At 45.0% G+C, this 72,089-nt stretch overlaps 2 protein-coding genes across 2 annotated transcripts; both read left to right on the plus strand.

The window, feature by feature from the left end:
• Positions 1 to 27,008: 27,008 nt before the first annotated feature.
• LOC131302999 (uncharacterized) lies at positions 27,009 to 27,899 on the plus strand. Its single transcript, XM_058329790.1, has one exon. The coding sequence runs from the start codon at positions 27,009 to 27,011 to the stop codon at positions 27,897 to 27,899; it is 891 nt and encodes a 296-aa protein (XP_058185773.1).
• A 531-nt stretch (positions 27,900 to 28,430) lies between these two features.
• On the plus strand, positions 28,431 to 29,492 carry LOC131303000 (uncharacterized mitochondrial protein AtMg00860-like). Its single transcript, XM_058329791.1, has 2 exons — positions 28,431 to 28,494; positions 29,161 to 29,492. The coding sequence occupies exons 1-2, from the start codon at positions 28,431 to 28,433 to the stop codon at positions 29,490 to 29,492; spliced, it is 396 nt and encodes a 131-aa protein (XP_058185774.1).
• The last annotated feature ends 42,597 nt before the right edge of the window (positions 29,493 to 72,089 follow it).

The raw sequence follows: 72,089 nt of genomic DNA on the forward strand, positions 1-72,089 counted from the left end.
CGAAACCCACCAAGATCCTCCACCAAATCGTCTTCCTCAAGTGTTCTAGACCTCGGGTTGTGTTCATTCAAGCTTGGATGAGGTATATTTCGCTCGGTTTTGAAGTCCTTGGAGTTAGGGCTTGCTCGAATCGCGGAAACTTCAATCTTTGATCATTGAGGTAGGGATTTCTTACTCACTTTATGTGTGCATGAGTTGATTTTGCACTTTAATCGAGCTTTGATCTTCGTCCTCCTTTGTTCATTTGAAAAGCTATCAAAATCTGCAGAAAATTGCCCAAAATCGCCTAGGGATCTATCCCTAAGCAAGAGGGATCGATCCCTCATTCAAAATTTGGATTTTTCCCTTGGAAGATCGATCCCCAAGAGAGGAGGGATTGATCCCTCTCCTCTCTGGAAATTTTGCTCGCTTTTTGGATTTCAGCCCAACTTCAAACGGCCGTAACTTTCTCGTCCGATGTCCGATTCATGCAAACTTTATATCGATTCGAAGGTCTTGAAGTAAGCTTTCATTTGCCACTAGAATCATCTTAAGACTCTTAGTAAAAAAAAGTTATGATCATTTGAGTAGAGGTGTGTCAGTTTGCCAATGTCTATGGCTATTCCTAAGGTTGTTCTTAACCCATGTTGTGATTCCTTATATGATTAGGATATGTTTATGTTGGAATTTGGGGCCGGTCCGGGACCAATTGGGTCGCCCATATGGGCATGACCCGGTGACCCATATATTAAAGAGTCCTATCTCATCTTGGAGATAAGATAGGAGAAGTTGAAGTAATTCTAATCTCTTAGGATTAGAAGACTTCTAAAGCATTTAGGATGCGCTCTCTCTCTCTCTCTCTCTCTCTCTCTCTCTCTCTCTCTATTTCCTACAGGACGTTCATAAAGTATACACACAATAATATACACCAGAGGTATACAAAAGATATAGAGTTCTGGGAAACTCTCTCTCTCTTCGATAGTTCTCTCTACCATTAAAGAGCAATCCGAGCTTTTGCACCGTGAAATAGAGGGTGATACTCGATCCTCATAGTATCATTCCATTGCAGGAATTTGTCGCTGCTTTGGTACGTGATCAAGAGTTCATAATCCATCCACACCAAGGTTCGGTTCGGTTAAAGTTCCCAAGGTAACCTGAACCACCCGCTTCCGCACTATGGTTATATTTTTCTAACATTGGTATCAGAGCCTTAGTTGGATGTTTTCGTGCTCTTTAGTACTTGAATAGCCATTTGTATCATGTTTTAGGTGTACGTATTGACTGATTTTCGTGTATGCCGGATATGGATCCGAAAAATATGTTTTTTCAAAAGTTCTCGGAATTACTTCAAATTTTTACAGAATGTAGTCCATAATATGTATATCATATCTAAAAAGTTTCGTGTTGATTGGATAAACCGTTTGTGAGAAAAATCAAACCCTAGTTGTTTTTCCCGAAACTTTGACTAGGCAGAGCTTTTTCTGTGTTTTGATTCAGCATGCGGGACTTGCATCACTGTGTAGCTCTTGTTTCTAGCTTTGCAACGGTATATTATAAGCTTAATTTGGAGTTACAGATCAAAAGTTATGGCAAACCCTAGTTTGGGCATGTTTTGGAGAAGATTAAGTGTAGATTCTGCACACTCTCACTCTCAACCGAGAGAGAGTGAGATTCACCCCTCACTGTACCGGTGTTATATGGAAAAACCAAGAGTACTGCTGAACTCGAAATTGAATTTCCTACGTTTCTTTGTATTTATTTTATTTTTTTGAAATGAAATTATTTTTCAGAATTTTAAATACAAGAAAAATGAAATTTTTGTCTCGGTTTAAGAGAGAGTGGGGATGCGTGCCTCCTCCATTGGGAACCAAATTTTTTGTGGCATATTCTGCCACTATTTCCCATTGTTTGGTGTATGAGGTGTAATATTCCAGTGAGCATGATTTTTTATTCTATATTTTCTGTTCGTTGTTTATTCAGGAAAATTAGAATAAAATTCTGGAAAATTATAAATTTTCATATTTAACCTCCTGGAATCAGAACAAATTCATAGGAGTGGTTGGTGTAATTTTTAAGTGTACAGTGGTTTTTTATTCTGTTTTTTCTATTCGTTGATAATTTAGGAAAATTAGTGTATAGACCCGTAAATTTCTTTAATAATCTTAATGCTTTATAAGTGGATAAATGATGGTTTAATGTAAAAATAAAGGTTGTGGGTTCATGTGCAAGGATTTGGGAGATGTGGGTGTTAGTGTAATTTGGTGTGTGTGGCAGGGGATTTATTTCCCCTCTCCATCTCTCGGTCTCTCACTCTCTCTCCCGATCTCTCTCTCTCTCGGCACCCTCTCCATCTCTCTCTCACTCTCACTCAAAAACCCAACAAATCAACTTCAACCCTTCATAATCAACCTCAAATCCTTCACCTCTACGCGTATTGGAGCTTGAATCGCGTTGGTAGGAGCTCGGTGACCCGTAGTTGGCTTGGTTCGGAGTTTGAAGTTCTAGGGCTTGTTCGATCTCTTTGGGTTTGACTTGGGTAATCGAGGTAGGGATTTCTACCTCTCTTTATATGTTTTATAAGTGATTTGATGCTTGAAATCGTGCTTGAATGTTGTTATTGAGCTTGGAATCGAAATTTGTAGCTTGGAATCGAAATCTGTAAATTCTGTCAAAATCACCTAAATCGTACTTCCCCTACCTGTAGGTAAGGACGAGTGAGAAATTCTTCGTAACCAGCTCAAACATACAGCAGCAGCTCAAAAGCTGCTCAATGTATCCAACTTCTACCGGTAGGAACTTTTCACCTACCGGTAGGTGAAACTCAAAAGCTGCTCAAACGTATTCAGCCACCTACCGGTAGGTAAACAAACCGGTAGGATTTGTTTACCTACCGGTAGGTCAAGCTCAAAGTTCTTTCATTCACAAGGTTGGCTCTTCTATTTGCAGTTTCTACCGGTAGGCGTTGTTTACCTACCGGTAGGTCGAGTGCAAAATTTTCCCTTCTTTACCGGTGCAAAATTTTCCCTTCTCTACCTGTAGGACTCGTTCGCCTATCGATAGGAGGACTCGTTCGCCTACCGGTAGGAGATTGAGCTACTGCAGTGTCTTTCAGTTGCTTTCCTATATCTTCCAACTCGCATTTTGAAGTTTCTCGTCGACTCTAATGGGTTTGTTTATGCATCCTTTCACGTGTTTTGAAGAGCATTACTTGTTTCACTTAAGAGTAGTATCCGATGGACTTAAATGAGCTCATTGAGTTAATTGTTAGGAAAAGTTGAATCAACGGAATGATGTGAGCAGACTATAGATACAATGTGACACCTTACCGACTAAAATGAGTTGAAAACCATAGTGGGCCCGTAGTTGATGCGTGAGGTATGGGTTTAACTTGAAGTCGGAAATCAAATATGAGAATCAGATACACGGGGTCTCGAGCACCCAGAACATGAATTGGATATACGGGGTCTCGAGCACCCAAAATGAAAATCGGATATACGGTGTCCCGAGAACCCGGAATGAGAATTAGGCGTACGGGGTCATGGTCACCCGGAATGTAGACGGGATTACGTGGCCCAGTGCCTGGCCGGAATGTCTCTAGATCTATCTTGCGGTGTGACGTTTGATAAGAGTTCCTTGTGTGCTTACCTAAGACCTATGGGAAATACATGGGATACTAAGTTGTTGGGATGTAAATCACGTGTAGTGGATATGTGCAGATTGTGACTTGTGTAAGAAGGGATTTTAAAGACAATAATAGATCGTTTGACAAGTGTAAAGCGTTTATTGAGTTCATCACATCTGACATAGTGCTTGTGTCTTATCTATGCTCCTTCGTCATTCGAAAGTTTGTATCTCTTCGGCATCTTTCATCTCATTTGCATATAGAGTTTGTGTAGACTTTTCTACTGGGCTAGTGTAGCTCAAGCCTTATATTATTTTCAGGTGCTAATCCGGAACCGTAGCTTGCATGACTGGAGTGCTTAGAGTGTGGTCATTACTTTTGAAAGCTAACCAAAGGTACTTATTTATCTTTGTAAAATTTATTTTGAAAGATGTACTTGTAACCTAAGCTGTAATTCTTTTGACTAAGGAATATTTGTAAACACTTAACTCTCCTGACTCTTGAAACTTATGTCAATGTAGGGCTGTTGAGCCAATGATGTAATAACTTGGGAACAGTTGGACCTTGAAATGCAATTATGGAAATGGAAATGTTGAGTTCTTTGGGGTATTGTACGGGTTAATGTGAGTATTCTTATTATGAAAATCATTTATAATTATGTTGAAAATCGAGGGCGTAACAATTAGAACAAAAATTTGAAAAATTATAAATTTTTGGATTCAACCTCCTGGATTCAGTACCTATTCATTGGTGTAGGTTGTGTATTTTTCCAGTACATGTTGATATTATTTGGCATTTTCTACTTGTTATTTATACTTGGAGAATTTGAAAAAATCCTGAAAATTGACAGTAATTTCATGTGAGCAACTGAAAATGTACAAAATATTGAAAACAGCATGTTTAACATTTTGGATGATTTTACATGTTGTATGTGGCATGTTTGGATAATTTTTGGCATTCTTCAATGTTTAAATTATTCATTTTGATAGCATGAAAAATACTTTTTAATGCATAAAAAGTGTTATGCACTATAATAAATTTGTTTCATGTTTGTGATATGCCATATCCAGTGGGAGGGTGTTCGGTAGAGAAAATATTTTCATATATTTTTTTCGAAAACTGAAATTTTGCGCATGAATTAAATTAAATTGTAATAATAAAATACTTAAAGGCGCAGGAGATGATTATAAGGTTTGCGAGTTTTCGATCTTGCGACATGTATGGTATTATTATTTTCTAATTTAGATCTTTGCTGCAAAATAATTCTGTATTGTGTTGTTATTAATAATCGCATGCGCATTTCTTTGATAGAGTTGAAATGGAAGCTACGAAAATTGTAGCTGATTTGACCCAGGTTAAGAAATTGAAAAGCGACAATTATAATGTTAATTTGGCGCTATGAGATCCAATTTCTCCTCAATGAACTAGAGGCCTTGGAGACCCTTGACTATGAGATGGTTGAGCCAAAACATAGTGACTCGATCACCACAGTATTTTTGTGATCTTGAGGCCTTGAAAAATGGTACAAGAAATATTAGTGTGCGCGACTTACTATGGTACGCAGCATGCGTAACGATTTGATATGTGAGTTTGAGTACTATGAGACTGCTCATAAGCTGTGGAAAGGTATCAAACAAAAATATGATATCGACTTCTTGACTAAGATGGTCTCGAACTTAAAATGTGATGATGAACATAAATTAGAGGACATGAAAGCTAAGCGCCAAGAGGCAGCTGAGCCAAATGGTTCATGCATCATAGTTGAGACTATCCCTTGCAGGTCTGGGTACTAGCGAAGGAAGGTTAAACACACCCTTAAGAAAGGAGCTGCTATAGGCCTTAACCCTATTGGCGCTGGTTCTTTTAAGCGCAATAGAGGCAAGAAGAAGAGTGGTGACAAAAACAAGGCCAGAAAGGCGTGCTTTTACTATGACAAGTTGGGACACTTTGCTCGTGAGTGCACTGAGCCTAAGAAGGTACACCATATTTTTTGTTTCTCGTTTTGACTGTTTTGGAACATGTCAAGGTTTAGTTGCTTATTCTCCTCATTCGTGGGTTGTAGACTCAGGAGTAACCAACCAATTAGAGAGGAAACAAGAAAGGTTTGTGAAGTATCGCTGAGTTCCAGTTGGAGGCCAAAGAATTTTCATGAGAAACAAGTCTAGTGTGTTAGTGCTGCGCGTTGGCAAGTTGGACATGCGACATGGGCACAATTTGTTTTTTCATGAAGTACTTTATGCTCCAAGAATTTGACGAAACTTGTTATTAGTCACTAGCATGATGGGTCTAGGTTTTTATTTTTGTTTGAGAGTAGCTAAGTGAGGATTGATTTGGGTACAATTTATTATGGTTTTGGATGGTTTGATAATACTAGATGTTATTAATTTTAATTTTAATAATATTGCTAGTGATTCTATTTGGTTTGTTACATCTTCTGTTGATGTTGATGTAGACACCCTATTTTGGACTGTCCAAACCAGCTTATTTACTATCTTTTGATTCCCTAATGATGATTACGGTCAAGAACAACCCGAGGCTAATGGTGTGTTTGAGCTTTGAGCGCCCTGAACCTCACTCAAAACCTTTGTCAAGCCCTGTCCAGACCATTCAAGCCAGAACCAAAAGGCCTCAGTAAAACCATACTTGCTTACGCTAGTACTTTTCTGGCGTGCGTCGGTCAATCGCCACGTGTCAGTCATCGACCGTTGACTCAGCTCTTACCTGCGCACGCAGGTACAAAGTTGGCGTATGCCAGTCAAAGCCAGTCAAATCATCACTATTCAACCACGTGCTCGAGACTTTTGTGGCCACCCTGACGTAGGCTACAGTCCCCTGATGATTACAATCGAGCAGCCGGCTCCCCCTCTCTCCTACACCACCTTTCAAGCCAAGTCCCATGCATTTAATGCATGGAGACCTCCCTTCTTAACCCAACCAGCCCTTTACCAGCAGGTTACTGGCCCTCTTTCAGTCCACCCTTGTGCTATAAATACCCCCCTTGCATTCATTTGCAAGGGGTTGGTTCCATTAAGACTCTTAAGCCATCCCTTCCTTTTCTCTTATTTTTCTTGGTTGTTTCCTTTCATCCATTGAAGGTGCAAGCAAAGAAACATCACCCACACACCTCTTTAACCCCCCATACATCCACTAAACCTCAAGCTCAAAGCTCAAATCCATCGTCAAACTCAATCCAAAAGGTATACCACCTTTTGTTCTGTGCCCAGTTCTGAACCCTGAGGGGTGCCAGCAGGGTCAAGGCTGGTAATCAATACCAATATTGGCCTTAAAGCTGGCAAAGATTCAATGATCAAGTGTGATGATAAGTGGCGCGCGCCAGTAATAATAAGCCGTACGTCAGTTATGGCTGTGTGTGCACCACTGGTGTGGGGACCACCAATCATCCTTTTTCTTGCTTTCATTTTATTTTATCACCTTTTAAGCATGATAAGAATCAGTTTATTGCTTTCTGTATCGTAGAACTGTGTAGCTCCTTATCTGTATTTATGCTTTAAGGCCTCTGGGATCCTTCTGGTCATGTTCCAAAACCCAGATCGTGCAAAGCCAAGCACTGGACAAATGACGTAACTGGCGTACGACCTCTTATGACCGGCGTACGACAGTTAGATCGAAGTCCAGTGGCTAGTCCTTACATGGCAGTTAAGCCCTGGCCTCTATTTGTCCCCCCACACTATTTATGGGGTGTTTTGTCCATTCTTCTGCTCTAAATCATCTCTGTTGACTGTAACTGTATTTTACCCTGCCTTTTGACTGCGTGGTTTGTCCTGGGTGTGCACTGGTCCTTCCAGAGCCCAGAGGGTTGAGAAATAGGAGCTATGAGTTTAGATATACCGGCGCACGCCAGTACTCTGGTGGCGCGTGCAAGTAGTCTCTGCATGCAGTGGCCTGACCAGTGCATACAGCTTCTTCTTGCGTGCCTCATTCCGGGACAGTGTGCTCCAGTTCGTTTAAAATCCTCACAGATGCTTGTTCTCAATCTATTATATTTGTCTAGATCGAGCATCTATCTCGTCGTCTCATAAATGCAACTTGTTATAGTTTTAACCCCCCTTTAACTGTTCCCCCGTCCTAAATGGCTAAAAAAATGATTAATGAGAGAAAAATGCAAATGTTTTACAAAATGCCTGAGTAGAGACCGATATCCGGATTGGGCGAGAGGGGTGCCATAAAACCCTTCCCCTCTCGTAACCTGGCTGCCGAACCTCAGATATCGAAGGTGACGATGGACCAGTCTATGCCTTTTCAAAATCAAACAACGTAGCAAACGTTTCAAGTTCGGTTCCTTGGGTGGTATACCGCAAAACCCGAGTGGCGACTCTGAATTGTAGCGTTTCGCCGCGCTTCTTCGCAAAAGGGCGCACCTGATCTTTAAGCAAAAATTTAAAATTTTGGGGTGTGTGCCCACAATTGATTCTTTTAAATGGCATTGAAGATTTGGTCACATTGGGCAAGAGGGAGATTTGTTAGGTCAACCTACCCATTTGTGACCATTGCCCAACAAGAAAAGCAATTAGAAAATCATTCAGAAAACCATAAGGGCATTTGTTCCATTACAGCTTATCCGTTAGGCTTTTTTGGCTGGAATGGAGTCACGAGATGTGGATTCCTCGAGGAGAATTTTCCTAGCAGATGAGAGGTTAGTAGAGATGTAGAACTCTATAAGATGGAGAATCCAACGAGAAGCGCACCAAATTGTCCAGTTGAGAATGGAGAAGAAATTCTCCTACCTACTAGGGATAATGGGAGCGACTTGCTTAGTCATGGATTAGATCTAATGGATATGGATTCTCAAGATCCTCTTAGGCATAGAAGCAAACATTAAATAATCCCTCATCGTCTGTTTGAGATTGAGGGGGAGTTTTGTCATGATTGCTCCTGAAGATAAAGGAGAGCCCAAAATAGTGGGGGAAACTCTTTTATCACCTGCTAGTAAGGAATGGATAGCTGCAATGTAAGACGAAATGGAGTTTATGAAGATAAACCTTGTCTAGGACTTGGTTGATCTTTCGCTTGGGCGCAAGATCATTAGGAATAAATGGGTTCTTAAGATCAAACGCGAAGCAAATGGTCCCATACTGAGCAATAAGACTCATATAGTGGCGAAATTATTCTAGCCTTAGAACTATTTTAAATGGACGTTAAGGCAATAGGCTAGGAGCGCAGAGTTTGTAAGCTCCAACGGTCTATCTATGGCCTAAATCAATCATCCAGGCAGTGGTACCTGAGATTTCATCGAGCCATTTGGGTTTACGATGATCAATGAAGGCTATTGCATGTATATGATGAGACGGTCCAAAAATAGTTGATATTGTCATTCTATACTGATGACATTTTAGTTGGCTGGAATGACTCGGAGATGACTGTCACCACATAGTTGTGGTTATCCTTCACTTATGAGATGAAGGAATGGGCAAAGCAAGCTATGTGCTCAGAGTTGAGATCTTAAGGGATCCTTCTAGGAAGATTCTTTCTTTAAGAATGTTTTTAGAACGATTCTGGAGATAAAGCTGCAAACTCATAGACACTTCTATTGTTAAAGGCGAGACTTAGGGGCTTAACGTGGAACCTAAAACTCCTAAAGAATTGGAACTAATGACCCACACGCCCTATTCAAGTACCATTGGCAGCTTATAAGTAGTTATTGGTCTAATCTTAGTCGTGATTGTTGACAAACAGTCAAAAGGATATTAACATATCTCTAAGGAATTGCTGATTATATGCCTTGCTTCCAGAGTGTGAATCTATGCCTAGTTGGGTCAAAGATATTGTTGCGCAAAAAGGAAGTGATTATAAAACACATAGCTACTAGTCGCATAGTTGTATGCCCTTTGTCTAAGCCTTTGCTAAGAGGACTTTTGAGACTCATGATAAGGCTTTAGGACTGCGTAGATGATGATAGATATGTTTTATTTACTAATTTCATTAATCACTTCTTTCAGATGTTTAGGATATTTATGTCATTTGTGCACTTAATATTAGCTTATTATTGTTGCAATTTGGTCAATTTTTTATTGAACAACACATATAGACTTTAAAGATTGATGTTAGCAAGTTAGATTGTCTCACTCACACGAGCAATCACCTTCGGCGCTTGAGATAGCGAGCGAAGATGAGACAGATGGGTAGTAAGATATGCAGGTTGGACCTGTGATAAAGTCTGATAAGAAGAATCAGATATACCCACGATATGTTGCCTTGGTTGGAACCAAGATAAGGTCTATTAGCAAGAGACCAATTTTAGATAGTTCCCCCTATCTTGAGATTAACTTATCTTTGTTAGCCAGATGTGAGGACTCGTATAGCGCCATGATGGCAAGCTATCTAAGAACTCGGGTTGGGCGCTAGGTAGCGACTAGACTAAGGTCTGTACGGTGTTTGGGAGTATGATATCACTTTTGAAAAAGTAACTCCATAGTACCATGTATTCATATTACATGTGCTTGGCGATCATTTGTTTTAGAGATGAGTGAATGGATCCATGTTTCCTCACTGTGTGAGTCTAAGCAGTCATTTAGATGACTGCATATATATTAAATGTGCTCTTTGATTTTTGACTATGTCATGTAGTAGAGGCTTTGTGTCGCTACTCTAGCTTGACTACCTAAGACCACGAAATGTCAAGGTCCCATGGAGCATGTCTGGGAAAGCAGCAAGGTTAAAATAAAGTGACATGAGGGCAAAAAGAGGATCATTTAGTAGTACACCCTTGCTATATATTCACTGTCGACAACTTAGGTCGCTCTATTGGGATGCGGATCGGGTGTGAATATAGAGTGCATGATGTTGGGGGGTCAAGCATGCTTTTTGGTAGGATTAAAGATGCTTGGTCTGGTGTAACTAAATGGATTCAGGGTATATGAGACACTCTTATGGGTTGATGTCTCTATGTTGGCTCTTAAAGAGTTTCTAGCGTAGAGCTCCCACTTGCAGGTGCTCCAGCGATCGCACGGTTCATTAGCGCCTATGAGTTTACTTCTTAGTTGGGTAGATGGAAGAGAGATTGATACAACTCGTCATGCCCATGCATGGAAGAGTGGGAGATGTTGGAATTTGGGGCCGGTCAAGGACCAAATCGGGTCGCCCATGTGGGCATGACCCGGTGACCCATATATTAGAGAGTCCTATCTCATCTTAGAGATAAGATAGGAGAAGTTGGAGTAATTTTAATCTCTTAGGATTAGAAGACTTCTAAAGCATTTAGGATGCGCTCTCTCTCTCTCTCTCTCTCTTTCTCTCTCTCTCTCTCTCTCTCTCTCTCTCTCTCTCTCTCTCTCTCTCTATTTATTTCCTGCAGGATGTTCATAAAGTATACACACAATAATATACACCAGAGGTATACAAAAGATATAGAGTTCTGGGAAACTCTCTCTCTCTTCGATAGTTCTCTCTACCATTAAAGAGCAATCCGAGCTTTTGCATCGTGGAATAGAGGGTGATACTCGATCCTCGTAGTATCATTCCATCGCAGGAATTTGCCGCTGATTTGGTACGTGATCAAGAGTTCATAATCCATTCACACCAAGATCTGGGTTGGTTAGAGTTCGCAAGGTAACCCGAACCACTCACTTCCGCACTATGGTTATATTTTTCTAACAGTTTAAGTCACTCTTGAGCATGATTGCTTATGTCCTAATGACTTGTTGTTGATCTTGTCTTTTAGCACTCATTAGAGCATAATATCAATGACGTTGGTTAGGGAAATGTACCGTAAGGTCAATAGGAGTACCGTGGGCTATAAGGGATAAAGTGGTGAGAGTTATGAGTAGACTTGAGCTTGTCTAGTGATCCGATGGGTAGTGTTGTGACTCGTATCCTCATGCCTCGTCTTGTCGAGCTCCCCAGGTTCCTTTGACACTTGTATCCTCGTGCCTCGTATCTCTATGATGTATGGAATCTCGTAGTAGTAGTCCGTCAATTAATTGTGGTTTCCCCTTTGTGTCACTAGTCCATTTATTGAAACTCATCCATTCTTATTGCATGCTTCATCGCATTTTCATATAACTTGAGTATAGATTTCTCTACTAGGCTAGTGTAGCTCAACCTATCATTTTCAGGTAAAAAGCATGGAAGTTGACGTGGCGTGCATCTCGTGCTTGTTGGTCATGTGTTCGAAGGTATAAAAGAAGTGATCATATGCATCTGATTTGCAAGTAGTATTTAGAAGAATGATTTTTTCTTTTTTTGTAAACTGTAATTACAATTTTAGTCTTTTAATAACTTGGGGCTTTGAGCTAGGATTGTAGCTTTAAAATTTTAACTTTGAGAAAATGGGAAAAAGTGTCATTTGGGTATTATCGGTATTTCAGTAATGATTTTATTTATTGAAAATGATTATTATTTATGTTGAAAATCGAGGGCGTGACAAAATCTTTGGTTTATTTTCAAACTCGAATATCATTTTCAAGTTCTAGGTTTCTTGAGTGGCAAACCATTTAACAAAAACCCGAGTAGTGACTCTCTTCTTTTTCAATAAATCAAAAACCTCTTTAAAAACGAGCAGGGGCCCTAGGCCTCGGGCTTGGTAGCCCACAGGTACCGTACCATACCAAAATACCCTTATGGTATATATCGTACCTAACCACCCTTATGTACTGTACTGTACAAAAATACCCTTGTGGTACCATACCAAAATACCCTTACAGCAACGTACCATACCAAAATACCCTTACAGCAACGTACCATACCAAAATAACCCTTACGGTACCGTACCATACCAAAATACCCTTACGATTCTGTACCATATCATACAAAAACACCCTAATGGTACTATACCATATCGTACCAAAACACCCTTATTGTACCGTACCAAAATACCCTTATAGTACCGTACCAACATACCCTTACTGTATCGTATCGTACCAAAACACCATGTGGGCATATGCCCCAAAAATGTGAAATTGGGTGCGCCTTGTTTAAGAAAGTGCGGCGAAATGATCAATTCAGAGTCACCACTTGGGTTTGAAGGTCCGCCACCCAAGGAACCGAACTTGAAATGTTGCTCTATATTTAATTTTGAAAAGGCTTGTAGACTAGTCCATCGTCACCTTGATACCTTAGGTTCGGGAGCTAGGTTATGAGAGGGAAATGGTTTTAAGGCACACCTCTCGCCCAATCCAAAAATCGGTCTCTACTTGGGCATTTATAAAACATTTGCGATTCTATTTCACTAATAATTTTTTAGCCAGTTAGGGCTGGGGAACAGTTTAAGGGGATTAGAACTGTAACATATTTGTAGGATGTGATAAAATGGCATGCTTGCTTATTGAAACAGTAAGAATAGGATGTAAGCAGACTCCTATGGGAGTTTAAACATACTGGAGGGCCATTATTTTGGAGTATCATGTGCAGGAAGAAGCCAGTATGCACTGATCAAGTCATTGCATATAGGTCAGACTTGTGCACTACACCCAAACCCCGCACGCCAGTAAGCTCTTACTTTCAACCCTCTGGGCTCTAGAAGGACAAGTGCACACCTAGGACAAACCACGCAGTTCAAATGGCAGTTATAATGCAGTTACAGACGATTGAATGGGCTATAAAGCCACTAAAAGAATAGACACCCCATAAATAGTGTGGGGATAAAATAAAGGCCTGAAGCCAAGTTACCCATGCAAAGGCCAGCCACTAGTTGGAGATGGACCTGTGCGCGCGGGTCAACCATTGTTGCGTGTAGGTTTGAGCCATCAAACCAGTGCTTGGTTCTGCATGTTGTTGTGGGCACATGCCTCGAAAATCCCACGCAATAAGCGGGTGCACCCCCTTTTAAAGCACGACAAAATGCTCAATTCAAAGTCGTAACTTGGGTTTGAAGGTCCGCCACCCAAGGAACCGAACTTGAAAAGTTTGCTACGTTATTTGGTTTGAAAAAGGCTTGTAGACTGGTCCGTCGTCACCTTGATATCTTAGGTTTCGGAGCTAGGTTACAAGAGGGGAAAGGTTTTAAGGCACCCTCTCGCCTAATCCGGAGATCAGTCTCTACTCAGGCATTTGTAAAACGTTTGTGATTCTTTCTCATTAATCAATTTTAAGCCAATTAGGGCAGGGTAACATTTTAAGGGGATTAAAATTGCAACAAGTTTGCAAGATGTGACAGATGGCATGCTCGCTTATTGAAACAGTTAGTATATGATGAAAACAGACTCCTGTGGGAGTTTAAATAGACTGGGAGGCCCTTATTTTGGAGCATCGCATGCAGGCTTGACTTGCACGCAATACTCCATGACATGCGCGCGCCAGTAGGCTTAAGCCCATAGCTCTTACTTTCAACCCTCTGAGCTCTGGAAATGACCAGTGCACACCCAGGACAAACCACGCAGTTCATATGGTAGTTATAATGGGCTCAGAGGCCATCAAAAGAATAAGCACCCCATAAAAGTGTGGGAGATAAAACAAAGGCCAAAGCCTAGTTACCCATGCAAAGGCTCGCCACTAGTCAAGAACGGACCTGCGCGCGCGAGCCACCCACAGTCGCGCGCCGGTTTAACCCACTAAACTAGTGCTTGGTTTTATATGTTTCTGGGTTCTGAGACATGTCCAGAATGACCTTAGGGGTATTCCATAAGAGTAGATATGCATATTGAAATAAAATTGGCAGTTTTAACAAAGAATAGTAGTAAACTGCTTTTTAGCATACTTGCAGTGGTGTGTATACAGCTGAAAGCATAAAAACACAGGATTTCTAGTCCCCATGCAAGATCTACATGCACTGCCACAGAGTGGCGCACACGTACTAAGGATCGGTGCACGTTGGTCACTTGCAACACGATTTTTGATATTTGCTAGCTTTAGGGCCAGGACTTGGAATTGATTACTAACCTTGACCCTGCTAGCCCCCCTTAGGGATCAGAACAAAATGCAACTCAAAGGTGTTATACCTTTGGTTTTGAGGCCTTGAAAGAGTGATTGAGCTTAAGCTTGAGTGTTGGATGGTGGTGTTTGATGGATGATGGTATTTATGTGTGGAGGGTAGGTGTGGAGATTGTTAATGGCTTTCTTTTTGCAAGAAAGGGATGAACAATAAGCTTGAAATTGGTGGAGAGGGTGTAATTTGGTAACCTTTTTTTGTAACCCTTTGGTAGTTGGATAGAGGGAGGGTTGTATAGGGGATAGAGGAGAGCAACAAACTGGTTTTGCTTGGAGGGAAAGGCTTCACTCTCATTTAAATGAGAGGGAAAGGTGATGGGAGGTGTGAGAGAGGGGGGTAGGGGAACATCCTTTGCCCTAAGATCACCCCTCAAATGAATAAACAGGGTCAAAGAAGCCCCAAAAGTCCTGTGATCAAGGCAAATGGAGGCTGGAAAAAGGTGATGGGATGGGGGTTTGAGCGGCGTGCGTGGGTGTATGACCTGCGCGTGCGAGTCCAAGTTACCCCTGCTCTGGTCAATGGTCAAAGTAGATCGATGACCAACACGTGGCACTTAGACCAGCGCGTGCAAGTAAGTTTTTGGCTTTTTAAAATTGGTTAGGTTTAACAGGGTATCGAACACTCAAAGCTCAATCATGCTATCATTCCCAGGGTGTTCTTGGTCCATTTCATCATAGGGGAATCAAATACCGTACGTAAACTAATCTGGAAGACCCAGATTAGGGTGTCTACAGTAGCTCCTCTTTGACAGAACTTGGAGCGCCATTGACTGGGTACAAGTAACGTCAAAGATTTTTAGACACCCCTCAAGGTTATCCAGAATAGAGCACACTTAGCAAAATAGACATGTAAACTTAAGGAACCTAATTGGTGGATTGAATTGAACGAGTGGAACGTCACGGGGGATGAAAGTAGGATTAGATGAGTGAATTGCTGCTTGTTGATTGAATTTGGACAAAGCATGTTGTCGTTGCAGATTTGGGCGGGACAGGCTGTCGATGAATTGGAAAAGATAGGCCATCGTTGCTGGGGATCAAACTATCCGCGGCACAGGTAATTCCAATAATCACGGGTAGGTCGTGTTAGGTAGGTTAAATTCCATCTGTTGGGAATCAGAGCCAATCTCCTTATCAAAAACCATCTGAGATAGAGTAATAAGGTTGCTGGAAGATGCACTAATAGTTAGATTGATGTGGATCAGGACAGGCGAACGGTTGTTATGGACTAATTGGATGGACGTACCGTCATTGAATTGGACAGGACAGGCTATCGTTGAAGTTGGATGGGTGGATCATCATTGAGGATAATCAGACCATCGTTGGAGTTGGACAGGACAGGCTGTCATAGATTTGGACGGGACATGCCGTCGTTGATTTGGACCGAGTAACCCAAGGTATGATTACCCTTGAAAATTGCATGGATAGTAGCAATATGGACTACAATTGGGAAAAATTTGGTGGCAAAATTGCTGATTGGGCCTTAGGCCCAAATGGACTTGCGCGCGTGGACGGAGGATCAGCGTGTGCGGGTATGAACCGTGGGCCTAAGTTCAAACTCAACCCAAACCCGGCCCAGGCTCTTCCCCTTCTCCTTTTCTTCTTTGGAATGGTAGAGAAACTGCCACGAATAGTTTTCAAACTCCTTTCCCTCTCACTGTCATCCTCTTCCTCTTTTCCCCTTTTCCCTCACTCCCAAACTCACAAACCCACACACATACATGGCGGAGGTTGGTAGTGGCCGTAGTGGTGGCGGTAAAATCGAAGAAGGCGACGATCGGCCAAGGGATGGCGAGGCCGAGGCCGCGAGGTCTCGAATCGACGATCAAACAACTAAGAAGACCACGACGAGCATAGGTGCAGCGGCGACGAGCAGTGGGGATGAAACCGGTGATCGATTGCAGGAGGTTGGTGGGGATGTCGACCTACGCACGCTGGTGTCCTCAAAAACAGTGGGGCCCTCGGTTCGGCTATTGGACCCGAGTACCGTGGTGAAGGGCACGGTGATTACCGGTGGGGACTTTGGAGGTGGCTCCGGTAGCGGTAGTGGCAGCGGAAAGGATCCTCTACTGAGGGATCCGGCGAAAGGCAAGGATGTGGTAGTCGCGGTGGAGGCATCCGGGGAAGTGCCGGTGGAGCAGATTGAGTTCCGACCAGTTGCGGGGTCCTCGGGGCATAGGCCCATTACATGAGGCAATTTTGCGGAGTTCATAGATGAGGTCGTGCTTGATTGTTTGCTTCGAGATAACCTGGCTGTGGTTGCTGCTGTCCTGACTGCCCGAGAGGCAGAGGTAGAGGGCGATAGGGTTGGCCTAGGAGGAGGAGTGGCTTTGAGCTGAGGCTGAGACGGCAGGGGCCGATGAGCAGGACTTCGTGAAGGAGGCCGAGGCGGCAGAGAGGGCTCAGTTTGACGCGTCCATGGCACGGGAGACAACCATGGCACTGGCCAAGGCAAGGGCACAAGAGAAGCATGTAGAATTTGTAGCGGAGACCTACACACCACCGAAGCTGCACATGTTCGCTCCGTCGGGTTTTGTGCATTACACGCCGCAGCAGGATGACTATGACTCTGAGCTAGTGCTGAGGGACCCCGTGGCGCACATTTCGATGACTTGGACTCAGGTATACGTTCAAACTTTCTTTAGCTTCCATTTGAACTTGAATCGACTTAGAAAGCCTTGTCGTTGAACTTTGAATTAAAACCGACTAATTTTGAAACTTGTAGCTTGCATTTTCCATTGACTTTATCAACCTGAACTTGATTTGCCTATGTACTGATGTATTTCCGTTATTTTTGTCTTATACAGAGGACGAGAGCAACCACACGCGGGCATGGAGGAGTGGCAAACTCGCTTGCATTATATAGAGGGTTGCCCGAGCGGGTCAGGTTGTTGGTCAACGAGGTCGGGTTTGGTCAGTTTATCCAGGCACTAACGTAGGCAAATAACGACCATGTTGTCTTGGTTGCTCTTGTGGAGAGGTGGCATGATACGACCAACATCTGCCACTTTTCGGTGGGGGAGATGGCTGTGACCCATTGGACTTCGTGGCCATCACAGGCCTGAGGGTTGGAGGAGAGCCGATCCCATTTGACACGGGAATTTACAAAGATGAGGCGACCTTGAGGTGGTTCTTGGGCAGGGTGCCTGACCAGGATGAGGAGATGGCAAAGTACGACCAGTTCAAGGAGTACCTGAAGAAGACACCAACCACCCAGTAGGAGGAGGAGTAGATAATGAGGGCCTACTTATTGTACCTGTTCGGTGCTTCTTTGTACCCGAACAAGCCTAGCAGGGTCCACTTATCATACCTACCGGCTCTGAGTGACCTTAGCACGGCCTCACGTTTTGACTGGGGCGGAGCTGCTTTAGGGGCATGCTACGTGTAATGCCTCAAATTTCAGAAAAATTATTTAAACATTGAAAAGAGATTTCAAAAAAAATACTTTTCTTTTTCGAGGCATTAAAATTCCAAAAGCCTCACCAATTCGAGTCACTTTACAATATTTTGAATTCAAATGTAGTATGCCCAAATACCTTATTATACAATTTCAAAGTACTTAGACAAAATTACAGAGCAACAAAGGGTACGGAATCAGAGTTCGATAATAAAGTATCTTCTTTGGTCAATGTCAAATCATTCTTTGCCTACAGCCCTTCTATTCCGTCTTCAATACCTGGCGTTCGAGTTACCAGGGCAACATAGTACCGTGAATGATGACGCTTAGTAGCCAAAACCCACCCGAAACCCATAACTTACAAGCAACAAGAAATATAATTGAAGTGCAATAAGAATGACATAAAACGAGAACAATCAATTATTTCATTACTTTTCTTCAACCTACGTGATCCACAGATCCGTTCCTACCCTTAACCTCTGGCACAAGACATTGGTGTGGCCCAACTCCCCTTTTCCAGATCCGGATGAAAGATACCTAAGTTACGTACTCTGGTATCCCATCTGCGACCATAAGTTCGGATAAAACTTCACCGGCAATGCACAAGCGCCATCAAGCCCAGGTTGTGACGCAAGCACAATGCACCATTATGTCCCGTCCCAACATCTGAGAGTCGATCACCACCATGTCGTACCCAGGGTTTTAAAAATCAACAATTCACAAATCCACCACCATGTAGACACCCCAATTTGGCCTAACGATTATTTCAAGTCCCACCTTGGGGACCATCCCGATGATGAATGGATACAGTGATTGCTGATTGACTTCTCATAAACCCATGAACTTTTGGTGAGTACTTTTAGCCACTTAGAGGACCCAATTCAGAGCCAAATAGCCTTTCAGACAGTAATACAGTATCCTAGGAAATCTATCTTTCGGCCGTAACATTGATCTCACGGCCTCAACTTCATTCTTTCACCCGTGAAACATGTTGTTTGAAAATCTCCCTGAGAGATGGATTCCTCGGTAGCCTGATCGATTCTTCGGCCACCACATCTATCATTCGGTCGCCACATCCATTGCTCGGCCGCCAGATCGTCTATTTTTCAGATTCTAGAATGTTCTGTCATACGTTTGATCCGATCACCAAAACCCTAGTAGCCTTTTTCTGATGCATTTAGGCTACGAAGTAGATTTTGTCTAGAGATCTTATTTACCCTATATTTCTTATTGATTCACGCTATTTGATTGGCTGAAAGGAGTCACCAATTGCCTATATAAAGAGGCCTTAGGGTTCCAAAAATAACAACAATTCATAATCATAATCACCCTCTCTAGCCACGAAACCCTGCGCACGTACTCTTTCATATTCCCTCTTCAAAAGCCCTAACCACCCGAAGGCAGCTGCGATCCAATGATCAAACCCCTGAAGTACAAACCCTAACCCTAGGGTTTTCAAGAAGTAAATCAGTCAATCCCCTCTAATCCGAAGCAATCAAACAACTGAGGGATCAAGATGGTGAGACCCAGGGGCCTATGGTTTGATTTCTTTCACGTTTATGTACATTAATCATAATATTCTGATCTTCTGTTAATCTTTTAGTCTGGTGTGAGGAAGAAGATCGGTTGGGACTATGTTCCCTCAGCCAATTCATTGAACCAGAAGGATCCCTCGGTCGTGACATCCATTCACCGGCTGAGAGATCCATTCTCTGGGACAGCTTTTCGTTCTTTGCTTGTTTTCTGATGCATGTTTCAATTATCGTCTCGGCTCATTATTAACCATTTTAAAGGCAAATAAAACAAATTACTTGTTTAGAATTAAACAAAGCATGTATTAATCTCATGTCGAACAAATATGGGTCAGTCTCATGACTGGGCAAAGAGGGGTGCCTAACACCTTCCCCTTATTGTACTTTTGGCTCCCGTATTTGGAATCTCTAATTATTTTTCTTAGTTTTATAAACTAGGTGGCGACTCTGTTTTGATGATAGCCACTATTGTGTGGCGATGTTCCTAGCCATGGGAATATCCACGATCTTGGTTTGTGAAGCAAACAAACAAACAAACAAACAAACGATGATCAATCTGTATGGCGATGCCCTGTTTAGGAGGTGTCTACACACCAATCAATCTCTAATCAAAACATCACCGCGGGTTCTAAGGCTGAAATTCAAATTTCAGCCTCTCACTTTATTATCTTTTCCATTAATCCTATTTCAACGTCTAATAAGTTAAATCCGCACATCGCAACCAACCCCGGGAACTTATTTGTCCATTCTACAAGAACAATAAAGTATCATACATTCCCACATTTTAACTAAACATAATTATCATGCTAACAACATTTAATCATGCGATAAAAACAAATCATGCGATAAAAACAAATCAAGTACTTCTTTTTATTCTCTTTTTCTTTTCAAAACTAAAATCTATGTTTATTCTTAATCATCTCGGGTGTTGACGATATTAAAATAATTCGTATTTGCAAACAAAACTAGGATCGAATCGAAAACTAATTAACCTTGGGACTTATAATATTAGCTTTTCATACTCAAGGGTGGGATTTACAAACTAGACACATTTGAGGGCTAAACTGTAAATAATCCAAAATAATTTTTTTAAAAAAACAATTGTGGCCATGGATCAGAAATTTCCAGTGGGATTTGGCCGGAAAATCAGTGAGTTTCGGCCGGAATCAACCGGCGACGTCGGGTTCGCTTATTTTCCTACCGAAACATGAAACAATCAATACGGAAGGTAATATATATTTTGTGAGGTGAGTTTGGACTACCCCTCGTCTGGCAAAATGATTTACGGAGTGATTTTGGCAGTGGTTCGGAACGGCGACAGAGCTCGGTCACTGGGTGATCCGGCTGGTGGTGTGGAGCTATGGTGGTGATGTTGTTGTCCGGTGGGGAGGGTTTGATGGTGGGCTAGGTGATGGTGGTTCTGGTTGGAAGTGAGAAGTGCGGTGGTGGAAGAGTTCGGTGGTGGTGGGTGGTTATGGTGTACACGGCTGGCTATGATAATGGAGATGGTGGCAGTAGGTGGGAATTGCGGTTCTCAGTGGTGGGGATGGCGGCTGGAGATGGTGACCGGTGGTGGTGCAGGCTGACTTCTTCTTCTTCCTCTCTCTCTCTCTCTCTCTTTCTCTCTACCAATCTCCCTCTCTCTGCCGAGTGTGTTTGTTAGCAGCTGGGAACAAAAAGAGGAAAATGGAGGAGGGAGATATCTAAATGGGATGGATTATATGAGGGATAATGACTATAGGGCAAAAATAAGTTGTCTCACTTGGAGGAAATTAGGGAGGAATTTAACGGATTTGGCTCTCCCTTTATCTTAGTCGAAAATAAAAATGGTGAGGGTTTGGTCCAGGGCAACACACGCACACACTAGAAATGTAACAACTCCGATTTTTAGTAAATAAAAATCTCATTGTTTATTCAAATTCTTTAATTTCTCTTGAATGGCTTTATAATTTTCTCGTTGATTTCTATTTGGATTTTAGCCCTTTAAAATTCCTTTCTTGATTAAAATCCTTACTTGGCAAATATAGTTAGCTTCTAACCAATTAGTTGGAGAAACCTAACTACCAAACCATTTGGTTACCTTTTAACCATTACCCATTGGATGATAAATGTTAGGGAATTCTTTATCCATTGGACAATAGAAAAATCTAGATTTTCTACCAAAAGTACTTAATAGATTTTGTTAAAGTACCCGTATATAGTTATATATGGTTATATATACATGCCTAAAGGACATATGGTATTATTCTAGTGTATATAGTACCTCACTCTTTTATCCATTGGTCAATAACCGCTAGGAAAATTATTACCCATTGGATAATAGTATTAGTCTTGGCAATAAGTACTAAGGTTATTTAATTTAATCATTACCTAGATTTCCCATGGGATGATATACTCATATATATATATATATATATATACACACACACACACACACACACACACACACACATAGTCAGTCTCAAATGAGGGAGTCCTTATTTTAGTTAAAATGCGGACCTCCTCATTTCTCCCATTTTCCGATCGAATTTCGATGATCCGAGCCGCTCAATGTGTTCAAAATGTGATTTTAAGGGTACCCGCGAGAAATCGGCAAAAAAAATGACCGGAAAGGGCTTCATCCAAGCAATTTTTGTTTGAACCGTTCGATATAAAATAAACAAAAACTGCTCGGATAAAGCCCTTCCCGGTCATTTTTTTGCTGATTTGTCATGGGTACCTTTAAAATCACGTTCTGAACACATTGAGCGGCTCGGATCATCGAAATTCAATCGGGAAAGGGAGGTCTGCATTTTATTAAAATGAGGTGGTCCTTACGGGTGACGGACTGATATATATATATATATATATATATATATATATGTGTGTATGTACTTTATAAAATATTACTCTAAGATATCCTAAGTACATAATCTAATATTTTAATGGAGCATGTGCCTAATAGGATTATTTTTATAGCGAATTTTGATCTTATAATTTTTTTATTGGATTTGGAAATCTATCTAGATTGCATGGTACACTTATATATATATATATATCTATGTACTTGGACTTATATATTTATATGTATACTTATAATATTACAAAGTACACATGTGTTTATTTGAAAACTATTAGATTATATTGTACCTTATGTACTTACTTATATACATACTTCCAAGGTACTAGTGCTAAGAGAGAGAGAGAGAGAGAGAGAGAGAGAAAGAGAGAGGGGGGGGGGGAGAGAGAGATTGCTAAGAGAGAGAGAGAGAGAGAGAGAGAGTGTGTGGTCGAAAGAGAGAGAGAGGGAGAGAGAGAAGGAAGAAAAGAGGGACAGATTGGATTGTACCTTGGCTTGATCTTCCATTGTACTTTGATTTGATTTCAATCCATGGTTATTTACTTCTTCAAGCAAAATCTATCTCTCATTGTCCTTATTTGTACATCTACCAATATAAAACCTTGTACCATCCTCCTTTCATCCACCTATCTTTCCATAATCCAATCCAAAGTACCAAATCTAGCCTCGCATGCCTAAGAACTAGGTAGGAGTTGTACAAGAAACCCATGACCTAACCTATCAAGCTTTCAATCAAGTTTGACAAAAGAAAAAATAGTGAGATATAGAGAGAGAGAGAGAGAGAGAGAGAGAGAGAATTTGGATGGGAGAGAGAGAGGGAGGAGCCTTGGCCTATAAATAGCAAGCCATTCCAAGCTTAAACTCATACCTTCACTCTTTGCTCCCACTTCTCTCTAGAATTTCCAAGCTTTCCAAGTTCCAAAGTTCAAGTTTCTTAAAGTTTTCTTGAAGTTCTTGAGAGCTACCACCAAACCACTTCCAAAAACCACCTCTAGATCTTTAAAGTAGCCTAGTTTAGTTAACAAAGTTGTTTCTAGGAAGAGAAAATTCATATCTCTTCCTTTCGAAGCAAACCGGAGCCGTTACGTCGCCGATTCGCAAAATCGACGACCTATTCTCAAAACCGACCAACCGCCAAGAAGTAAGGTAGAATCATCTTATTCCCTATCCCTAAGTATATGTAGAACCCCTTGTCCCCTAACTCTACATATAGAATCATATGTTAGAAAGTAGAATGTCTTTACTAAGTATAACTTGAAGTTTTTTAAGTGGATAAGGTCATCTATCGTTTATTATGTTCTGAATGCATGATGGTAAACCAATTCATTTTTTTTTGATGTTATGAACGTGTTGAATAAGGAACTTTTACTTCAATATACATATGTTGTTTAGAACTTTCCACGAAAGAAGAAAGAACGGTTTTGAAATATAGAAACTTAATCATTGATAGAAGTATTCGTATTTTGATCTTTATAGTAGTTGCGAGTTTTGCTTGTATTACTAGTGGTATAATATTGAGTTGGATGATCTTGTTAGTTTAAAGATTTCAATGAATGATGTCATATGTGAAAAATCCTACCGCGGAGTCGATGCATGAAAACGAGACACGGAAATCGAGAAAGTTATAAAAAAATGACACCTAGGGTGTGGTTAATGGAAATGTGTGTTTTGAAAAAGGTGAAATGTTTTGGAAACCGCAATGTGGCCGGACGTGGTAGCCCATTGTGTGGTGTGTGTTTGGTGTGCCAATGGGAACCCGGGATGGCTGAACCATTGTGAGGATACTCGGGAACCCGGAATGGCGGAACCGAGGTTGGGTGTGTGGCTTGGTTATCCGCGGAGAGGAGCCAATGCAAAGTGTGCCAATGGAAACCCGGGACGGCGAAACCATTGTGAGGATACTCGGGAGACCGGAACGGCAGAACCGAGGTTGGGTGTGTTAAAAATGATTTTGAAAATATTGATATGGTTATGAAATGGAGACACGGTCTACGAGAAGTCGCGTAGGAGAAACTCGAAAAATCATGGACACCAACGTTAGTTTGGATAAGGAATGTGGATGTGTCATTGTCTGTCAAATATGTTTGAACTATGTTGAAATCTTTGATTTGATGGCTTAATGTTTGTAAGTTAAGGGTTAGAGGGTATGTGTTATTCTATTGAGCGTTGTAGCTCATGGTGTTACCTTTTGGTGACCCTGACATATTATATTGGTGGCGACGCCGGTATAATGTGTCAGACCTCATAGATGAACAGGGAGAGCTTTATACATTGGAGGCCTTCGAAGCCGAGGAGATTGCTAGGATGGAAGAGCAGGCGGAGCAGTAGTTAGGAACCCTAGTTCCCTCCCTTGTTGGATAAAAATACTCTTGTAAAGACTTTGTGATGTAATAATGAGCTAGACTCACTTTGATTTTGTAATAAAATGTCTTATTAACGTACCTAGAATTGGGGGCGTTACAACTTGGTATCAACGCTTTAGGTTCAAAACCTCGGCCATGGGTAGAATGGGTAGAACTATATGATAGTTTGACCGTTGCATAAACGTGAATTGAGTTTAAGTTTACCGTCCCAAATTGGGTGGAATTCTGACAAAGTAATCTTCGGATTGAAGCAAGGTGTAGGAAATTGGCAGTACCACCGAGCTGGGAATTCCCGAACAATTGGATGATGACTTAAATCAAGGATCGAATGTGGAACTTAGCAACTCGAAAGATGTCTTTAAGTATTAGTAAACCTTTGTCTAAAAACGTTGCTAATTGAGGTTTAAAACTTTTCCTTGTAGATGAATCACATGAGTCCCTATCAAGTCAACCTACTAGCCGAAGCTCACCATCTTGCAAGCACTCTAAGGTCAATGACAAATCAGCTAGTGGGGGATCCTTACTTCCCCTATACTTTTCCCTACACTCATGACTACTACCAAGAGCATGGCACCATCATACTTCCCGAGGAAGAGGATGATGCCGAAGCAGTACACGTCCTAGTCCAAATAGCACCCCCCCAATGATGTGGAATTTCTAATTGAAGAGAACAATGCCGAAGCAGCCCGCGCCCTAGTTCCAATAGCACCCCCCGATAACATGATTGAGGAAGTTGAGGAGGATCCCGAGGAAGAAGATCCCGAAGAGTTCCATGACCCACTGATAAACGAAGCAGACTGGCAGCACTTAATGTTAATGCCAGATCCAGACTTACCATCCGACAACGAGGAGATTGAGATTTTAGAGGAGGATCCAGAGTGGGTTATGCCCGACTTCATGGACATACCCGCTGACTCAGGAGATGTACCCCCGCCACCTTTCGAGACCGACATAGGTGCATATAGGGTCGAATTCCCGAGTATCTTTTAGACCAGTCAGGAAAGCTTAACAAGTGGTTGGATCTTTTGTTGTAACCAGAGTGTAGTAGGAAGTTTAGGCTAATATAAGCCATCTATGATGTACTTGTTTATTTGGTAATGAAAAGACTTGTATTTTCCTTTTTGACATATGATCACTGTTTATGCGTACTTGTATTTACTTACGTTCAGTCTACTTCATACACCGTTAAGTCTAATATATAACTCTCTTATTGTTATAGATGTCAAACCTACCACGAGGAGGATGCCCACCTTTCGCCCCACGAGTTTTGACCAACTATCGGTCACTGCTAGCACCAGAGTACACCGGACCAACCTTTGCATCCGAAGATGACATGGAGCTCTATGAAGTCCCAATCACTTGGGAAATGCCCCCACTAGTTGCAAATCCCGAGCCCCTTCCACCTACTCAGGTCCCTGCACCACCTGTGCAGAATTTCGAGCAACCATTTGGCCCTGCACCACCTGTGCAGAATTTCGAGCAACCATTTGGCCCTACACGACCTGCGCAGTACTACGAGCAACCATTCGACTATCTCATGTCTGAGTTGGAGACTACAGTGCTGAATCTCTCCCAGTATTACCTAGGACCACTGGAGGAACCACCCGTCCTAACTATGGATGAGATGCTCGCACAAGAACTTGAGCGTCTTCTTAGAGAAGAAACCACTGCCAAGAGAAGCTACAAGATGTGGCTGAGAGAAGTCTTTGGAGTCAGTCCACCCTAGAGTGTCGCGGCCATGGAGTAGAATAAGGCTTTGTAAGCCGTAAGATCGTGTAGTAGAAATGTGTAGGATCATTTCAACTTGCATTAGGAAATCTTGGTTTAAGTCTACTTGTTTTATAGTAGAACTCTATGCTTATGATTGTAATATCCTGTTTATCTATGAAAAGCTTGCTTTGTTTTTTTTAAGAGTACTGTTGCATACTCCCTCCGTTCCAAATTATTTGTCCGGTCCGCAAAACGGGGACTAAAAAATAATGCATTTCTCTTAAGAAAAAATTCAAATTTTTTTTATAAATTAAAAGAACTTATCGATATCTAGTATATTGTTAAAAAAACTTCTAATTTTTCTTGCAAAAATTGTATTATTTTTACGTTCTTGTTTTGTGGACCGGACAAATATTATGCGACGGAGGGAGTACTATATAATCAATTGCGTTTAACTTCTAGAAAAATGTACCTTTTACAAAAGGAAAATTGTTAAATAGACTAAAAATCCCCCTTCAATTTTTACTCGTAGATGGTGAACCGACGCAGTGGACTAGGATATGAGAACGATGAATCCTCTAACCCAAACCCCGATCTAGCTCAAATCATGCAAGCGCTCGCAACAGCCTTAAACGCCAACCGCCGAAACCAAAACCACGATGAGGAACCTATGACCCGAACCCGAGCGATGAACGAATTTTGCAAACACCGACCCCCGACCTTCAACGGAGATTCCAACCCCACTATGGCTGAAACATGGCTGAAAGAATTCAAGGTGATCCTGGACACCTTGGAGATTACCCGAAATGGAGATCATGTAGCCTTAGCCACATACCAGCTAAAAGGAGAAGCCCGTTATTGGTGGGATTTGATGGAGGCAACCCATACCATAGCCACCATGACCTTTGACGAGTTCGAGATCCTATTTCTTGACAAGTACTTCTCCACCCCTCTTCGTTTGGTCAAGGAACAGGAGTTTCTAAATCTGAAACAAGGAACGATGACCATTACCCAATACGCGGCCAAGTTCGAGGAACTGTCCCGCTACGCTCTAGCCGCCATAGCAACAGAGGACAAGAAAGCGAGGAGGTTTGAATGGGGGCTGACAACTGCTAGAAGGGCTGTGGTGTCTCAAGCCTTTCCCACTTATACAAGTGCTGTGAAGTGTGCTCTTCGACTGGAGAGTGAGGAAAATGGCTTCAAAACCCGATGGAGGAAGGCGACAGGCAACACTGGCAGACCGATCCGAACTCAACCTTCCAACAATAATCGTGGGCCCTACCATACCAAACCTTTCACCCCGTCGCAAAACAACCAACCTTGGAAGACTGCTGCACCAGGACATGGCGAACCGCAGAGGGGCGGTAGAAACATAGCAACAGTCCAGTGCTTCAACTGTCAGGCTATGGGCCACTACAAACGTGAATGCCTCCAACCCCAGAGGGAAAGAACTGGAGGTTTTAGAAGCCAAAAAGCTCAACAGCCGAGACAGGTCGAATTTGGGAAGCAAAACCCAAGAGGCCCATCGCAGCAGCTGAATGGGCAGAACAAGGGGAAGCAGCCCGTGGGAACCCAGTAAGGCACTGGAGGACGCATCTTTGCACTACAGACTGAGGAGCAGGAGTAGGAGCAGGAACAGGATCCCTCTGTGATCCAAGGTACTCTACTATTGTACAGTACTTGCGTACAAGCATTGTTTGACTCTGGAGCATCGCATTCGTTTATATCTTCTGCCTGCATAACTGCTCTAGCACTAGAAACAGAACCCCTAAGTACGAGTATGAAAGTCAAATCGCTGTTAGGGGGGAGTATAGCTGTTAATTTAGTGTGTAGAGGGTGTGAGATAGAAATAGCCAACCTACGTCTAACCTGCGACCTCAAAATGATCGACATAGCAGATTTCAACGTAATCCTTGGAATGGATTGGCTATCAGCTCACCGTGCGGTCATAGACTGCCATCAGAAGACGGTAACGGCTCATACCTCTGAAGGAACTCGTTTCTGATTTAAGGGGGATAGACAAATGGCAAGCTAGACGACGAAGAGATCCAGGTGGCAGAATCAACTGTTTGGATGGCTAGCTAGTCTCCAAATGGAAGAAACCGACTGGATGGAATTGGGATTACCACACATCGTGTGTGAGTACGCTGATGTTTTCCCTGAAGAACTTTCGGGTTTACCGCCTCAAAGAGAGATAGACTTCTCTATAGAACTTCAACCGGGAACAACACCAATCTCCATGGCACCATACCGAATGGCCCCTGCAGAACTAAAGGAGCTCAAGACCCAATTGCAAGAGCTGTTGGACAAAGGATTCATCCGGCCAAGTACATCACCGTGGGGAGCACCTGCATTGTTCGTGAAGAAGAAAGAAGGAACACTTCGACTGTGTATCGACTATCGGAAGCTAAACCAAGTCACAGTCAAGAACCGATATCCGTTGCCTAGGATTGATGACTTATTTGATCAATTAAGAGGAGCAACTTGCTTTTCTAAGATCGATCTCCGATCAGGCTACCATCAATTAAGGATTCGGAAGGAGGATATTGCCACGACAGCTTTTCGCACCAGATACGGACACTACGAGTTTGTGGTGATGCCATTTGGACTGACCAACGCTTCGACAGTATTCATGTGTCTCATGAACAAGATTTTCCAACCCTACTTAGACAAATTTGTAGTGGTGTTCATTGATGACATCTTGATATACTCCGCCAATAAGAAGGAGCACGAGGAACACCTTCGGATAGTGCTACAAGTACTCCGAGATAGCCAACTTTATGCCAAGGCAAGTAAATGCGAGTTTTGGCTAGAAGTGGTTAAGTTCTTGGGGCACATAGTATCCAAGGAAGGAATAGCGGTGGACGAAAGTAAAGTTGAAGCAGTGCTAAATTGGAAACAGCCGACCTCGGAGTTCGAAATCAGAAGCTTCCTAGGATTGGCTGGATACTATCGAAGATTTATACCAGACTTCTCAATTCTCGCCAAACCTATGACAAGATTGACTCAGAAAGGAGTGAAGCTGGATTGGAATGAAGCCTGCGAGAAATCTTTCCAAGAACTGAAAAAGAGACTAACCAGTGCATCGATACTCATCATTCTCGAGCGGGGTGTAGATTATATGGTTTACTGCGACGCATCAAGAGATGGCTTGGGATGCGTGCTGATGTAGAACGAGAAGGTCGTAGCCTACGGATCTCGACAACTTCGACCGCACGAGAGGAATTACCCCACTCACGACCTAGAATTGGTTGCAGTAGTATTCGCTCTCAAAACTTGGCATTACTATCTGTGGGGAGAACAATTCGAAGTCTTTACCGACCACAAGAGCCTCAAATACCTTTTCACTCAGAAGCAGTTGAACCTGAGGTAGCGCCGATGGATGGAATACTTGGAAGACTATAAGTTTACGCTTCAGTATCACCCCGGCAAGGCCAATGTGGTAGCTAACGCTCTAAGCCGAAAGGATAGGGCATAGAAGGTCAAGACAACTATTAAGGAATGGGAGATGGTAGACACCCTCAACGAGTTCAACCTACGGCCGTCGTTAGAGAATGGAAACGCTCGATTGTACGCTCTAGTTGCTGAACAAGCACTTCACCGGGAAATCTTACTAGCCCAAACGTTCGAGCAGGATTGCGAGTTCATCCAGTATCGAATCCGAGAAGGAAAGGCGCTACCAGGATGGACAATTGAGAAAGATAATAGCCTGAGGTTCAAGGGAAAGGTGTTCGTACCTAATATTGGAACCCTTCGAGAAGCTGTAACCCGAGAAGCTCACCATTCGAACTTCGTAGTTCACCCTGGCGGTACAAAGATGTATCATGACATGTGAAGAACGTACTGGTGGAAAGGAATGACAAAAGACATAGCCCGATTTGTATCTACCTGCTTGGTATGTCAATAAGTCAAAGCCGAACATCAAAAACCGGGAGGAGACTTTCAACCTTTACCAATTCTGACCTGGAAGTGGGAGCACATCTCGATAGATTTCGTGACTGGATTGCCAAGATCCCCCAAGTCCAACACAACCATTTGGGTGATCGTGGATTGACTCACCAACTCTGCGCATTTTCTGCCTGTCAAGATGACAGAGAACGTGGAGCAACTGAGCCTGTTATACATTCGAGAAATCGTACGACTACATGGAGTACCTGTCTCGATAGTATCTGATAGAAACCCACGTTTTGTATCACATTTTTGGAAGGGATTGTAGAAAGCTTTGGGAACAGACGTAAGGCTTAGTACAGCCTTCCACCCTCAGACAGATGGACAAACAGAGAGGACAATACAGACATTGGAAGACATGCTGAGAGCCTGTGCCTTGGATTTCTCTGGGAACTGGGAGCAGCACTTACCATTGGTGGAGTTTGCCTACAACAACAGCTACCAAGCAAGTATTGAGATGGCACCGTACGAAGCTCTATATGGCCGACCCTGTCGATCCCCAGTCTGCTAGACAGATGCTGGAGAAACGGGATTGATTGGACCTGACATAGTGCGGGATACCACAGAAAAGGTCAACACCATCCGGCAAAGGATCCAAACCGCTCAGAGCCGATAGAAGAGTTATGCGGATAAAAGGAGTCGACCTTTATCCTTTGCAGTAGGAGATCATGTATTTCTGAAGATCAGACCGAAGAAATGAGTCATCAGATTTGGGAAGAAGGGAAAACTATCCCCGCGCTACATTGGACCCTTCGACATTGTAGAGAAGATTGGGAAGGTTGCGTATCGTCTAGCACTGCTGCCACAGCTAGATAGGGTGCATAATGTGTTTCACGTTTCAATGCTACGCAAATATCTCGCCTTACCCACCCATGTTCTCAATTGGGAAGACATCACCATTAAAGAAGACGTGACATACGAAGAGGAACCAATAGAGATTCAAGACCGAAGCGAGAAGACGATCCGGAACAAGACCATCAAATTGGTACGAGTTCTGTGGAAGCACCGTGGATCTGGAAACACCACATGGGAGAGAGAAGAAACCATGAGAGCAAACTACCCTCACTTGTTCGAATCCGAGCGTACACCTAATTTCGAGGACGAAATTGTTTAAGGGGGATAGGTTGTAACAACTCCGATTTTTAGTAAATAAAAATCTCGTTGTTTATTCAAATTCTTTAATTTCTCTTGAATGGCTTTATAATTTTCTCGTTGATTTCTATTTGGATTTTCGCCCTTTAAAATTTGTTTCTTGATTAAAAGCCCCACTTGGCAAATATAGTTAGCTTATAACCAATTAGTTGGAGAAACCTAACTACCAAACCATTTAGTTACCTTTTAACCACTACCCATTGGATGATAAATGTTAGGGAATTCTTTATCCATTGGACAACAGAAAAATCTAGATTTTCTACCAAAAGTACTTAATAGATTTTGTTAAAGTACCCATATATAGTTATATATGGTTATATATACATGCCTAAAAGACATATGGTATTATTCTAGTGTATATAGTACCTCACTCTTTTATCCATTGGTCAATAACCGCTAGGGGAATTATTACCCATTGGATAATAGTATTAGTCTTGCCAATAAGTACTAAGGTTATTTAATTTAATCATTACCTAGATTTTCCTTGGGATGATATACTCATATATATATATATGTGTGTGTGTGTGTGTGTGTGTACTTTATAAAATATTACCCTAAGATATCCGAAGTACATAATCTAATATTTTAATGGAGCATGTGCCTAATAGAATTATTTTAATAAGGAATTTTGATCTAATAATTTTTTTTATTGGATTTGGAAATCTACCTAGGTTGCGTGGTACACTTATATATATATATATATATATATGTACTTGGACTTATATATTTATATGTATACTTATAATATTACAAAGTACACATGTGTTTATTTGAAAACTATTTGATTATATTGTACCTAGTGTACTTACTTATATATATACTTCCAAAGTACTAGTGCTAGGAGAGAGAGAGAGAGAGAGAGAGTGGCCGAAAGAGAGAGGGAGGGAGAGAGAGAAAGAAGAAAAGAGGGAGAGATTGGATTGTACCTTGGCTTGATCTTCCATTGTAGGTTGATTTGATTTCAATCCATGGTTATTTACTTCTTCAAGCAAAATCTATCTCTCATTGTCCTTATTTGTACATCTACCAATATAAAACCTTGTACCATCCTCCTTTCATCCACCCATCTTTCCATAATCCAATCCAAAGTACCAAATCTAGCCTTGCATGCCTAAGAACTAGGTAGGAGTTGTACAAGCAACCCATGACCTAACCTATCAAGCTTTCAATCAAGCTTGACAAAAGAAAAAAAGTGAGATATAGAGAGAGAGAGAGAATTCGGATGGGAGAGAGAGAGGGAGGAGCCTTGGCCTATAAATAGCAAGCCATTTCAAGCTTAAACTCACACCTTCACTCTTTGCTCCCACTTCTCTCTAGAATTTCCAAGCTTTCCAAGTTCCAAAGTTCAAGTTTCTTAAAGTTTTCTTGAAGTTCTTGAGAGCTACCACCAAACCACTTCCAAAAACCACCTCTAGATCTTTAAAGTAGCCTAGTTTAGTTAACAAAGTTGTTTCTAGGAAGAGAAAATTCATATCTCTTCCTTTCGAAGCAAACTGGAGCCGTTACGCCGCCGATTCGCAAAACCGACGACCTATTCTCAAAACCGACCAACCGCCAAGAAGTAAGGTAGAATCATCTTATTCCCTATCCCTAAGTACATGTAGAACCCCTTGTCCCCTAACACTACGTATAGAACCGTATGTTGGAAAGTAGAATGTCTTTACTAAGTATAACTTGAAGTATTCTTAAGTGGATAAGGTTATCTATCGTTTATTATGTTCTGAATGCACGATGGTAAACCAATTCATTTTTTTTATGGTATGAACGTGCTGATAAGGAACTTTTACTTCAATAAACATATGTTGTTTAGAACTTTCCACAAAAGAAGAAAGAACGGTTTCGAAAGATAGAAACTTAATCATTGATAGAAGTATTCGTATTTTGATCTTTATGGTAGTTGCGAGTTTTGCTTGTATTACTAGTGGTATAATATGGAGTTGGATGATCTTGTAAGTTAAAAGATTTCAATGAATGATGTCATATGTTAAAAGTCCTACCGCGGAGTCGATGCATGAAAATGAGACACGAAAATCGAGAAAGTTAGAAACATGACACCTAGGGTGTGGTTAATGGAAAGGTGTGTTTTAAAAAAGGTGAAATGTTTTGGAAACCGCAATGTGGCCGGACGTGGTAGCCCATTGTGTGCCAATGGGAACCTGGGACAGCGGAACCATTGTGAGGATATTCGGGAACCCGGAACGGCGGAACCGAGGTTGGGTCTGTGGCTTGGTTATCCGCGGAGAGGAGCCAATGCAAAGTGTGCCAATGGGAACCCGGGACAGCGGAACCATTGTGAGGATACTCGGGAGACCGGAACTGCGAAATCGAGGTTGGGTGTGTTAAAAACGATTTTGAAAATGTTGATATGGTTATGAAATGGAGACACGGTCTTCGAGAAGTCACGTAGGAAAAACTCGAAAAATCATGGACACCAACGTTAGTTTGGATAAGGAATGTGGATGTGTTATTGTCTGTCAAATATGTTTGAACTATGTGGAAATCTTTGATTTTATGGCTTAATGTTTGTAAGTTAAGGGTTAGAGGGTATGGGTTATTCTATTGAGCGTTGTAGCTCATGGTGATACCTTTTGGTGACCCTGATATATTATATTGGTGGCGACGCCTGTATAATGTGTCAGACCTCATAGATGAACAGAGAGAGCTGTATACATTGGAGGCCTTCGTAGCCGAGGAGCTTGCTAGGATGGAAGAGCAGGCGGAGCAGTAGGTAGGAACCCTAGTTCCCTCCCTTGTTGGATAAAAATACTATTGTAAAGACTTTGTGATGTAATAATGAGCCAGACTCACTTTGTTTTTGTAATAAAATGTCTCATTAACGTACCATGAATTGGGGGCGTTACAAGAAAAATCACTCGCCGGATACGCACGCACATAATCAATTACGGAATAAAATTTGGTGTGAGGACATAAATAATTTTCCATATTAAATAAACTAACGAGCAAAATAATATTTTTGGTTTTGATATTTATTAATATTTATTAAAAATACCGGGTTTTTACAACCTATCCCCCTTAAAACAATTTTGTCCTCAAAATTAAGATGTACCTTCGATTTGAAACAATTGCGGATAGTTGGCTTTCATTGTGTCATCGCATTCCGAAGTTGATTCCTCTAATCCTCGATGTTGCCATAAGACCTGACTAGTTTGTTTGTTTGTCCTCGGGAACCTTTTCTCCACGATCCTGAATTTCCACCGGCTACTCCTTAAAAGTTGTATCCTCATTCAGGTTTGACTTAATTCCTCCCAATTGAGCACGTGACAGAGATGGGCCATATATTTCCACAATAAAGAAACATTGAAGACGTTGTGAACTTTGGCGATCTGCGACATTACAGCTTGACAATAGGCTACTTCTCCAATTCACTCGAAGATCTCGAACGGACCAATGTAACGAGTTGATAACTTCTCTTTCTTGCCAAATCGGATGATCCCACGATGTAGCTTGATTTTCAAGAATATATGTGCTTTATGTTTGTTTGCTGGTTTTGGCAAAAAACTTTGAAATGTTTTCAGAAAATTGGCTTTGATTTTCTATCAAAAATTTTGTTTGTTTCAAAATTCTGGAGCAATTATAAAACTAAATTTCGGAGATGTTGTTCGGTTGAATTTTTAAAATTTTTCAAAAGTTGTTTATATTGTTAATTTTTTTTGTAAAATTTTCATCTAAAAGCCATTGCATTAAAATTAAAAAGGGGAAAAAAAGAGTAGTCGGCGCGATGAAATTAAAAAGGGGGAAAAATATATGACAATAACAAATTACATTACATATCCATTGCATAAAGAAAGCAAATCAAATCCATAGTGCCAACGGTTCAACATAAGCAAAATCAAATCCAGGGCTTAAAGCTATTACAACATTACTATAAAAGAACCATTCTTAAACACTCCAACAATAACAAATATTTGTAGCATTACATACCCCCAACTAAAGTGTCTTGGAGAAAACAAATATGACAACCTACTAAATTAGAAATGAACTGCTCCAGGTGAGAAACAAGCAATGTTAATGCACTTATTTGAACTACCACGACTATCCATGTTTGATTGCACATTTAAGAGCAAAGGGACTGACGCTGTATACCTTCCATGCATCATAGGAACTTCTTCCAAGGACTTTTCCAATAGAAACAACATAATAGGAATTTTTTCCAACCATGCCTAGAAAAAAATTATTTGGGGGGTGGAATTAAGAGCAAAAAAATAGATATCCAGCATACTAACCTACCAATTGTGTGCATCCCATAATTGAGTCGCAATTTCATCACGTCGATTGGCCATTTGCTGTAAACCGCCACGGGACATGTTTACGACTTCAATATCTCCACCATCCTCTTCCTCATCGTCATCATCACCTGAAGAATCAAAATACAAGTCTCTCTGATGCTGGATTATGATCCAATTGTGAACAACACAACAAGCTGTCACAATTGGAGGTTGCCTCATGACCGCGTCGTTCCGTGTCAAAAATAAATTTATAAAAATCAAGAATTAACTACTACTCTGTAGAATAATGGTTAAGACCGAGTATCGTTCCAACGGGGACTGAATGGCTAAGTTACGACAAATTCGATTAGTTCGCAAATTAGTTCGGAAAGAAAAGAGTTGATTGATTTGGTTTGTTTGGAATAACCTAATTAAATTAAAATAATGAATTAAAAAGTTTGAAAACAATGGAAGAAAATATCTAGGGTTTGGAATCCTCTCCGACTGCGTAACAACAATATGCATAGGTTGGGTTTATTTATTCGAATCAAAAGGGATTATCGCTAGGGCTTGCAAATCCTAACAATAATCGTCAAGAAAATAATAGGGTTGTTAAAAGGCATAGACTGTCCCATAGCACGGACCGTCTCTCAGCAGCATGATCTGGCCACCTAACGGCACAATCCATCTTACGAGTATAATCTATCTCAGAACTCCAACCACAATCAGTGAAAACCATTGCAAAACTAGGTATTTGAAATCTAGAATACAAATACTCAATCGATAGAAAGAATTAAAATCAATGCATTCAATTGAAACGAAAAGGATTCTGAGTTTAACAATCGATCCGAAAAAACAAATCAAAACCCATGCATAAAAGAGGTTACTTGGCATGAAGTTTCATCTTCACCCTAGACAAGAGGTATGGATTGATGAAGTCATGGTCGGAATGCTAGAAAATCCACTGATCTAGTCAAGAGCCCCACGTCCAAGAACTCCCGCCTGATGTCGTCCAAGAACTGCCGCCCATGTCAGTAGTGGTATAGATTATAATGTTGGGGTTTTAAGCCATGAATTACATTAAGGTCCTTTGTACTCTCGGCAAAAATAGATTAATCATGCAACTTTTAGACAATTTGCACTATGACCCCAAGCTTCTTTTGATCTTCTTATTACTAAACCTTGCACATTTTTGCACCCATCAGTCTTTGAGGCCTACAAACACCATAAAACACTAAAATGAGTCAAGTAACAAGGTAAACGGATAAACAAGGCATAAATTAGAGGGAGTAAATGGGTGCTTTTTAGCACCTATCACCTCACTGTTTTGTACGAGGGCATACTTTTAAGAATCGGGAATCGTTGATCTCTTCAATACCCCAAAATAACTTGCAATAACATTTCTCAACGACGAGTGTCTATGATTGAACAACTCCCTATGTGAGCTATAGACGGGATTAGAACCATTGTATTGATTCAAATGATACCTTTCGCCACGATATGGAGCTAGGTACCCAGGCATATTGGTGTATCCTAGAATCCACCACATAATATTTGTCTAAACGTAAGTAAATTTAGTGAGACATACACGCGTGTACAATAATCTGCTATAACAAAATAACATTCAAGTGTAGTACTTACTGATTGGTGGGTCCGAAAAGTTAAGATTAGGATTTGTAACCGCAGCTAATAAAACCCGTGAATCATGGGCACTACCTTCCGAACCGGGATAAACAAATGTGAATTTCATGTCAAATGAACATGCTGCCATCACATTTTGAGTTTTGGTAGCCTTCCTTCCATGATATGTTGTTTCTTGTGTGGCAAGCTTTGATGTGTGTCCCATCTATGGCACCAATACAGTCCTGTAACAGTTGACATAATTACAAAGGTGTCGTATTGGAATACATATTTAAGTACTATTGGACTGTCTAATTACCTTAAACCAGGGATAGAATCTTTGATCATTAATAATTTTAGGAAGGGTAACATTCAAATCAGGCAGTCGAATTATGAATGGAGCTAATGTACAAAGGGCACGCCTCATGTACTTAAAGTGTTGGCATATGGTGTCTATGGAATGTTGGAAATGATATGCAATAGTTCTATGCCTTCCGCTTTGCCCACATATGTATAAGAATATGGCCAATGACTCTTCCATAGATAAATGCATATTATCCCAATTAAGGTTGCCTTTAAGTACCAACTGAGCAACCAATGACCTAAACGTTTACATGCAAGACAGCTTGTATGGTATCTTGATGCCCATTCAATAAATGTGTTACATATTCTTGCCCAGTGAAGGGGGCATTGCGTTGTGGTTGCCTTTCATCGTTCGAAGACGAAAGCATTTCCATTATCATCATTTCAACACCATTACTACTACTACTTCCCTGCTCGTATTGGTATGGCCATGATGCACCATGTGATGACGACATACTAGTGGATTCTTTACGAGTACAACCTAAGTTTTAAAACAAAACTCTAGGCTAAAAACAGCACCAAAAAAAATTATCTGATCAAGAATCAAAACTGAAACATATTTCCAAAAAATGGAACTTAAGTATAACATCAGGTGAAAGAATTTTTATGCAGGCTTACAAACACAACTAATAGAGATAGAAATTACCATAGCAATTTTTCCCTGAAGCATTAATGCACATTTTAATCAAGTTTGGACAATGGACTGAAATAGAAACAGAATACAATGCTAATTATTTGCCTCTCTCAGGATTTTACAAATATCATAGGGGATATCCATTTTCACACAAAAAAGAAGCATTCAACACACAAGTACAAGTAGAGCATTAATAAATAGCTGGAATTCATCAATTCATACGAGGAAGAAATCACAAAATCACCATGCTATAGGCATTTTCCTACAACAAGAAAGCGACTGACCTAAACACTTCTTTGAACGAAAAGAGACTGACATAGTTTGTGGCATTCTTCTTACTACCTAAAACATAGAAACTGGATAATAGCGCAAACAAGAGGCAAACATACGAAGCCTACAACAGAAGAAAACCAACTAAAACTTAAAACAACAACCAACGAAAACTTAAACCTACAACAAACTTCCAACTAGTACACAAGACTTCCAACTTGACAAACTTTCAACTTCCAACTGCCTAGTCAAGCAACCACTAGTAAAGGGTTTTGACACAAAAGTGCCTCATGTCGGGATCCAATTGAACAAATGATTTCCTAAGCTGCAGGTTCTTGGCAAGCCTGTTGCAAGCCTTAAGAAACTGAGTTGGGTCGACAAATGGCTTGAATGAGTGTAGTATCTCAATGGCCGAAGGTTCGGATTTTGGATCAACTTGTTCAGTGTTCTGGATCTTAACAGTCTAGTACCACTCTCCTTTAGCTTTCTGACATAATGCTATTTGCTCATATGCATGGTCCTTCCTAACCATCTTGCCAGGATGACTCCTACCACAACTCTGCCCATCATCTGACTTTCTTTTGCTCCTAGAACCTGAATAGGTATCACCTTGCAGCCCTTTCCCTTTCCTCATCCTATGCATGAGTGCCTCTATCTCATCCTCATCATCTGTTGTTATTGGCCCTATAGTTGAATCTGGCGCATATGCTCCAGTCGCCATAGTGTTGCCCAACAATTTAGCAAGAATGTCATAATGTTCAAGTCCTTTGGTTCGGAAAGGCTTAGCATCAGGGTATGCCTATAAGTCGAGAAATCAAAAGGGCCTAAAGTTAAAAAATAGATTGAAGAATTTGAAAATTTGTTGTTGATTGGGTTGCCTAATGTGAAGGTACCTAAAGGTAAAGTTGCCACTCAGTGTCTGACATTGTTACTGTTCCAGTAGCCTCATCCCATCCTAGCTCTGTTTGCTTGACTTTTAGTGCCATAAATGCCTTATATACCTTCTTCAAACGCTCAAATTTGCCCTGTAATTTTTTCGCAGTATATCCCCCCCTCCTGAAACTCAATGTCATCTCTCCCTCAATGGATGTCCATTGCCTAGCCGTAGAGTTTCTATCTTTCTTGGTACTTGTTTGTCCCTCTTTCTTCACCTCTTCAAGCATTATATTTATGAAAGTCTCCATAGTGGAGTACCCTCACATCCCAATATCTGACAAATCATCAGCCATTCTAGCCTAGTTCAAGCAACAAAAGGGTATATAGAATATGACACATTAGTTACCATTGTTAAGATTCTTTATAGCTTAGTTTGAAGCAAAATAGAAAAAGGTCTCCGCTACTATTGTTTTGCCACAATCAGGAAAGAAAACAGTCAGAATAGTGTTGACTTCTTTAAAAAAAGGTGGAGGTCCATTTTGATTTTAGCGGATCCTAAACTAATAACAAATTCCATATATCACTTTCACTTTGGCTTGATCCTTAACCTTCAAATAGATGACATAGAAAATTTACAAAAAAGATAAGACCAAAAGCACACTATAGACTTATTCCGGGCCAACAAGAGTCATATACCCCTAATATGCTATTCTCGTCGGTGCACGACTGTTATGAAGGGATGGGAGAAGATGAATGCTTCTTTTTCTTGACTGGAGCTTTACTTGGAACTTGTCTTGGAGGTGTCTTTGGAGAAGTAATTTGGGCTACATAGAAACATCAAAAAAGTTAGGAACATCACAGAAGTAATTATACGTAGCTTCAAATCTGAAAAATTGGTATACAGTTTTTGGCTAAAGTTTGAAAAATGAAGGTTCGAATCTGCAAAAAAATTTGAAAAATCCAAAAGAGTTGTATATGAGTGGTAATCTGTGAAATGAATGTTCTTTTTCCACCAATCTAAAACTCATTGTAGATCTAGGTGAATATTAACCAAACCAAATTTGAAAACACTTCTACAAATTGTTCAAGTTTATAAATTAAAATTGAACTACCACATGCAATGTCGATTGAATACCTCTAGCTTTTCAAATTTTCATCTATCAGAGAACCCATCTTCCACACCTCACAATGTTTGCCCCAACCTTCTCCGTGGTATTCTTCTTCGATCACTTATGGCTTTTAACAGCACGGATTGAGGCCAATTTATAGAGAAAGGGGATTGTTTGCTTGAAGATAAAGAAGACCTGGTATAGGTATGAGATTTGTAAATCTACTTGAATCATGGGTGTGACTAATAGTATAGAGAGCTTTGTGAAGAGAGAAGACAAGGTTGAGATCTATGCGAGTGGTTGAGTGTTAAAGAGATGGCTTCTTCGGCACAATTACAGATGAGTAAAGTCGGCGGGTGAGAGAGAGAGAGAGAGAGAGGCATGAAATTCGGTCTGCATGCTCTGCAGAAATTGAAGAGAAAAGAGGTTGAAGATAGGTTTTGGTTGCTGGAAGATTTTAAGACGGGTGGAAGATAGGGTTTACAGTCGATGCGTCTAATTATAGATTAAAGACAAGAGAGGAGGAAAATGTTTGAGTTTGGTTCCAAAATTGATCTCATTAAACCCGATTTTGAACTTGGGACCGAATATGGGTTATGGACTTTTTAACCCGAAACCTGGTTTAAAAAGCCCAAACGAACTCAGGTGTGATCTCCTGCATTAAACGTCAAAGGCCTCACTCGCTTGTCAGCATAACTCTTTTATCTGTTATGCGCGGTCAAAAGGCACTCCTTGATCACCTTTACCTTCTCAATAGTTTCTCGGACTAGCTCAGGTCCAAGTAGAACGTCCTCTTTAACCTCGGTCCAAAAGATGGGCGATTGGCTTGGTTGTCCATATAGTGCTTCATAAGGGGCCATCCCGATGCTAGCTTGGTAACTATTATTTTAGGCGAACTCCACCAGCGGTAGGTGTCTCTCCTAACTTGCTTTGACATCAAATACACAAGCTCAAAACATTTCATCTAGGGTTTTGTGGGCTACCACAGCCCCGGGTGAGATCGGGGCGGCCCAAAAAACACATACCGCTCCGGCTGATCGATTTGAAAATTTTTGAAGAGTCGCCACCCGGATTTGTGGTTCGCCACCCGAGAAACCATTTTCGATTTGAAAATTGATCGATTTGAATTGAAAACCAGAGATTATTCGAGGATTCGGAAGCCATGTTACGAGAGGGGAAGGGTTTTACGGCACCCCCCTCGCCCGGCGCGATGTCGGTCTCTACTAAACGTTTGTGGGATTTTACAAATGGATTTTGTTTCGTTAAACACATAGCAGGTAGCCACAGGTATGGCAAATAGAAGGTGTATGCTGGTGCTTGTGTACAAGGAGTGATGAAATGATGATGGACACATGCATGATGGCAAAGCTGTATAAACTGCTCCTGGCTTCACTCTCGAGCACTTGAGAGTACTCTCGAGCGCTTGGGAGTTCTACTGACGAAATCCTGCAGAGTTTGTTAGCCACAAATAGGATGCCAAATAACAGTGTATGCTTGTGCACATGTATAGGGGGGATTATGTGATGAAAGACAGCAAGGTAACAGGAAATGAAACACTGCTCACTGGCTTCACTCTCGAGCACTCGAGATCACTCTCGAGCGCTTGGGAGTGTCTGAACCCCACCTGCACATTCTGTTAGTACTGACAAAACATAATATAAAGACTGCAAAATGAAATACTATTAAGCAGACCACTGGCTCAGCAGAGGACTTGAAAGGCTGAGATAGGACCTCAAATTTTCAAATCATGTATCCTTGCCATTGCACGAACAGATCTACAATTTTAAAAGAGCAAATTACACATCCATGCATGCAGAAGCTCAGAAAGCACAGAAAACTGGGAAAGTGAAATGCAATGGCATGCATGCACTCCCAAGCGCTTGGGAACATCTTTGAGCGCTTGGGAGTGAGCTGCGTGCCAACTTACTCTCAAATAGAAAATGGCACCACTTCATCATGCAAACACCCTTATCTAAATTTTTAACAAGAGAAGATCTTATTTTTAACTTAGGAAAACTTTGTTCTTACTTGAGATTCATAAGAAACATTTCTGTTTTAGAAGAAAAAATGATCTTCTGTGTCTGCATGCCAGAGTAAAACCATTTTATTTAAAAGTGCACTTCACCCCTAGCCTGCTGCTTACCAAAATGCCATGCATGGGACTGGAAAAAGTCCCGAGCGCTCTGGAGAACTCTTGAGCGCTCGAGAGTGTTTCCAATAGGGGTTTTGGGAAAACCTTATTCGTGGACTCTTTGCTCTTGCTTTTTCTCTAAGGTCTCCCAACCATGCACCCAGCATTAAGGGCTGGGACAGGCTAAGAGACCCCCCTCAGAAGGGAGAATAGCCTCTTGATTTGAACCAAGGATAGAAATATTTCTACCTTTGCTTGACACTTTGCTCCTTGGATGGTTGTGAAAGGTGAATGTAGAGTGAAAAAGACAAGAGATCAGAAGCTAAGAGTGTTCTGGATTTCTTGCCCTTTTCCTTGATGATTTTGAAAAAAACCTTTGAAGTTGGAAAAGAAGTTTAAGTTTGAAAGCTTTTTCCCTTGAACAAGAGAGAGAAAAGAGGAGGGGTTTAGAGAGAGAGAACTTTCGTCCTCCTGCTTCAGCAGAAAAACCAGGTATATATATAGAGCATATAACCCATGGTTTTGAAAAATGAAATGATTTTGAAATAAATCCTTTTTTAAAGAAAGAAATCTTCAGCTGATATTCTCTCTGACTGAGGTTGAGTGTTGAATCACCTCAGCCGGTTCAAAGGGAATGCAATGATGGCTTGCATGGATAGTGGGAATCTTTTTCACCCATTGGGCACTAGGAGAGATCTCGAGTGCTCGGGAGTGGTGTCGAGCGCTTGGGACTTTATTCTCGAGCGCTCGAGAGTGAGCCAGTGCCAGTGGTTTTTGGAAAATAGTTTGGAGCGCTTGGGACAGCTTCCAAGCGCTTAGGAATGATTTTGACCATTTCCTTTTTAAATCCTTTAAGGAGCAACGTCTCAATTGGTACATGGCTTGTTTTGATCCATATTCATCATTGGGGAGTCTCAGAGCCACAAATTAAGGAAATTTGACAAGTCCAAATTGGGGTGTCTACAGTTGCCCCTCTTTGGACGGCGCTTGGCATCATGTTTGGATGCGAGTGTCGCCCAAAGATCGAGACAACCCAATTCGAGCCAAATCAACTCCTCAATTTATGAATCAAATGCAAATAAAAAGTATATAAGCACTCAATGCATGAGGTCGTGTCTCCTCAGATTGCCTACGTACCCCGTTTGTAGGGATCAGACCAGCGTAGTTCTTTGGGGCAAATGCAAACACGCGTGATGCATGCATTGGAAAGAGATCGACAAATGCTTCGACAATGACAGAGACAAGAACCGGGGCCCATCCGTTACTCTGTTCGGTGGACAAAATGATGAAAGAAGTATCACGCGCTGGGTAAAACTTCTTGTGAGTACATCGACAATTGCAGAATTTAAAAATTTTTATCGACCACTAAGCAGAACGATCCAGAATAGATCATGAAACGAAACCCGCTATCGATTACTCTGTCTCGACTCGGATTTAAATAGGACTGAGATTGATTTTGTAAAAATTCTTGAAGGACAATGATCATTAATCAAGGTGCTGTGCATGAGCTTACGAAGAGTAACAAAAAGAGTCAAGCACTTGTGACTCACTCCCGAGCGCTTGGGAATGGTCTCGAGCGCTCGGGACCGTCGCTGGGAACCACCGACCCTTCATCTTCTTCTTTGATTTGGGGGTTAAAACTCTGGTTCTCGAGCGCTCGAGAACCAGACCGACTGCTCTCACTCCCTCACTCTCGATCCTCTCTCAATCCTCTCGACCCTCTCAGCTCTCTCACTCTCTCGACTCTCTCAGCCCTCTCACTCTCGATCCTCTCTCAGCTCTCTCACTCTCGATCCTGCAATGGCGAGGGGGAATGAAGACATGGTGGTCGGTGGCGGCAAAGGGACGGAGGCCGCTGGTCAGGAGATCGGGGTTGGTGCCACAGTTGTGGCAGCCGAGGGGGAAGGTGGCGGTCCAGGGGCGGAGCCCAGCGGCGGGGATGCTACAGTCGGTGCCCCGGTGGTGGCGGCCGCTGGTGACCAGGGAGCGGCGGCCATCGTCGGTGGTGGTGCAGAGGTGGCAGTAGCAGGGGGTTCCGGTAGCGGGGACGGAGGTTCGGACAGGCCTCTCACCCCTACCGTGGAGTAGTTGCTTGTGGCTGCTGAGCGGGCAAGCGAAGGGGGACCAGCTGACCTTGGGGGTGAGGAGGCTATCGTTGGGCAGTTTAGTGAGACGCCGGTGCTGAGGACGGCGACGGCGTTAGAGCCGAGGAGTGAGGATAGCGGGATCGGGTCCTCACGCCCTGTTCCCTTTGCAGACGGGGACTTCCTAAAGGGCGTGGAGCCTCGAGGTGTCTTGGACATGCTTGGTCTCGACTCCGTGGTTGCAGCGGTGTTGAGGGATGCTAGCACGCCTGAGGACCGGGCTTCGGCGTCGCTCTTGGGGGTTCTGCTGTGCGGAGCGGGCTCGGACGCCCAGGAGGTGGTTGCACCGGAGGTGGAGGAGCTGGGAGGGGATAGGGTGGATGTCGCGGTGGCGGCTGAGGTGCGGGTTACCGCGGTGGACGAGGCGAAAGCCTACTTGGAGGGGCGGCGAGCCTTCTTGGCGAGGGAGCGGCCTGAGTTCACTCCGGCTACATATGCTCCTCGACTAAACTTCTTTGAGCCTGTGGGGATGACGGCTTATGCCCCCGGCCGCGCCGACTATCCTGAGGAGATGCTCCTCCGGGATCAAGCTTCACACATCTCCTCCGGGTGGACTACGGTGAGCTTCTGATCACTATCTTTTCTTGAATTTCGCAATTTACTTCGAATTTTATTTCCTGCTTTGAGATCTAATGCTATTTCTTGCTTTGTTGAAACAGTGCACGACGGACGTGTACGGCCACGGGGGCTCAGCCAGCTCACTGGCGCACTTCAGGGCCTTGCCTGAGAGGGTGCGAGCACTGGTGGAGGCGGCAGGGTTCGGACCCTTCGTACAGCTGCTAACGGTGGTGAGGGTGGATCGGGCTGTGCTTACAGCGCTGGCGGAGAGGTGGTGGGACACCACCAACACCTTCCATTTCCAGTTCAGGGAGATGACGGTGACGCCCCTCGACTTTGCGGCGATCACAGGGCTCAGGGTTGGCGGAGACCCGATCCCCTACGACTCGAGCCTGGTGCTGGATGACGCAGCTCTGAGGTGGTTCCTTGGGCGAGTGCCACGCCACAGCGGAGGGATGGCAGCTTACGGGCAGTTCGTGGAGTATTGGGACCACGAGCCCGCGACTGACGAAGAGGCAGCCCAGATGGCCCGGGTGTACCTGCTATACTTGTTCGGGGCTTTTCTGTTCTCGAACAAGCATAGTCGGGTGCACCTGTGCTACCTAGCGGGTTTGGTGGACCTGGGACAGGTGGGGCGCTTCGACTAGGGAGGTGCTGCTCTGTGCACACTCTACTGTCTCCTTGGAGCTGCTTTTCGCGGGGTCGGAGACACAATTGGAGGGTATTGGCGAGTGTTCGAGGTATGATTTTGAATTATTGCTTTTGAATCGCTTTCGACTGCTTTTCGACTTGAATTGTGCATTTGGGATTGATTCGACCTGAATTATGAAATTTGCAGCTTTGGGCTTACGAGGTTCTTGGGATGTTCCCGCCCGAGAATACTTGTACGGACCCGAACCTTCTTCCACGCGGCTTAGCCTGGGGTAAGGCGTACCGGAGGGCAAAGGAGCGATGAGGAGAGGTGATGACTTTCCGGCGCTGGTTGGATAACCTGACAGGGGTTGTGGTACGATCGACATCTCTTGCTTTTCTTCCATCAAACTTTTCATAGAGTAGACTTATGAATGGATCCCAAAATTTGAATTGCAGGTTCACTGGGACCGGTGGGCAAGGATGGAGGCTGACTTCCTTCCGAGGAGTCGGGAGGTGACGCAGAGCAGGGTCCTGCTGGAGTGCCCTTTGGGCTGGCAGTGGTACCTAGGGGATCGAGTGACTCGACAGTCACTTGGTCTTCCAGCGTTCGTGGTTCCCGGGTTGCTTCCTCCACGCGTGCAGAGGACTGAGTCCTACACTCGTGCTGAGCTTGAGCTGTTCACCATGCCGGACACGGATCTGGAGAGGCACCTGCGACGCTCCTTGGACTATGCTGCTTATATGGATCGGTACTTGGCGAGGAGCCTGGGGGTGGAGGAGGAGTTCGAGAGACGGGTAGCTGGAGTGGGGGCTTGGAGGGACGAGGGCGAAGCGCCAAGCCATGGTGGTCGCTCTGCACGGGGTTGAGGACGAGGTGCTAGAGCCTCCGCTGATGGGCGAGGTACAGGCATTAGAGGTAGGGGAGAGGGGAGTACGAGGGTCCCAGAGACCGGTGAGACTTCAGCACCACCGGAGTTGCCGACGCTGAAGTGGACTATAGGCGTGACAAGTTCGTCGGGCGCACGGGAGGTGATTGACGTGCCACGTCTCCCACAGCCGCCGATGCGGTTTCCCGCTCAGGTATAAACGATATTTCCGTTTGCTTTGTATATTGATCACCCCTTGCTTGTATATTCTGAATCTTGGATCATTCTGCAGGTGCCGTGAGAGTGGGCTGAGCGGGCCGTGATGCTGATGGTGGGGATGCGCCACCTCTTGAAGGACTGCGCCAAGGGGAGAGTTCTTCAAACGAGACCTGCCCCTGTGACCGCTTCTCCTGCTGCTGCCCAGGTATGACATGCACACATATCCCACCTTTTGATTTGAGCAAAATTATGTTCGAATATGCATAAAATGAGAAAATGTTTGTGATATGCAGGTGCAGCCACGACGTTCAGCTAGGATGCGTCCGCGAGGTACCATGAGCCCTCCCGTTCCTGTCGGCACGTGAGGTCGGGGTGCAGGACGTGCGCCACGGGCTGCTGCAGGCACGGGACGGTTCGAGGTTTTGCTTTGGGAGGCGTCTCAGCGGAGACCAGCTCGCGTGGAGCCGGAGGAGTCGGAGGAGGGGACGGGGGAGTCCTCTGAGTCACGTGTCTTAGGGACGTCGGACTTGAGTACTGCTTCTGGCCCTTCCGATGACGACGGTGACGACGAGCCCGAAAGTTTTGAGTCCGCGGGACCACAACAGAAGAGAATTCGACGGGTCTGAGCCTCGGGTTTTGCTTTGCCAGTTTTACCTTGCACATAGGCCTGCGTGCCATAGTAGTAGTAGATTTCGGGCCTGCGTGCCTCAGTTTTGTTCGGGCCTGCGTGCTCCGGTAGTCAGGATTTGGGCGTGTGTTTGCCCCAGTTCTTGTACCTCCTTCTTCGCTCATTGTAAACGTCATGTTCATTTATGAGAATTCGCACTTTATTCTTTTATTCGTTCGCATTGCTATTACAGAATTGTATTTTATGAAATATGTTCGTCTAGCTTTGAAAGAACGTAAAGAGTACGCGAATTTCGATCGATACTCTCAAAGTGAGGAATAAAACTCGACATCGACACCAAACGACAAACTTTCGAGTGATCGACCATGAATTTTAGATTTAAGGGCTTTTGATCGTAACGGGGTGCGCTGCGCGGTTGACAATGAGTGTGTAGACACCCCGATCTGACTTCCCGATCGTTTTACTTTGTTCTTCGGTTTCTTGATTCCCCGATGATGAATCAGGTCGAAAACAGTCTCGAGAACTTGGAATGGCTTGAGTTTGGCATGTGAGGAACCCATTCTTAGCCCTTAAACCCTTGAATCAGAACCTGGACCTTGGGTTTGAATGTCGCGCGACACACTGGGATCCTCGCGCGATGGTCCATTTGCCAGGTGGTGGTCAAAGTTAAAGCTTTGACCATTGACCCTCGCGGGGTTGGCTGGACCCTCGCGCGATACTCTCACTTCGTCGCGCGATGGTCAACACCTGTCATTTTCACCCAGATTGCGTGGTGGTCAGGGGGCTACAGGCCTATGTGACCCCGTTTTTCTCGGCTGAACAGCGTTCTAGGGGGGCTCCCCTTGCACCGCCTCACCCCCCATTCTCCCATCACCTTTGCCACCCCACTCCTCCACCAAGCAATTGTAACCAGCATTGTTGGCTGGTTATAAGGCCTTGGCTAGCCACCAACTAACCCCTTTTTTCTATAAATACCCCTCCCCCCCCCCCCCCCCCCCCCCCCCCCCCCCACCATGCTTCCTTGCAAAAGGTTACCAATCTCTCTCCAAGAAAGAAGAAGGCAAACTCAAGCACAAACATCTCACACCCCACTCACTCCCACATAATCACCCTCCAAATCTCACCATCTCATCATTCAAGCCATCTCCAAGACACTCAAGCAAAGGTATAATATCTTTCTGCTCACTGTTCGAACCCCTGAGGGGGGCTGGCAGGGTCAAGGCTGGTAATTGATACCAGTTCTGGCCCTAAAGCTAGCAGGGTTTCAAGAGCTGTTACCTGGGACACCCTCGCGCGATGGTCCCGTACACTCGCGCGACACTTCTGTCTGCGTGAGATTGGACCATGTGGGGAAGGGACCCTCGTCTTCAAGTTTATTATTGTGTTCATAGTCTTTTTAAAGTCTTTTAAGGAGCTTTAGCTCACTGCTTTGCCGTTTTGCATGTTGAAAATCATTGTTTAGCTTAGTTTATAATACCTCTTGGTTTGGAATGCTCTTGGGATGCTCCTGAACTTGTCTCAGGGCCCTAAGTATGCAAAGCAATTCTTGGAAGTCCAGTCTGAACAATCGCGCGCCTGTATCACTCTGTCGCGCGATGGTTTGTGGTTTTCCAGGGACTGCCCTTGCATGAGCAGCTTGGCCTTGGCCTCTGTTTAGACACCCCCACTGTTTAGGGGTCGTGTTTTCATAATATTTCCATTTGTTTGCTGTAATATTGTTTACTTTCAAGTACTTATAAACTGCTTGGTTTGCACCTGGGTGAGCACTGGTCCTTCCAGAGCCCAGAAGGGGGTGAGATTCAAACCATTGGTGAAGCGTCAATACTCGCGCGAGTATATGGTTTTGTCGCGCGACGGTTTGCTTGCATGCAGATGAACTCACGCATGCAAGCTGGCTGTTTGTTCGTGCCAAAATCATACACAGCGCTGCCTTGATGTATGATCGACGTTTTGAACTTCATTCCATTTATTGTATATCATCTCACTAATCCATGTCATATCTTATCACATCCCGCAAATTGTTACAGTTTTAAATCCCCGATTGACTGTTCCCCCGCCCTAATTGGCTAAAAATTGATTAATCAAACAGAATCGCAAACAAACATTTTCGCAAATGCCTAAGTAGAGACCGATCTCCGGATTGGGCGAGAGGGGTGCCATAAAACCCTTCCCCTCTCGTAACCTGGCTCCCGAACCCAGATATGGTTATGACGGACTGGTTTCTTAAACTTTTTCAAATCAAACAGCGCGGCAAGTGCTTCGAAATACGGTTCCTTGGGTGTCGGACCTTCAAACCCGAGTGGTGACTTTGTATTTTGCGAGCGCTTGCTTCCCCGCTCGCGCTCCCTCGATCCGGGCCCCCGCGCCTCAGAATCCGGAAATTCCGAAGGGCATGCTGCCCACAGTGGCGACTCTGCTGGGGATCGAACCAATATTGGTCTATGTTTAGATTTCAATACACTTGAAGAATGATCCTACAAAAGTTTGTCAAAACGGTGAGCTTCGCGCTGCCGAAGGTTGGAATGGTGATTTAACGGGACCTCGTGTCCGGCCAATCCAATCTGGGACTTTTCCGATCGTTCTCTCGTGTAGTTTCTTCTAAGCATTGACTAAATAAAGTGAGCCAAATTTGAAAAGGGCATTTGCGAAATTGTGATTCTGTTCCATTAAATCAATCTTTAGCATTCTCATTTGCATCGATGTGGGATAAGCCTCGTTGGATCGTTTTGGCAATCCGGCACAGTTTACCGGAGCCTGGGGACCCCGAATGACCAACAACCTCCGACGATGATAGGTCATTCTACCGTTCGACTGTTGCTCAGCGATTACGCGGGCGGCGGGAGGTATATCTTGGCTTTAGTCCGAAGAACCCGTTACAAGCCAAAACCAGCCTTTGCATATACAAAGCACTAGAACTCTCCAAAATAGGATAGGTACCTGCAGGGTAAGATTTACTTGCATCTAACCCCCATATACTGTCTATGTGTTACTGCTTTCCCTATCGCATGCACTGTACATACATACCGTTTTGCGTAGGGGCATGTTTAGGGCGGCTTCTAGGTTGTCTCTCTTTCGAGTCTGTCTTATGTTTATTAGGACGCTGCTAGGTCTGATGAAGAGTCATGCATCTTCGCGGTGCATGTTGTCAGATTTTCAAAAGTCCTAGGATCAACAAGACTTTGGGAAATCAAAACTTTCTAAGTCCTTGTCTATATCCCGATTGAAGTCTCAAACAGAAAACAAGGAACGACGAAGAGAATGCCGTGATGCTCACACCACCCTGGTTATCGTGCGCAGCACGTACACCGCTCAGGCTATGGCACTGTGTTGCCTACGCCGCCCCGGTTAAGGTATCACGTCATCCACCCCGAGTTATTCCAAGTTCAAAGTTGAAACTTCAAGAACGGAAAAGTCAAAGGCTTAGGCTATTTTTGACATCTCTTAGTATTATTTGATTCAAACGAGGATACACTCTCGAAAAGAAATCTGAGGATTTTGGCGGTGTCCGAACATCATGAGACAGACTCGTCTGTAGTCTTAGAGTCTAAGGGCGACACTGACGACGATGGCTGCATTATCACTTTAAAGTCTTATGTTTAGAGTAAGGTTGCTGCAGGGCCCTTATTGAACATTTTCTTACAGCAAAACAAAGCAGAATTCTGAACCATTGCGCCACCAAGGAAAGTATCGAGGCAGAAAGCCAAACCCACTTGGGAACGTCTGCATCAGAGTTCCGTTCAAAGGCTAGTCAGGTTGCAAGCTCAGTCAGTCACAACGGAAGACTCTCCGTGCTCCCTTTTGGCCGCTTTACGATCAGGATCACCGTCAGTCATCCAGGAAATTGAGTCTCCGGCATCGCCAACCTCCCTGTCCTCGTCAAGTTCATCCGGAACCTCCATTATGGCAGATCATCCGCAACCACTGAGTCTCGAAACCATACTCATGAACATCCAGAACAGCATCGCCACCATGCAGCAAAGGGGTGCTCAGACTGATGCGAATCTCACTAGGCTCAATGACCTTATCAACACTCATCTTCCGCCAGCTGCAGAAGTGGGAGGCGAGGTCGATGAGGACGACAATGCGGAACCAATCTTTGTTGAAGACCCTAACCATGCAAGGCGGATCATAATTCAGCCTAACCTGAGAGAGGCTCACCCGGAGGCAGCGAATCTGAATCTCGCTGTGGCAAGACCCGTTCTGGATCCTAACATGACTGCTCTCATGGCGAAGATCGTCAAGCTAGAGGAATCTGTGTCCAAGTCCGAAAAGATCAGCGCCGGGGGAATTGATTCAGATCGCCTTTGCTTGTATCCCAATGCTAAGCTCCCCGACAAGTTCAAGATGCCTGACCTCTCCAAGTTTGATGGGAGTGGCGACCCGAAGACTCATCTCTATGGCTACCATGCTGCCATGAAACTCTTGGCTGTTGAACCCGAGGCCATGTCCCAGCTGTTCCCTCAGACTCTCTCAGGACTCGCTTTTCACTGGTTTCTGTCGCTCGACATCGCTAAAAGGAGGACGTGGGAGGATATCGGTGCTGCGTTTATTTCGCAGTATAGTTACAACTCCCAGCTCAAGATGACAACCCGAGAACTTGAGTCCACGAAAATGGAAGCTAAGGAATCCTTCGCGGATTTTGTCAAAAGATGGAGGACGAAGGCTACTCAGATGACCGATCGCCCGAGTGAGAGAGATCAGCTCCGAATCATCTCTCGTAATCTTCAGCCTGATTATGCTAGGCATTTGGTTCTCGTCCAAGCCTCCTCGAACTTTGATACTTTCTTCGAATCTGGTATGGCCATCGAAGATGCGCTGCAAAGTGGGATTCTGTCGAGAGGGGAGTCCTCTAACCCTCCGAAATCAAAGCCTCGGGTCTACTCAGGGAACACCAATGTGTTGTTTGGCAGTGGGACATCTTCTAACACAGCAACCAGCGGCACTAACGCCTCTTCTTCCAATGCAACCAATCGCATTGCTGAGATTAACCAGGTGCAAGCCCCTCAAAATAACCGGCCCCGCAATCAGTCCCGCAGTTTCTCTGCGTTTGAAGCTCCATTGTCGTCCGTTATGGAGAAGTTGATCCAGTCAAGGCATCTGAAACCCCTTGACCCAACTCTTCTGTCTAAGAACCCTTCACCTAACTTCAAAGCCAATCTTTATTGTGCCTACCACCAAGGGGCTGGACATCTTACGGACTCCTGTTTCCATCTCCGACATGCGATCCAGGATCTCATAGATGAAGGGACTCTCCACGCTCCACCTCCACCAACCCAAAAACCAAACATCATTTCCAATTCCCTACCAAAGCACAATGCTGCTCCCCGTATCAACCAAATAACCATCAGCTCCACTTATATCAACCCTAGCTCCACTATATTCAACCCCACCAACCATATAACCTCAATAGACCAACCCAAGCCAGTTGTGCCCATGCCTTTTCAGCCCGAAGCCGAGATCTTCTACATCCATCTTGAAGAAGGACAATCGTCCAATCCCAATATGCCTCTCGCACGCCTGCAAAATGGAGCGTTTGTGTTCAACGCCTCCATCAGCGAACTGTTTCACCAGTCTATCCCTTCCGTGCAGCTCAACTCGGCTTCTTCCTTGGACAGCCCGTATTTTGATGTGACGGATCCAAACTCCTCTCCGAATTTGATAAGCCGTTTTAGGTCTGTTGTCCCTTTTCTACCGGAACGGCAGGTTGATATGCAAGCGGTGGGGTGGGCTATTGCCGATAATGATGACTATGCAACCCCCATAATCAATGAATGGACGGAGCTAGAGTTAGACGGTTTCCCCCAGAACCCCGAATATGTCCCATTTAACCATGCTTGGTATGACGCCTGGATGGCTAATTATGAGGCAGACATGCTTGACCCTTTGGATGGATTCTCTTTGAACATGTTTTTTCAACAGCCTGAACCTGTTCTGCCTGAGGAGGAGTACTATTGGGATCCCGAGCCCGCGTGGCAGTTTCCATTGGAGTTTGACCTCAATCCTCTTCAAAGATACGCTCTGCCCGGTCATGAGATTCAATTCCTGGAAGAGAGTCTCGTTCAGGAGGAAACTCGCGTCTTGGGGGAATGCTTTCTCCCTTCTACTCTTGACAGGCTGGTTGACTCTGTAACTAACACTGAGTACGACCCTACATTCTATATCATTAGCGAGGAACTCTCGCGCCCCGCATCGCCTTATCCGGCCGAGGAAGATCGCAGCATTATGGTTATAGACCTTGTTCCGCCGGCTAACCTCTGGGACGTTGATGATGTGGTTAACATCCAAGTTGGGTCCGAGGTTTGGACTGTCAACCGCTCTCTTGCCGATGGGGGACTCTGGGACGTCCCGTTTATTGCTAACACGGAGCCTGTTGAGGAGGCTGTAGCTGTTGAGGATCCAGATTTCTGGGAGTCGCTGCTGTGGAACGATTTAGCTGAAGACCTCGATCTAGACATGGAAGCACCTATAGCCCCACCGCCATCTGACAAAGGAAAATGCAAATTGGGGGAAGTCCCTGCTGATCTTTGGGATGACCGTCAAGACCTTCAAGCGGTACCCTCTTTAGAGAACGTTCTCAACGTTACGAGGAGTGGACGAATTTTTCAGCCTTTCAATCTTCAGGCTGGGAGCTCGTCCAACTCTTCTAACAAAAGGAACGAACCTTCTGCATTCTCAAGGTCTGCGCTGTTTGAGGTACCTCCTAGCCCCCCGAATGAGGACATGATTCAGAGGCAACTGGAGCGGATTCCTGCTGCTATATCACTCTGGGGACTAATCTGTTCCTCCCGCGAACATCGTCAGAAGTTCTGCCATACTCTCTCTTGCCTTGAGATCCAACCGGATGTCACGCCTGAAGCAATGATATCTATAATTCTCCCGCCTACTTCTAGGCACACTGTGGTCTTCACCGATAAGGATCTACCGATCGAAGGGGTTGATCACAATCGCCCCTTACACATCACTGTTAAGTGTAAAGGACTCTGGATTCCCACTGTTCTAATCGACAACGGATCGGCAATCAATGTTTGCCCGTTGAGAGTGGCTTACCGTTTGGGACTGGCCAAGAAAGACTTTGCACCTTCCAATCTGGCTGTTAAGGCATACGACAGCACTCGTCGCGTGGTCGAAGGCACGCTCATGCTCAAACTTGACGCTGAGGGATTTGAGATGGATGTTGAGTTCCATGTGGTCGACATCCCCGCCACCTTTAATCTTCTGCTGGGAAGGCCGTGGCTTCACAGATCTGACATCATGGCTGTACCGTCTACTCTTCATCAGAAAGTTATGTTGGGACTCCCTACCGGTACTTTGACTATCTGCGGGGACTCGGGCATTCGCCCGCTTAAGGAAGATGGCACACCTGTTTTGGGGATTGCACACGGCGAGGAAGACGTTGATCTCGGGGGTTTCTCTTTCGACACTTTTGGTTCAGTTTTGGCTATCAACGTGGATGGGGACTTCATCATAAGCTCTGTTGCCTTAGACATCATGAGGAGGATGTCCTATTTACCTGGTCTTGGTCTTGGGATTCACCAACAAGGGATCCCGGAGTTCCCTGCCTTTCCTTCCTGCGAGGGCCGCTTTGGTTTGGGGTACTCTTCCTCTACCAAGGATGCCAAAAGAAGGAAATGCACGGGAAAACCTCGATCTCTTTATGGTGAGCCCGACAGCTACTTTGTGCGCGAAGTGGGGAATGACGTCTACACCGGACAGCCTGAGCCTTTTATCAATTCAGTCACTGGGGATTTGCTGCCTGGGTTTGAGGTTTTCGCTGATGACACTTGGTCCTCCAGTGATGAAGAACCAGCAAGGGCGGAATTCAAAAGCAAGCTCAGCCAGCCTAAGCTGAAGACTGATTGGCTGATGTCTTTTAACCAAGGGAGCTTGGAGCAGCTGTTTTGTGAGTTCTCCCAGGTGGGTTTGGCCAAGGAAGCTGAAGAGGCCGAGGTGTTCATGCTCGATTCCGACGACCTCAAGGATCCCCTCTCCCTCATTACAGAAGCAAAGGGTAGCCTTAAAAATTGCATTTTCAAACCACGCCTTACTTGCATTGATGATGTACCAGAGTCTGACACTGAGTCTGTTGAGTCGTCTGAGTCTAAGTCTAGCTCTGAGTCGGAGTTTGTGCCTCTCGGCCCTCCACGTCATGGCTTTTACTTCGAGTTTGATTCCCTTGTACTTGGCGATCCTGCAGGGTCTTATGAAATGAAAGAATCCTCTTCTGACTACTTGAATGATCTTTATATAAACTGTGTCGACCCCGACGATGAAGGGATAGATTTCGATGGGGACATTCCCAAGGAAATCCGTGCCCTCATCGAGAGGGAAGATGAAAGGCATGCTCAGCCGTTAAAAGAAGAAATAGTCTTAATAAACTTGAAAGACGAGAATGATCCCCGAATGGTTCAGGTGGGCTCCACTTTATCCTCAGAGGAACATCATGATTTCAAGGAGCTGCTCTCAGAATTCAGTGACATATTTGCGTGGTCTCATCAAGACATGCCCGGCATCGACCCAGAAATAGTGGAGCATCGAATCCCCTTACTACCAAATGCCAAACCTGTGAAGCAGAAGTTGAGGCGAATGAGGCCAGATTGGGTGCAGAGGATCAAGGAAGAGGTCACTAAGCAGATCGACGCCGGTTTTCTCATGGTTTCTCAATACCCCACATGGGTTGCCAACATTGTTCCAGTTCCTAAAAAGAATGGGCAGATTCGAGTGTGCATGGATTTCAGGGATTTGAACAAGGCAAGCCCCAAGGACGATTTTCTCCTGCCACATATCGATGTACTGGTTGACAATACGGCGGGCCATGCCCTGCTTTCATTCATGGATGGTTTCTCCGGATATAACCAGATTCTTATGGCACCAGAAGACCGTGAGAAGACGACTTTCATCACTGAATGGGGGACTTATTGTTACTTGGTCATGCCGTTTGGTTTGAAAAATGCTGGTCCTACCTACCAGAGAGCCGCTACGACCATTCTGCATGACATGATGCACAAAGAGGTTGAGGTCTACGTAGACGATATGATTGCTAAGTCAAAAACTCGGGAGGGGCATGTCCCTGTATTGAGGAAGTTTTTCGAGAGGCTCCGAAAGTTCCGCATGCGTCTCAATCCACAGAAATGCACCTTTGGGGTCACAGCAGGTAAGATGCTCGGTTTCATGATCACTTCGCATGGGATTGAGGTCGATCCGTCCAAGATCAAAGCGGTGCTTGAAATGAAGCCACCAGAGACTAAAGGGAGTGCGAAGCTTTTTGGGGAAAATTCAGTTCATCAGCAGATTCATCGCCAAGTTAACCTTAACTTGCGAGCCGATGTTTCGTCTACTCAAGAAGGACACCCCGTTCGTATGGTCGGACAGATGTCAGGCGGCCTTTATGTCCATTCAGAGCTATCTGCAAAACCCGCATGTCTTAATGCCACCAGTGCCCGGAAAGCCCTTGATTTTATACCTATCCGTGAGTTCTACATCCATGGGATGCTTGCTAGCTCAAGAGGGTGACCAGGGAGTTGAGAAGGCCGTTTATTACTTAAGTAAGAAAATGGTTGGGTCTGAAGAGCGCTACACCGCCTTGGAAAAAACGTGCTGGGCTTTGGTTTGGGCTTCTAAGAAGTTGAGACACTACATGCTGGCTTACCCAGTGAAATTGATTTCTCGAATGGATCCACTCAAGTATCTGTTTGAGAAACCGGCTCTCATTGGTAAGTTAGCATGCTGGTTGCTCCTTCTGGCAGAATTCGATCTCGAATACGTCACGAGGAAGTCGGTAAAGGGGCAAGCCATCGCTGAATTTTTGGCTGATCACCCTGTCGATGGACCGGAAGATGCAGATTTTGTGTTTCCAGATGAAGAAGTGCTAACAGTTGTCGAGGACGTCTGGACTCTGTACTTCGATGGGGCGGCCAATCAGAAAGGATTTGGGATCGGGGTTTTGCTAGTCGCCCCCGATGGTTCTCATATTCCGCTTGCATTCAAGCTTAACTTCGATGTTACAAACAACCAAGCTGAATATGAGGCCGTATCGTGGGTATGGAGGCTGCACTCACGCTCGGCGTAGAAAGACTCGAAGTCATCGGGGACTCTAATCTTGTTGTATCTCAGGCCAATGGGGACTGGAAAGTACGTGAAGAGGGGTTGAAACCTTATCATCAGGATTTGGAGGGGTTAATTCCTCGCTTTAACAAAGTGACTTTCACCCACATCACTCGTTTGAAGAACCGATTTGCCGATGCACTCGCGACTTTGGCTTCCATGGTCGAATTACCTTTGGGAGTCAAACTCCGCCCAGTCTTAATTGAACAACGGGACCGCCCCGCTTATCAATACGTCAACGCCATCGATGATGTCGATGATGGCCTACCCTGGTACCATGACATATGGAACTTCGTCGAGAGTGGTTCGTATCCGGCCGAGGCCTCCAAAAAGGATCAGACTGCATTGCGGAGAATAGCTGCCCAGTATGTCATTTATGGGGGAAAGTTATACAGGAGATCTCATTGTGGGATGCACAAGCTCTGTGTCAACGGGACTGAGGCCGTCAGAATCATGGAAGAGATCCACGAGGGGGTCTGTGGCCCTCATATGAGCGGCGTCATGCTGGCCAGGAAAATCTTGCGTCAAGGCTATTTCTGGTCTACTATGGAATCTCAGTGCGTGGATTATGTGCGGCGATGTCACAAATGCCAAATTCATGCTAACCTAACGCATGTTCCGCCCTCTAACCTATTTGGCATGGCTTCGCCTTGGCCTTTCTCTGTATGGGGCATCGATGTCATCGGCATGGTCAGACCATCCGCATCAAATGGACATAGGTTCATCCTCGTGGCCATAGATTATTTTACTAAATGGGTGGAGGCCGAATCTTATAAAACCCTAACGGCGGTTCAAGTCGCTCACTTCATCAGGAAAAACATCATCTACCGATATGGGGTTCCGCAAGCGTTCGTATCAGACAATGGGAGTCATTTCAAAGGTAGGGTCCTGGAGCTCTTCGAAGAATTCAAGATCCAAGTCCATCACTCAACGGTCTATCGTCCCCAAACAAATGGTGCGGTTGAAGCGGCCAACAAAAATGTCGAGACAATCATCAAGAAGTCTGCGGAGTCCGCCAGGGACTGGCACGAGCAACTGCCTTTAGCTCTTTGGGGTTATCGAACGTCGATTCGAACGTCAACGGGGGCAACCCCCTATTCCTTGGTCTACGGGATGGAAGCAGTTCTCCCTATAGAGCTTGAGGTGCCATCTTTGAGGATGATGGTGGAATCGGAACTCTCAGAATCTGAATGGCTCAGTGGGAGATTTGTTGAACTCATGCTTTTCGATGAAAGGAGGCTTCGGGCCCTGTATCATGTTCAGGGGTATCAGCGGAGAATCGCCCGAGCGTTCAACAAAAAAGTGAAGTCTAGAGACTTGGTCGAAGGAGACATGGTCACGAAAGAGATTCGGGCACCAGTTTTTGACCCCCGCGGCAAATTTCGACCCAAACGTTTCGGACCTTACATCATCAAGACCATCCTTTCTGGGGGAGCGGCTCAGCTCATTGATCTCGACGGCAACGAATTCAGCTCTCTGGTTAACCTGGATCAACTCAAACGATACTATCCCTGAGAGAAGCTCGTTGGGCCGAAAACCACAAGGGTGGGCGGTTCCAAGCAAAAATTAGAGCAAGCCTGCTAGACCGAAAACCTGAGAAGGCGGTTTAGGCAAAAATAAATAGGCATCAATCAAAGCTCGCTAGGCTGAAAACCCGAAGTGGCAGCACTAGGCAAAATTTAGAGCGTAAAAGGAGAGCTAAAATACTCGAGTGAACCCTAGCCTGAACTACGTGCTGACCTGATTCTCTGAAAAGGGATACGTAGGCAATCTCTCTGTGAGATTCGGTCACAATCCATCAACTTGATCCACGGTTTCCCGTTACCAGAAGTTGACTTCATACTTGGGTGACACGGCGGTTTAACACCCGGATCAAAAGGGGAAAACTCTTGAACTTTCATTTTTATTCAAATTATAACATCTATTACATAGGCTGAGCAGTCTTAAAAAGAGTAAAGCATAAAAACAGAATAAAGTGCTCGAGGCCTTAACAGGCTCACGGTTTATTCTAGATCATCAGGGTTTGTCAGAAGTCAATTGTTTGCCTGCTTGTGATTTCCCTTCTTAGCCATGTTTGATATCGGTGCGTAAGTTCCATACTAAAGTCTGGGTCAGCTCCTCCGAGTTGCCGCAGGCCCCAGTCGTGCTCATACCCTCTCAGATTCTGGGCGGTGAAAGCGGGGACTTGGAAATCTTCAGTCCCAGCTCGGTGGAGTCCTTGGCTCATTCCTAGCTGACGAAGGATGCGTCCGGGGATGTAGAATGTGAAAGCGGTCAGCCCAGCTATCATTACTCTCTCGAATCCTGCAGAACTCAGGGCCATGTCTGGAATGTTTAAGGCTTCATGCCGCCATGTGATCTCGTTCGGCAGCATTTCTCTCATAAATGCGCACCATTGATTCACAGACATTTTCGGATAGATCATACCCCGCTGGTGCATTCGGCCGGGCAGATGAGGCCAGTTTGCTTCCAGTGCTGTAAGCAATCCCAATTTGTCAGATAGCCAGAGCTGCATGAGCAAAAAAAAAACAAGTGATAAGTTACATAAAGCTTGAGAGAAAAGACAAGTAAGGAGCTTCGATATAGCCTTAACTAAGAGATGAGGTAAAAACAGAACGTGTGAAAGCCGAAAAAAGGTGAGCTGAGTGAGAACTAAGCTAACTTGCAGTAGTAGTGGACTACCGCCGAACACGTCTGTTTGGCCGGAAGAAACCAAATCCAAACCTATGAGTGTCTCTGCCAGAACCAGTGGTACCACATTTCTCCCGGCGCCCATTTGAGCGGCGACGCTCACCAGCATGGGGTTGACTTGCCCATTTGGAGATACCAGTAAATAAGCAGCCAGCACGCCGATTGCCAGGGCAAATCGACGTCGAGCCTGCACGGCTATATTCTCTACGTCCCCTTCTGGCCCATACCACTCCATTAGGCGCATGATGTTGATTTGCCCTCCAGTTACCAAACTTTCGGCCGCTCCTCTAGCAATATCAAGACTTGACTGTAAGAGCTTTAGCATGCTCTTCCTATAAGGCGGCACGACAATCACGCTCGAGGCAACTCCTTGGAGGTATGCTTGGAATTCCTCCACGGTTGGGCACAGCTCGTTAATCCCAAACCTGAACACGTGAACCTCTGGATCCCAGAATTGTAGGGCTGCCCTCAGAAACTCGGGACAGACCCTCACATTGCGGAGGAAACGGAATGCGGCCAGCCCGTGAAACCGGAATGACAGCCAATCTCCAGCAACAAAGGCCGTGATCCATGGGCTAATCAAGGCCGGAAGATTATTTGCCATTTTGCTTCTTGTGGGACTCTCAAACTGTGGGAGAAATGCCTTTCATTTGCAGAATATTGGCCTCTTTATAGGCAGAATGCATAGAGTGTCGTCCCTTTCCAGTGCAAACATCCATGCCATGTGGCGTTTTCTTCTTCAAAGTGAGGGCATCTCTGCACTGCCCCCCCTCTAAAGTACTCTGAGCAGTTAAAGGTTGATGACGAGGCTTGGACGTCCAAAAATCTGAGATGGTCAAATAAAGGTGGCCTGGCACGGCCCAACCATCGCGCGATGGTCTCATTACATCGCGCGAGTGAGGAATATCCACTCCATCGCGCGACATACTCACTCCCTCGCGCGATGGTTCAGCCTGCATTATGACAGATTGCACCAGCTACTGTCCAATTTTGGTCGTTTCCTATTCCAAGGGTACTTTTGCAACTTTTATGGATCCAGCAAGTCACTATGAGCATATGCAACCATATCCAAGCATCAGATACGAGATATTGCGTTTAACGAGGTTTTTGAACCCTCGGTGGCTCGTTTCAAGGCCAAATGTGCATTTCGGGAGGTCAAAACTCGGTCCCGAGGGTCGTGTCCTTTTCTCTCAGGCCGTACAAGTCATGATGACCTAATGTGACTGTACGGAGGTGTCGGTTTCAGTCCGGGACATAATAGAGTCATGTTTTCCCATCTCGTGTCCCTTTTGTGTCCTTCGTAAGGTTTTGGGCAATTTTGCGTTTCGGGAGGTGTTTCTCGAATCCGTCGGCTTTCGTAGGCCATTTTGTATGTACATGACCTCACGAAAGTGTTCTTTTTATCCAAGTTAGAATATTCTGGGTTTTGGCTTTTAAATGTCCAATATTCCATTCCCTCGTATCCTCGTATCTTGACCGTATCCTGGGGTACATTTTCGTTTTTCTCTGAGTTAGTTCTGTCTGTACGTATGTGTGCGTTTGTGAACAGTCTCGGTACATTATCAATGCAAGCATGGTATTAGTGGCAAGCGTTTATTTATTCTAAGTTCATTGCAAGAGTAAAATGAACTGAAAATGCAAATTTTATAGCTAATCCATATCTATCCATGTCAAAGTAAGGAAGACTACTGTGCGTGCGGCGCTTCGGCCGCTCGAAGTCATCATGTCAGCTCGGGCACACTCGCCCATCAAATCCAAAAGGCACACAGGCCCCAAAAACATGTATTATGTATCAACGAAGGCACTCCGGCCTTCCACCTATCTACGCGGGCGCGCAGGCCCAAAAGCAAAATCAAAGATGTGGAAAGACAAATGAGGCTTCTTAGTAGCCCTCACTCCTCTCCGAACCAATCACCATCTCCGTCGTCGTCGTCGTCGTCTCCCTCTCTAGGATCCTGTCTAAAACCAGGATCATCGGCTGAGTCGTCTGAACCACTGCTGTCAGGCGCCTCCTCGTCCTCCTCTTCTTCTTCTCCCTCCTCTTCCTCTTCTTCCTCAGAATCCTCGGGCAGGATTAGCCGCTTCTTGCGGACCGGCTCGTCTTGCGAGGGCCCTTGGCGCATCTTCAATTGTTACCTCTCCTCTGCGCGCGCCACGGCCTCTCGGGCCGCCTCCTCACTCGCAAAGGGTGGCTGTACACCCCGCGTCTGTGGTCTAGTAGTAGGTGGAGGAGCAGGAATCCTGCTTGCTAGCTTCTTCTGTGGAGGCTCTCTCGCGCTCTTCCTCCTAGGAGCCGCCCGTCCCTGAGTCTGCATTGTAAAATTTTGCACATTTAGTATATGTTCGATGTATTGTATGTTTGCAGGCAGGTACAATCAATTTCAAAGTTGACGACAATTAAAGTATACTATGTATCGAGCAAAGCATGCATATATCAAGTGCCGAATGCAGGAATGTATCATCTCTCTGAAGGATATACCTGAGATCTCTGAGCTGCCGGTGGTGGGTAGCGCAAGTCCAAAGGCAGGCCACTTGCCGCCCGCCTTATCACGTTCTCCAATGCGAGCATACGCCGAACGGCTTCGTTCGCCCACTCATTGGGCACCTGCAAGGATAACTTGAACATAAGTAATGGAGCAATATTTCAAGACGTTATGAAAGTACAATAATGAAGGGTACAATGTCTTACCGGCACGGTGACAGGCGCTGGCTCAACTCTGGCAGGAACTAAGTGTAGCTCGGCCGGATTACCCTGAGAATCCACCACAGCTATATGCCATGTCAACTCTGGTGGCCCACCCCTCACAGGTCCACTCGGACCCCGCCTCGCGCGACTCTCACCACTGCTCTGCCTCGCAGTGATGGCTCTCCTCTCCTCAGCAGCTCCGCGGGCCTGACTCCGGACCTCCCTGAACTCTCGTACTCTCAATGGCCCCGCCAAACGCTCCCTCTGGTAGACTGCATAGTCCATGCCGGGACGCAGGTAGCGTGTCAAGTCGGTGTCAGGCCGCGTGAAGATCTCTAGCTCGGCCAATGTGTACTCCCCTATGTGTGAGGCCCGTGGTGGAAGCGGTTCGGGCACCTAGAACCCTGCATGGCCAAGTGATTGACGTGTCACTTGGTCACCCAAGTACCACTGCCAACCAAAAGCCAACTCCAGCAGTACTCTGCTCGCCGTCACGGCCCTGCTCCTGGCCAAGTATTCAGGCTCTGACTCTGCCACTTTCCAAGGATCCCACTCTACTTGCGCAAGCAAGCAATGCAAACATCGGTCAGCGACAGCATTAAAGCAATAAAAGGGACGCATATTTATATTTGATAAAGTCGTGTCATACCTGTGAGGGCCGGAGCTCGTCTAGGTATATCCTGAAGCCGTTCAGGTCGCCTCGCCCTCTTTTCTCTCCCATATTCTTCTTGCTCCAGATATGAGCACGTGGGAGGATCCCCAAGTCCAGACTCTTTGTCACTGGACGACACATGTTCAGAACTTCATAGGCCTAGAGCTGCACAGTTATCAAAGTTCAAATCATTAGTACAATGCAGGAATATTTTTGAGCAGTTTATGTATTCAAACAGATAAGTACATAATGGAAAATGTACTTTACTCTATTATGATCATACCTCCCAAATCCGCCAGTAGCCAGCAGTGCTCATCTCAGTCCTCGACGAGTCCCCCATGAAACCATAAGCTGCACCAAGCGCAGCTCCTCCCCAGTCAAAACGTGAGGCCGTCCTCAGATCCCTCAGTGCAGGCAAGTACGATAGGTGGACTTGCTGCGCCTGTTCGGATACAGGGTGGCACCAAAAAGGTACAACAGGTACGCCCGGGCCACCTGCTCCTCCTCCTGCTCGGTCGACACCTCCTTTGCAAGGTATCGGGTGAACTGTCCATATCTCGCCATTCCTTCCTTAACCTTGGGCACCTCTCCCAAGAACCACTCCAGGGCCGCCTCGTCCTCCTGAATGCCCGAGTCAAACGGGATGGGGTCGCCTCCAACCCTCAAACCAGTGATCACTGCAAAGTTCGTGGGCGTCACTGTCATCTCCCCGAGCGGTAGGTGGAAGGTGTTGGTGGTATCCCTCCACCTCTCTGCGAGTGCAACCAAGACCGCGTGGTCATTCCTGGCCCGAGTCAGGGTCTGTATGAACTCCCCAAAACCTGCCATGTCCACCAACTGCCTCACCCTCTCCGGCAAACCCTGGTACAACGCCAAAGAGCTACAGGCGCCCCCGAAACCCCGGATGTCCCTCTGTCTCGCTCTCTCCTGCATTAGACACGGAAACAAGCAACAGGGAATATATCAGCATGTGAGGCTTTCATTCTCAAGTTCTAGGTAATCAATACAACTTGGCAGTAGATGGTTGGTTCAAGTTATTATGTCTCATGCATGGCATTCAACGTGAACTATAGTGTCACTATTTGGATCTACTTCAAAGGATTACACTACGTTCATCGACACTTAAGCACATGCATTGTATTGAATTTGCAATCACGAAAGGAAATGGAGGAATTTCAGAAATTTACCTCAGCCCAGCTGCTCGAAATGTGGGTATCAGGGTCTCGTAGAACAAGCTCGGGGTCATACTCCGCTTGCCGTGGCCGGTATGCCGCAAGACCCGATGGTACGAACAAATGTGGAACTGGTGGCCTGTACCCCTCTGCTGAAAATGGGACACGAGTCAAACCCTCTGCCTCTGACACTGCTGTCACTCTGGGCCCCTGTCCCCTCGCTCCAACCCGCTCCTCGGCCTCCGCGTCCCTCAAAACCTCCTCCTCATCGGCCCTCGCCCTCTCGGCCCTCGCCGTAGCCTCTGAAGCGGCTATCTCCCGCTCTCGCTCCTCTCGAGCCTCCAACACGGCAGCCCCAATCATGGGATCCTCTTCCAGAAGCCGGGCTAATCTCTCGTCACTCAGGAACTCCGCAAGATCCTGTCTCGTGATCGGCCTGTGGCCCGATGACGTGGCCCCCGGCCGAAACAACACCTCCTCCTCAGAAACCCCCGTGGTCCCTTCCTCCTCGGCCGCCACACCCTTGCCCTTCGCCGGATCCCTCGGCGGGGTCCCGCTCGGCCCAATGCCATCACCACCAACGCCATCACCACCGGCGCCACTGCTGCCGGTATCTCTGCCAAGACACGACCAACCACCACTGAACCACTTACGGCCACGCTCGGGTCCAGTTGCGCGATTTCAGTACTCGCGGCCTCGACTCCCTCTATCGCGCGACCCTCTGACACCGTCGCGCGACGATCTCCGTTGTCGCCAGTCTCCTGCATGTGGCCCTGAACGCCATCGCCGCCGCCCGTGGACGTTGCACCAGTATCCGAGGCCTCTTCTAACTGCTGTTGGTCTCCTGTACCGACCTCCATAGGTTCGTCCTCTCGACGATCAACTGTCTCTCCTCCACCACCACCATTGCCGTGTTCCGCCATGGGTGGGTGCTTGTACGTGGATTCCTTTCGATTTTCGCGAAGAAATCAAAGGCTTTGAGTTGGGGTTTGGAGAGGTTGAGAGGAGTTTGAGAATTTTGAAGTTCGGAAACCGCTAAGCATCGGTTTCTGTAACGTCCCCGGGAAGAAAAGAGAAGAAAATGGGTTCGGGCCGGACCTGGACTGGTTTCAGACCCAGGCCCTGCCGAAGAACCATCGCGCGACGGTGTGAGTTAATCGCGCGATTGTACTACTAGGCCGATCGCCAGGTTTGGCCCAGGGTTCAGGCCCATTCATGTGTATTGCTTCAATGAAGTCCAAGAGTCTTACTCGGGCTTTGCGGTTGCATCGATCAGCGACGATCCATCCGTCCAATTTTCAGATCAGCGACGATCCATCCGTCCAATTTCGATCAGCGACGATCCATCCGTCCAATTTCAAATCAGCGACGATCCATCCGTCCAATTTTCAGATCAGCGACGATCCATCCGTTCAATTTCGATCAGCGACGATCCATCCGTCCAATTTCAAATCAGCGACGATCCATCCGTCCAATTTTCAGATCAGCGACGATCCATTCGTCCGATTATCGATCAGCGACGATCCATCCGTCCGATTATCGATCAGCGACGATCCATCCGTCCAATTTCGATCAGCGATGATCCATCCTTCCGATTATCGATCAGCGACGATCCATCCATCCCATTATCGATCAGCGACGATCCATCCGTCCAATTTCGATCAGCGACGATCCATCCGTCCGATTATCGATCAGCGACGATCCATCCGTCCCATTATCGATCAGCGACGATCCATCCGTCCAATTTCGATCAGCGACGGTCCATCCATCCGATTTTCGATCAGCGACGATCCATCCGTCCAATTTCGATCAGCGACGATCCATCCGTCCGATTATCGATCAGCGACGATCCATCCGTCCGATTTTCGATCAGCGACGATCCATCCGTCCGATTTTCGATCAGCAACGATCCATCCGTCCGATTTTCGATCAGCGACGATCCATCCGTCCAATTTCGATCAGCGACGGTCCATCCGTCCGATTTTTGATCAGCGACGATCCATCCGTCCAATTTCGATCAGCGACGATCCATCCGTCCAATTTCAAATCAGCGGCGATCCATCCGTCCCATTTTCGATCAGCGACGATCTATCCGTCCAATTTCAATCAGCGACGATCCATCCGTCCTATTATCAATCAACGACGATCTATCCGTCCAAATTCGGATCAGCAATCAATCTGCCCACCGATCCGTTGGTGCACGGTATTTGTATATACTTGCTAGCACTTTTCGTTTAAATCGGCTTTTGGGTGGATTGGATGGGTGTCTAGAAATCTTTGACGTTACCCGTACCAGCCAATGGTGCTCCGCGTGCCGTCAAAAAGGGACTACTGTAGACACCCCGATCTGACTTCCCGATCGTTTTACTTTGTTCTTCGGTTTCTTGATTCCCCGATGATGAATCAGGTCGAAAACAGTCTCGAGAACTTGGAATGGCTTGAGTTTGGCATGTGAGGAACCCATTCTTAGCCCTTAAACCCTTGAATCAGAACCTGGACCTTGGGTTTGAATGTCGCGCGACACACTGGGATCCTCGCGCGATGGTCCATTTGCCAGGTGGTGGTCAAAGTCAAAGCTTTGACCATTGACCCTCGCGGGGTTGGCTGGACCCTCGCGCGATACTCTCACTTCATCGCGCGATGGTCAACACCTGTCATTTTCACCCAGATTGCGTGGTGGTCAGGGGGCTACAGGCCTATGTGACCCCGTTTTTCTCGGCTGAACAGCGTTCTGGGGGGGCTCCCCTTGCACCACCTCACCCCCCCATTCTCCCATCACCTTTGCAACCCCACTCCTCTACCAAGCAATTGTAACCAGCATTGTTGGCTGGTTACAAGGCCTTGGCTAGCCACCAACTAACCCTTTTTTTCTATAAATACCCCCCCCCCATGCTTCCTTGCAAAAGGTTACCAATCTCTCTCCAAGAAAGAAGAAGGCAAACTCAAGCACAAACATCTCACACCCCACTCACTCCCACATAATCACCCTCCAAATCTCACCATCTCATCATTCAAGCCATCTCCAAGACACTCAAGCAAAGGTATAATATCTTTCTGCTCACTGTTCGAACCCCTGAGGGGGGCTGGCAGGGTCAAGGCTGGTAATCGATACCAGTTCTGGCCCTAAAGCTAGCAGGGTTTCAAGAGCTGTTACCTGGGACACCCTCGCGCGATGGTCCCGTACACTCGCGCGACACTTCTGTCTGCGTGAGATTGGACCATGTGGGGAAGGGACCCTCGTCTTCAAGTTTATTATTGTGTTCATAGTCTTTTTAAAGTCTTTTAAGGAGCTTTAGCTCACTGCTTTGCCGTTTTGCATGTTGAAAATCATTGTTTAGCTTAGTTTATAATACCTCTTGGTTTGGAATGCTCTTGGGATGCTCCTGAACTTGTCTCAGGGCCCTAAGTATGCAAAGCAATTCTTGGAAGTCCAGTCTAAACAATCGCGCGCCTGTATCACTCTGTCGCGCGATGGTTTGTGGTTTTCAAGGGACTGCCCTTGCATGAGCAGCTTGGCCTTGGCCTCTGTTTAGACACCCCCACTGTTTAGGGGTCGTGTTTTCATAATATTTCCATCTGTTTGCTGTAATATTGTTTACTTTCAAGTACTTATAAACTGCTTGGTTTGCACCTGGGTGAGCACTGGTCCTTCCAGAGCCCAGAAGGGGGTGAGATTCAAACCATTGGTGAAGCGTCAATACTCGCGCGAGTATATGGTTTTGTCGCGCGACGGTTTGCTTGCATGCAGATGAACTCACGAATGCAAGCTGGCTGTTTGTTCGTGCCAAAATCATACACAGCGTTGCCTTGATGTATGATCGACGTTTTGAACTTCATTCCATTTATTGTATGTCATCTCACTAATCCACGTCATATCTTATCACATCCCGCAAATTGTTACAGTTTTAAATCCCCGATTGACTGTTCCCCCGCCCTAATTGGCTAAAAATTGATTAATCAAACAGAATCGCAAACAAACATTTTCGCAAATGCCTAATTAGAGACCGATCTCCGGATTGGGCGAGAGGGGTGCCATAAAACCCTTCCCCTCTCGTAACCTGGCTCCCGAACCCAGATATGGTTATGACGGACTGGTTCCTTAAACTTTTTCAAATCAAACAGCGCGGCAAGTGCTTCGAAATACGATTCCTTGGGGGTCGGACCTTCAAACCAGAGTGGCGACTCTGTATTTTGCGAGCGCTTGCTTCCCCGCTCGCGCTCCCTCGATCCGGGCCCCCGCGCCTCGGAATCCGGAAATTCCGAAGGGCACGCTGCCCACAGAGTGTTGTGACTCGAGGGGACGGGGAGAATCACCCAAAGTGTTTTTGACATTCGACGCTCGTATTTAAAATGATGATTTTGGTAAGACCGAATGATGAAAGCTTGAACTAAGGGTGCTGACACGCCTTTGGGGCGCGTCAAACAGTCATCGAGACCTGTCACGGCTCGAGCGCGTCGCTTGATTCGACCAAATGCCCTAAATGCGGACCCCGACATGCTCAAGGAGTGAAAACTTTGGAAAACTTATGACTTTTCACGTAACACACTTGAATACTCGACAAACAATATGGATAGAACTGCTGTACCCCTTTAGACAACTGCTGGGAATTGTCAAACTTTCAATGTTGTATGGAAGCCAAAATGGGGGAATTAGAATCTGCTGAAAAATAGCAGAACTCTAGAGCGCTCGAGAGTAGTCTCGAGCGCTTGGGACCCCACTCCCGAGCGCTCGGGACTTCTATCATGGACTGCCCCTTGCTGTTTCCCAATGCCACTTGTTGGCTGTCCTTTGTTGTTTTCATCTGCTCGCACGTTTTCAATGTACTTGAATGGCTTCGTACTAGCTACTTCCCCAGAACAGAATGGCTTCCCAAAGTTTGACTTGTGGTTTTTCCAATATTTTTGAAGTTTCCAAAGTTTGAATTTTGAAAAGATTTTGAAAATGATAAACTTGATGAGTTTCAAGGCTAGTGGGGAAGTGGTGTTGCCCACTTTAAGCTTCTATAAATACCAGGCTCTCCTTTGGTAAGCCATTCACACTTCATTTCATCATTTCCCTTCAAAAATCCATTCTTTCCATCACCATGCTAAACCAAGCCTTACTTCGCCCTTGGTTGGATAGTCTTGAAGGCATCGACTGGCTGAACTTCCGAGGGCATCGGCTTCACGCCCTAAGATATCTTCGAGAGGTTGCAATTCATCCCATCTTGCTACATGCGGCGGCACGCTTCTGGGATCCGGAGGTGCATGTCTTTCGCTTCGGTTCTCAAGAACTGTGCCCCACCGTCGAGGAGTTTCATGCTTATCTCGGAAGCCATGACTCTGCTGAGCCGGTTGTTCCTATGATCAGGGAGAGCATGAAGAATATTCTGAAGGCAAAGCTGGGTGTTAGTGGTAACGCCGCCGGGTTTCTTACTCGGGGTAATGCCATTAACATCGTGCAGTTGTACGAGAGGTTCAGCCCACCTGGGGACTTGACAGATTTCGAGCACCAAGGTCGCAGGATGATGGCTTGTTGCATTTGCCTCTTGGCGGCCTTCTTGTTGGTTCCGTCCGTTGGTTAGCCCAATTCCTTACTGGTGGGGGTTGCTGCTCAGATTGAGGCTCGTAAGGATGTTGCGCCATTGGTTCTTGCTGAAACCTTGATGGGGTTAGATGTTGTCCATGCTGGTTGCACAAGGGTTTTTGGTGGTAGCCCGCTGTTGTTGCAGGCGAGGGACCTCACTCAGCTCCCCTTTTTCTATTTCCCTCATTCATTTTACCTCGACACTCGGTTCAGGCTTTATCTGGCCCCTTACTTGTTTTCTCTCTTTTTGACAGATGTGGCTTTGCGACAAATTAAGTCTGTTGACATCCCCAGTCAATGATTGGTGGTATCGCGCAAGTGGATGGAACCGTCCCTTTCAAGTGATGTATGGGAGTGAAGATGATTGGGCTGATTTCCTTGCTTCTGCAGAGGAAGATGACATTGCTTGGTGGTGCCATTGGCTGAGGCTTCCTGTTATGATTATTGGCAACATGGGCTCGACACATGTGTTTGTGGCTGGCTTGACAGGCTTCTCCTTCTACTCACCCTTCCGTTTTCTCTGTCAGCTCGGACTTAGCCAGGAGGTGCCGCAGCCGGGTTCTGAAATGCTTCGTCTCCCTCCCTTCGACATTCCGGGCCTTCGGAGTTACACTCGGTCGTGGGGGACTCGTAGGACCGAGCCAAGTGACCCACTATTTTCTATTGCTTCGACCGGAAGGTACCGGAAATGGCTAAGGAGAGATGTGAAAGCAAGGATGGGTTGACTGCTTACTTTGCCAGACTTTGAAATAAAAAGTGTGCTTTGATTTTGTGCTTTTTCATTTTCATGCTCAGCTTGTAATAAAGAAGTAATCTGAATAAAATCGACTGATTAAGGGTTTCCCCCTTTTGGTTCATTTGATCACATGCGGCTCTGAAAAGCGTTTTGGATATGTCAATTTGGACTTGATTTGGGATCGAATTTTAATATTTAGGAATTAGGACCGAATCTCGGGATGAGATTGCCTACATATCCCTCGTAAAAGAGAATCAGGCCCGCACGTAGTTCAGGCTACGGGTTCACTCGGGTATTGACACTCTCCTTTTGCGTTCTAAATTTTGCCTAGTACCGCCCTTTCGGGTTTTCGGTCTAGCGAGCTTTTCTTTGATTATTTGCCTTAACTTTTGCCTAGGCCGCCCTCTCGGGTTTTCAACCTAGCAGGTTTGCTCTAACTTTTGCCTGGAACCGCCCGCCCTTGCGGTTTTCGGCCCAGCGAGCTCTCTCAAGGATAATAACGTTTGAGTTGATCCAAATTGACAAGATTCGCAAATTCGTTGCCATCGAGGTCGACGATTGAAGCTGCTCCTCCAGAGAGGATGGTCTTGATGATGTAGGGCCCTGCCCATTTAGGTCGGAACTTCCCTCGTAAGTCGAAAATTGGCGCACGGATTTCCTTGACTACCATGTCCCCTTCTTGTAGGTCCCTTGACTTCACCTTTTTGTTGAATGGCCGGGCGATTCTTCGCTGATAGCCCTGAATGTGGTATAGCGCGCGCAGCCTTCTTTCATCAAACAACATGAGT

This window comes from Rhododendron vialii, chromosome 10a (assembly GCF_030253575.1).
Source record: "Rhododendron vialii isolate Sample 1 chromosome 10a, ASM3025357v1".
NCBI lineage: Eukaryota > Viridiplantae > Streptophyta > Magnoliopsida > Ericales > Ericaceae > Rhododendron > Rhododendron vialii.

What these genes read in the sequence shown, in the direction of transcription:
- LOC131303000 (XM_058329791.1), top strand. Translation starts at nt 28,431, where the DNA reads ATGGAATTGGGATTACCACACATCGTGTGTGAGTACGCTGATGTTTTC. An exon ending in TTTCCCTGAAGAACTTTCGG is followed by an intron (nt 28,495 to 29,160) that starts GTTTACCGCCTC and finishes TGGGGCACATAG; the next exon opens with TATCCAAGGAAGGAATAGCG.
- LOC131302999 (XM_058329790.1), top strand. Translation starts at nt 27,009, where the DNA reads ATGAACGAATTTTGCAAACACCGACCCCCGACCTTCAACGGAGATTCC.